General features: G+C 43.4%; 1 protein-coding gene across 1 annotated transcript; it reads right to left on the bottom strand.

Annotated features, from left to right (window-relative positions):
- Window positions 1–14,733: 14,733 nt before the first annotated feature.
- EGLN3 (egl-9 family hypoxia inducible factor 3) lies at window positions 14,734–43,078 on the bottom strand. The gene is made up of 5 exons (XM_004612113.3): window positions 42,395–43,078; window positions 22,044–22,163; window positions 19,791–19,927; window positions 16,681–16,754; window positions 14,734–15,851 (listed from the first exon to the last, which is right to left on the bottom strand). The coding sequence occupies exons 1-5, from the start codon at window positions 42,749–42,751 to the stop codon at window positions 15,820–15,822; spliced, it is 720 nt and encodes a 239-aa protein (XP_004612170.1). The 5' UTR covers window positions 42,752–43,078; the 3' UTR covers window positions 14,734–15,819.
- Between the last annotated feature and the right edge of the window lie 29,011 nt (window positions 43,079–72,089).

Here is a 72,089-nt window from a genome sequence, read left to right as displayed (position 1 = left end):
AGAAAAGTTTAGCAAATATGAGATTTTCCTATGTGAGAAGGGGATAGAATAGAGGAAGATGAAGGCATATTATTTTATGTATGAGGAAGCTATAAATTTTAATTTGCTTAAAAATAGAAAAATAATATGGAATATTGTTTCCCAACTAAAGTGCTTATTGTCTCCTATGGTCCCACAGGATAGACCAAGGACGTCACAGGTGAAAAAAATCACAAATTGGGGGTGGGGGCAACTAGTGGTGGGTCATGCCTGAGACCAGAGGACCAATGAGTAGGGTGGGTGGTCCCAGAAAGGAAACAAGCTATGGACTCTTGGAAAAGTGTCATAGTCAGAAAAAAAGTTGAGAAACAGTAGTTCTAGATAATAGATACACAGAAAAACTTGAAGGTACAATCACCAAAGTAAAATAACAGAATAAAAGCAAATCAAAATAGTGATCAGAAAGAAAGAAGAAATCTCAGTAAAATAAAGATAATAAAGCATGGACCATTGGTCCAAATAGGTGTACACATTGACTGAGCTACTTAGAAAAGATACCCCTGACACTAATGTAGCACTATAGCACTGTTGTCCCATTGTTTATCAATTTGCTCAAGTGGGCAGCAGTAACATCTCCATTGTGAGACTTGTTGTTACTGTTTTTGGCATATCGAATATGGCACAGGTAGCTTGCCAGGCTCTGCTGTGAGGGTGAGATACTCTCGGTAGCTTGCTGGGCTCTAGGAGAGGGATGGAGGAATGGAACCTGGGTCAGTTGCGTGTAAGGCAAACGCCTTACCTGCTGTGCTATAGCTCCAGTCCCTAGTAATAATATGGCACCAAAAGTTTAAAATCATGAAAAGAACACTCATAGCAGAAAAATGTTCATCTAAACCAATATGAATATCATGATAGCAAACCCAAACACAATAGAATTTGAAACACCAAAAACAGGGATATTGTAACTAAAAATATTACAATTCACAGAAATCATAGTAGCTGCAAACAGCTGTGCATTATCTCCAGAATTTCAGAGACCTATAAAGCAAGAAACTTTGGGAAAATATGAGCAAAATCCAAAGTACAGCAGAACTAACCATTTTGGGATTCATTCACACACACATCACCGAGCTGATGCATCCCCAAGCCTTACACTGCATTAAAAGTGTAAGTTCCTCTGCCTGGATTTGTTATCCTCCAAACAAAACCTTTCTTAACGAGAGAATCATTGATAATAAGGGATAGCTGTGGTATCTGGAGGAAAACAAGCATTTGCCCCAAAAGAGCTTATCGCTGGGCCTTCCAGCAAAGGTTAGTCTCTTCAGAGAGAGAAAAAATATATCCATTGGAACCATGAACTTAGGGGTGGCTTGGGGTTTCAATATTGTTAGGGTGTTTGGTTTTGGTTTTTGAGTCACACCCTTTTGTGCTTAGGACTTACTCCTGACTCTATATTCAGGGGTCCATATGCAGTATCAGGAATTGCAGGTAGCACAGTTGGCTGTGTGCAAGGCAAGAACCCTACCCATAGTACTATTTCTCCAGCCCAGAGTTCTGGTTTTGGTTCTGGGGGCCACACCCAGAGGTACTTAGGTGACTGCTCTGGGGAACCACTGTGCCTTTAGTCCTTTGAACTAGCTCCCCAACCTGGGGTTGTTAGCTTTATGGAAATCCAACCAGACATTCCCATTCCAAACTCCAACTTTGCCATTGAACTTTATTTTTTTTTAATGTCAGAGTACTGCTATTTATTCAGCCATTGATTAAGCTGATTGAATTGGACATGGACTCCACATTACTTTTTAAAATTTTTTTAATTGAATATCTGTGAGATAGACCATTACAAAGCTGTTCATAATTGGGTTTCTGTCATACAGTGATCCAGCACTCTCCCTCCACCAGTGTATATTTCCCACCACCAATGTCTCCTGTTTCCCTACCACCACCCCCAACTCCTCATTCCCCCACCCCAGCCTCCCTCTATGGGTGGCACTTTCCTTCTTGCTCTCTCTCTCTCTCTCTCTCTCTCTCTCTCTCTCTCTCTCCTTTTCCTTTTGTGCATTCTGGTTTGCAATACAGGTAATAAGGGCTCATGGTGTTTGTTCAGGGCACTTAGTATTTTTATAGGGACGATAAGGCTGAAGTCGCTTTTTAATTGGGTGGCTGCTTTGGGGTGTGGATGTGACTGCCGAGGCTTCTGAAAGTACAGGGAGGTGGAGGGAAGTAGCCCATCTCAACCCTGAGGAACCTGGAGATTTTAGTCACAAAACCTGCATGCCAGAATTTTTAGCAGATTATGTCTCAGTGAGGTCCATCCTGAGATGGTGGTGGCAAGCCAGGGTTATGATGCAGATTTTGGATTGTGGAATCAAGTGGCTGTCAGGGGCTCTGCTTGAACAGGCTCCAGGCTGACCCATGCCCTCTGATTTACCCCAACCTGTTCAGCCTTGTGCAGGTCCAAGATTAACTGCAGCTTTTGATCTCTTTTAAGATTTATTTATGGGTCTTGGGGCTGGAGCGATAGCACAGTGAGTAGGGCATTTGCCTTGTACGCGGTCAACCCAGGTTTGATTCCCATCATCCCATATGGTCTCCTGAGCACCGCCAGAAGTAATTCCTGAGTGCAGAGCCAGGAGCAACCCCTGAGCATTGCTGGGTGTGACCCAAAAAGAAAAGAAGAGATTTATTTATGGGTCTCTAAAATAAGGTTGAAAGGTCGATTAATGAGCTTGAGTAGCTGAGCTGGAGGTGCTTTCTGGGCATGACTCCCACTTAACTTTTGCCATTTAATTTCTTGGTAAATTTGGTTCTAAATTGTTGGGGTCTGACCAAAGGTACAGTGACAATTTCGGGGTATCAGGAAGCCTGAAGGCACCATCAGGATGCTGATGCATAGCCCTGCAGGTACAGGTTGGTCTGCTGGCAGCAACATACCCCCCTTCCATTCAACTTTAATCTAAGAAACTTGGCAACTCTGAACTTAGCAGTCATGATTCAACCCACACAATTAAATGTTACATCTTCCTTACAGCATTATCAGCCCTGTCAGTACAAGGAGTAACAACTCTCTCAGGATTATAATAGGAGCGTTCAAACCTTTTATAGTCACACAATGACTCCAGTGAAGTTAGAGGGCCATGTTCATCTTTTTCGCTCTCTAAATTCTAGAGAATTCTCAGGACAATCGAGTCACATTCAGTCGCAACAGTCAGCACCACTGCCAGAACAGTAAAGCTCAACAATTGCATGGGATTTGCTTACAGTGACATCGCATTCCAGTTAACCACAGGTGATAGCTTGCTAAATTGTGGCCCTCCACAGCATGCCACAGATGATTCCAATCCCATTTGGCAAGGGACTGAGAGCTGCTCTTCAGTACAAACAAATCCCTGATTACACACACACACCTTTTCCTCTGGGGCCATGCCCACGTCTGATTCTGTATCAGGTGTGAGATAGGAACTGGGTAAGAATTTAAACAGCAAAGATTTACCGTGAAGAACTGTTTACAGGGACTGCGTAATATTGATAAAGGATGGCTGGAGAAGAGGGGTGGAGGCAGAAACAGAGTTGGGAGGTGGCCTCTTCCCCAGCTAGGACTAGAAACCCACAGGACAAGGCTGTCACTGGGGGAGGGGGAGTCTTGCGCTGGGTGAAGGGCTACAGCAGGTCCACAGTGGGTGACGGCAGTTGATAGCCAGGGAGCCACTCTTGATACCTTGGGCTAAGAGTTTAGACTGGAACTGGCACTAAAACCCGCTGGAGGGTTACACAGCGATGCCCAAGTTGGGCAGGCAACCCTGGGCAAGTCAAAGAAGAGCATCCTGAAACCTGAACCGCCCTTTTCTCCTGCAGTGTCCCTCCAGCGCCCTCTACTGGCAAAGCTCAGCATTGGGTCTATGGCAAAGGAGTCTCCTTGCATTATTAACGCAAAGAAAGACGGATTTGAAACCAAGACGCAGTAAATTGGTAACTGTTAAACTTATTTTCACTCCTAGGCACCTCACGGTTCTTTCCTTTCAACTGGCTTTTCCACTGTCCAGGGTTCTTTACTGGAACTGGAGCCCAGCGGGGCTGAGCCCTCAACAGTACTGTATGGGAAGCATCACTAGAGATGTCTTTTAACACTCCCCATGGGCACATTAATCCTGGGGAGGATCCCAGCTGAAGCCCTGGGCACTTTCCATCTGCACTGCTCTAAACTCCCACTTGCACGTTGGCCCTAATTTCCTGGACCTAATTCCCGTCACTCACTCCAGCCCACACTGTTCTAGATGACTTTCATTTTAGCCCATTTACCTGGTAGTGAGTCCAGAGGACACTCCAGGAGACCCGTATACTTGGACCTTTGACTCCTCTTGGGTTTCTGAGCCCAGGTGCTCAGGAACAGGAAGTGCTTTGTAAGTGGGTTGTCCGCTCATCTTTAGAGGTGGTGGAGGCAAGGTTATGGAGGAGGAAGCAGGCAGGGCTAGAGAGATAGTACAGCACTTGACTTGTACGTAGCCAACATGGGCTTGATCCCTGGCACCACATACATCCCCCAAGACCTGCCAGGAGTGATCCCTGAGCACAGATCCAGGTGTAGCCCCCAAACCAACAACAAGAAGAAATCATTGAGATTACACAATTAGAAACAACTGGAAGTCAAACACAAGCCTGTCTCCACAGCCTACAACTTTGTTTCCAATGCCGGGTGTTGCCTTGGGGCTCTCTGCCTTGCTGACAGAAGTGTTGGTGATGAATATTTGGCAAGAGTGATTTTGCAGAAATAAGGTGCAACTGATGAGGTGTTGAGAGCAATTTAAGCTTCTCAGCAAGGAGGAGCAGCTGACCTTTGGGGATGCTCCCAGGTCCCAGCTGGTTTGTTGAGAGAAGGAGCTGCCTTCTGCGGGGTTAAATGTCACTAGTCCCCTTTGCTCTCAGATTGGTGGGCTGGTGAGCACCATCTTGACAGGTCCATTTTACAAACATCACTACCTCCCCAAACACTAGTGGAAGAAGAAATAGAGCTGGGAAGGGGTAAAGATTGACGAAGTCCTGCAGTAACTACAGTCACTTTGTTACTTTTAAAGAAACTGCTGTCCTTAACAGGGAAAAGAAAGAACCATGATGTAATTATTCTCCTTGAAGATGAAACTTCTTAATTATATTACTTCCACTTGTGGGAGTCACCTCCAGCCTGCCCTGTGATGTCCATCTCACAGACATGATCTAATTGGGACAGTGCTGAGTGCCTGGGCTGGGCTGGCATGACTCACCCACTCCTGCCATTTTACCAACAAGCCACGGATATGACACAGGAGCAAAGTACCTTCAGCAGCTGCTTGACAACTGGGGGCACCTCTTCTCCCCCCTTCTTCTAAGCTCCCCAAGCTCCACCACCACCACCTTTGTCTTCTGCAACCTACTATTTGTGGCTCAGGTTCTCAGAGCCCAGATGTCCAAGCATGAATCTGATCTGCAAATCAGTGACTATATATAGACGCAAACAGACAAGCACACATGCATTTAATATTTTTTGGTAAATTTTTGGCATTTGGGGTTTTTGATGTTGTTGTTGAGGTCTGGTGGGATATGGCTTCACCTATATGAATGAATTGACTTATGATTGTTACAAAGTGGGGAAAGAGATCCTCTGATATGCAGAGGCCTCCCCAGCCCACTTTTCTTTCTGGAGCAGCTGCCCTCAGCTGCCCACAGCGATCAGTGGCTTTGTCCTCCCAACCCCCTGACTGCAGGGCTGGCTATCCATTCTTCTGGTCTTGCCCCAGCCAGTGAACTGAATGAATAAAATTGGTACCCCCTCGCATTTTATCTCTCACAGTCTTCAGACTTACTTCTGACTATGTTCATGGATCACTCCTGACAGACTTAGGGGACCATCTGTGGTGTAGGAATCGAATGCAGGTCAGCTGCAAGCAGGGCAAGCCCCTTACCGCTGTATTATCTCCCCAGCCCACCACGTTCTTTCGTGAGAAATAAGAGTTGAACGAAGCTGGCATGTCACATGACTGTAAAGTCACAGAGCAGGGGACCCTGGTCCAAGAGAAACTCCTCAACTGGGAGTTGCAGATCAGGAGAGAGAGTTGAAAGGGACTGTGCTTGTTTCTGGCCTGCTCGCTTGCTCCAGGTGCCAACCTAGGGAGGCATCAACTGTTCCTGGCCTGTTTCTGTGTGTCCATGAGGTTTCCTCTTGCATTCAAAAGGATGGAAAGAAGATCCAGAATGAGCATGGAGGCCCACCCAAACTCAGTAGCTAGAGTAAAATTCAGGTCTCCAAGTTCAAGTGTCTGTCTCTCAAAAGCAGAAGTGATGGTGAAATGCTGAATGGAACAACGACTGACTCTCCTTGTCCACATGGAGCTCTGCCCTGTCTGCTGCCAGCCAGAAGCTCTAAGTTGGAAGGAAGCTGTTGGAGGAAGTCGTCGGGCAGTTTCTCATCCTTCCCCTGAGAAGATGCTGCTGCAAACACTTACTGTGAATGATCAGGGGTGATGCAGCCTACAGATTGCTGCCAAGGGCTCTGCTCCTCAGGCCTCACTTGCCACCCAATGGTGCCTGAAAGGAGCAGGGAGAGCTTCTTCTGAAGAACTGGGGAAATTGCCCTAGGCTAACAACCAAACGAAATCCTTAGGTGAAACTAAAGGAGTTGCTTCAAATGTGAGTTGCTGAGAATGAGTCATGGAATGGCTGTCAGAGCAGAAACTCAAGTTTTTGAGGGACAGTTCAGAGACCCTGTGGAAAGAGAAATATGCTGGTGGCTGTGGCAGAGTCAAGTACATACCACCCCTGTCCCCAAAAGAGAATAGCCCCTTTCAAGGCACCCCTGCCTAGAACTTAGTTTCTCCCCGTGGTGTCCAAACATTTTGGCACCCCTCCAAATGAAATGAATAAAAGTTGGTACCCCCTCGCATATATTTTATATTGATGTAGAAATTGTTAAGAGTTGCAAAGAATACCACCTTAGGTATACAGTATTGATGTTATAATGCTAATTTTGATTTTATAATGCACTGTAGCAGTGTCGTCCCATCGTTCATCGATTTGCTCGAGTGGGCACCAGTAATGTCTGCATTCAGTAACGTCTGCATTGTGAGACTTGTTACTGGATTAATAAAATAACTCCAAAAAAACCCACAAAAACAAAAAACTTCCAATACTCTCCAGAATGCAGAGTAGTGAGGAGAATCACAGGATAGTGAGATAGAATCACTGGTGGGTGTTAAAACGAAATCCTCTTGAAGGCACCAGCATTCTTCAGCCTTTCTGCACCTGTGGGACAGCACCGGCAGTTATAACCAAGGCTGTAGATCCGTGGCCTCAACCTTTCTGCACCTGGAGGCCAGAACTGGCCCACGGACTGATGGTTGAAGTACACTGATCTTAATGGCCCATCATCACCCATGTAGAGCAATATGGGAAGCACATTCTAGGAAGACTAAACAGGGAAGGAGTCAGGCTAAAGAAGGGTGGTGGCTAAGTGGATGGAGAAAAGTAGGGTGTTGGCTGGGTCATGGGGAATTCAGGAAGCTCTCTGAATTGACTCTCTTCTTTCTGCCTCTCCATCATTATGTCCTTTCTGAGTTCTAGGAACCTGACTGGTGCCTCAACCTGTGGCTCTGTTGAGTGGTAGCTTCTCCCTGTGCTCTGCCAGCTCTCTTTTTTAGGGTCCCATGGTCTTGTTGAATTCATTCAGCCAAGGTTCCAGCTGGATCAGAGAGAAACGTACAGACCGATCTCATATTTTGCATGCAGGAGGCCTGGGTTAAAACCCAGAACCACATGATCCCCTGAACACCAGCAGGAATGATCCCTAGGCACTGAACCAGGAGTGGCCCCTGAGCACCACCTGATGTGGCCCCCAAGCTACACACACACAGAAAAAGACTCTATATGACTTATTTCTAATTATCTTTTCCCTGCAGTGGTACCACCTGCTGTTATAGCATTAGGCTCCATATCTCTTACGGTTCACCAGTAACCTCCCTGCCTTGACTGTTTTAAAGGTCCTTTATTTAACTCTCTTCCCATTGTCCTCATTTGTATGTGTCATCTTTCCTCCCGGGACACTAATTGATTCCCCATGATAAAGTGCTCATGTTCTAGTACCCATACTCATCAGTCTTCTGCTAACACAATAGTCTTCTATCCTGTGAAGCTATCTCAGGAGCCCATTTGTGTGTGTGTGTGTGTGGGGGGGGGTGTGTGTGTTTGCTTCCTGGTACAAATGAGTGTTCTAGGAATGTGCAGCCACTTTACCCAAGACGCATGACAACACTAAGTGATACTTGAGAGTCGACTGATCCATTGAGAGCCAGCGTGCCGTTTCTGTCTTGAGCAGCATTCCCAGGCACGGCACTCTCTGGGGAACACGGTCATCACTGCAAACTCCAATCCCCTCTTCAGGTTAAAAACTTCCTCTTCACCCTAGTGTTAGTTGGAAAACATTCAGCCGCCACCATATTTAGTCATATTTGGTGGGGGGGGAGGTGGAGGGCTGGGTCAGAGTCTAAAAAGAAACAGGAATGTATATGTACTTAAGTAGCTGAGATCAGTTTGCTCTCCACGTACTTGTCTGGGAAAGCCTCCATCCAAACTCACACGAGCAAACCACGGAACCAAAATAACACAGAACTCTTTCCCTTCCATTGGCTGAGCGCGGGGCCCCTTTTCATTCATTTCCAGCCAAGAGTCATTGTGTCAAGTCATGGCTTTGTCACACTGGGGGAACTTGAAGTGGCTTCAAGGCCACTCACTGAAGATGGAACACAGTCCACTCTGATCACCACTCACAGCTGGCTTGTTTGATAAAAGTACGTTTCCTCCATTGAGATAACATCAGTTGGTTGACACCAGGAAACACTCAGGGGCAGCTGCGCAGGGAAGTAGGAGTGAAGAGTGAATAGTCCAGTGACAAGCAGGAGCAGGCTAGAGGAGAGCGGGTCCCCGTCCTGGGAGGCTCAGCTGGGTTCCCAGCACCCTGAGCAGCTGTTCCTGGCTGGGAAAACCCCTGGCACAAGAAACATGTAGCCGGACCTTCTATTCACACCTTCTGAAGAAGCCAGAAAGCCCCAGAAACATATGAACTTGGGAAAATGAGAAGCTAAGGGGAAAGGATGTAGAGATGGTTTAAAAATAAAACTTATCAGATGAGAATTAAGTCCTGAGAATGTTATCTCTTCCCACAGGAGGGTGGAAAAAAAAATAGGCATGTCAAGGAGAACATGAGCCACAGGATGAATAAGCATAAAAATAGGAGGAAATGAGCATGCAGACGTGCCAAGCGTGCAGGAGAAGGCCTTGCTCCTGCTTTCTAAGAGGACCCAGAGCCCTGCAGGGTGACAGCAGAAACAGGCCACAGGACAGCTGAGGTGCAGAGAGACAGTTTCTCCTCTAGACCACATTTTCAAATTGGTTGGTAACTTTCCTCTTGTGCATTTGACATCTTTTCAGAAACATCCAAGTCTTTCCAAGTCCACGGAAAAGGTTCTTGAGGAATTCCTACTTCCCAGCAGCTTTTAGAGCAGAGAAGGGTGGTCAGGGTGGGCAGGGGGTAGGGGAGTGGGTTAAGGGCCACACCCAGCAGCACTTGAAGGAACAGTGAGGTGTGATCATATCGGGTCCTCTGCAAGGCAAGCATTTTAACCCTGTTCCATTTCTCCGGCCCTCTTCCAGCATTTTGATGGCAGGCAGGCAAGCTGGCACCTTCAGGTTTTGGGGTTTTGTTTGTTTGTTTTCCAGGATCCAGATCGCTGGCCAACACTTCATTTCTCTCCTCGCTGCTAGTTTCTGCTTCCTTCACCCTCACACTGCCCTTGGCTGCGAGGAACAACACCCTCTTCCCAGCCTCTCCCCACTAGTTCTTCAGAGATCTGAGCTGATTTTGGGCTGCTCCCAAAACTTCAAAAATATGCCTCTCACACCCAGATCATAGTTCTAACTCTCATTTACCTGGAAGCTCCCAAGTGAGAAATAAAGAGTTCTCTTTTTCCCCTTTCGACATTTATATAGGGCCTTGGCACTTTTCCCTCAAAAAAAATGGGCACAGAACAATGACTGCCTGTTCATGTGGAATGGTCCAGTGTTTATCGATCCCTAAAATAATGACTCTCACTCTACAACCACGCTTAAAAATTGAGATGATAAAAATACAAGGGCTGTCCTCTGAGATGTTTCTAGAACTTGACCAAAAGAGCCAAAAATCACATTATAGTCTTTATAGATGTTCTGAAATTTTTCAGCACTCAGGAGCACAAGCAGAAACTATGTCCAAAAAAAAGCTGTCTTTTCTAAGTGCTAAGTTTATCAAAGGTCAAATAAACAGGATCCAAGTGGAATCCGGTGCTTTTTCAGTACTCTGTCACTCAGAGTACTGAAGAGCTGAGTGTTAAATTGAAATGACATGTTCCACAGCCACCTTTAGGACATCAGGTAGGCTGTTTGCCCACATGTGTTCAGAATCGAATGTTTGCCAATCTTTACTCAGCATCATACTGAGGTTACAAATGTGGTCCCTAAGATAACAAGGCTGTTTTTCGTTTCCAATTATTAGGGAACATTGCCAGAAACAATTCCACAGATGCTTCAACTTTAACTCCACCTCAAGTCCAAACTGGAAAGTCTATCAAAAAGGATGCCACAAGAGAAAAAGGACCAAACATGTTAGCCTCTCAGTATCTGTATTGCAAACCATAATGCCCAATAATAGAGAGAGAGAGAAAGAAAGAAAGAAATTGTCAGAAATTGCCTACCACAGAGGTTGAGGGTGTAATGGGGTGGGAGTGGCGGCAAGGATACTGGGGACATTGGTGGTAGAAAATGTACACTTGTGGAGGGATGGGTGTTTGATCACTTTATGACTGAAACTCAATCACAAAAGTTTTGTAACTGTATCTCATGGCGATTGAATTAAATAAGTAAATACATACACACACATTTTTTATTTAAAAAAAAGGATGCCAAGAAAAATCTGCTTCCCTTTTTTCCCTCAGTGCACACAGGACATAGGGACATGAATGTAACACCTCACACACAGTCTCAAGGTCCAGTGAGCTATGGTCTAGATGACTCCTAATAGTACCCAGGAAATCCCAACCTGCTTTTGCTTCCAGATGACCTACTCGTCTCTGCAGGTGCCAGCATGCCCATTGGAGCTCACGCCCATCATCAGCCCAAGAGGCCAATGTTGCACATCTATCCTCCACAATCCTGCAAGGCAAGTGGAAAAGATCCCAGGGCAAAATCATGGGAGAACTCAACTGTGAAGTTATTTTCTGCTCATGTGGTGTCACCTAAACAACTGACATTCCTTTGGTGACTAAGCATGAGACCCTTTTTGATAACCAAACATTATGTAAGAATCTTAAGCAGCAAGCCTTTCAGGTTCCCCTGTCCCAGCGCCACTCATTCCGTCTTGCTCTTTGTTTGGCCTCTCCAATGCAGGAAGGAGACACCAATACAACAAACACGCGGAGATGGAAATCTCCAAATGCTGGCATGCTACTCCATCATCGTGCTGTAACCTTTGACAACCCCCCTAACTGCTCTGAATATGTTTCTCATCAGTAATAACTGGTCTCTTTGCAGTGACAAAGAATAGCCACGTGAGAGCAGGAAGCACAGATCTGGCTTTAAAGGCATGGACTTATCACTGAAGGATTCCAAATGGTCTCTGGCATGACCCTGTCCTTGACATGGGAAGGCGAGGGGCCATGAGATCCAGTCTGTCAATCCCCAGTGAGGCAACTGCCTAGTAAAATCATACATGAAAGAAAGTAAATTGGGTTTGAAACTAAATTGAGTCTTTAAAAGAAAAATCGACAGGTCATTGTCCAACAGAGTTCAACCACAACCAACTTCGTTTTGAATAGTGCTACTTATTTCTACTCTATTTTGGGACAATAGCCTGTAACTACTTCACTAACCAGTCTTCTTATGGCATTCCAACAATTCAAGACTGGAACTTAGCTTTGCGTTGTTTTTTATTTAAAATAACTTTACTAAGAACATCCTTTGTGCTTGTGCTCACAGTTGATGAAATATAAGAGCCCCTGACATGCCCAAACTCCAGTTTTTTAAAAACTGCTGACCCAGCTAGAATTCCCCATCAATGCTTTATAAAACACAGGAAATCTCAAGACTGAATGACCGAAAGAAATTAGGATCCAGCCTCTAAAGAGCCCGAGTCATTTAAAGAAAAACAAAATCATATCTAAATGGATAATTCATGTTTCAGACAGCCCTGCATTTAATTGGTATTAACTACTCTACTAAAGATCTATTTAATGCACTTAGGTAAGACTTCTTATTTCCATGAAATTGGATCTTTGCTTCAAAATTTAATCTCCTGCCCAGAACTCTGTATGCTATAGATGACGTAACACTGAGGTAGGCTCTTAACATTTCATTGCCAGGAATATAAAGGAAATTGATCAGATTATTTGCCAAATAATGTTTCTTCAGCAGGGCTAAGTCCTCTCCTAAGTGGGCTGTCAAAGTGATGAGCAATAAAGCAGACACTATTATAGTGCATTTTCCAACTTAATCTTCCAGGACTCAAATTCAGCCATGAAAATTCAGTGCATTAAAAAAAATTTTTTTTATAAAGTTGACAGGACTTTTTTTTTCTCCTGTATGGAATAAGGTCTAGAGGTCAGATATTTTGGCAAATTAAAATACTGACTGAAAGATACAAGACATACTTATTAGAATGGCATAATATCACAATCATGAGATCCCTTTGATTGTCGAGTAGCTCGAGCGGTCTCAGTAACCTCTACATTCGTCCTATCCCTGAGATTTTAGAAGCCTCTAAAGGCATCAGGGTCAGGGAAATGAGATTCAGCTGGTTACTGGCTTTGGCATATAGATACACACCATGGGAAGCTTGCAAGGCTGTCCCATGTGGGCAGGAAGCTCTCAGTAGCTTGCAAGTTTCTCCCAGAGGGAAAAGTAGTTTATAAGATATCGCTTCTGGGAGCTTGCTTATAAGTCACTGGAAGTTGGCCGTTGATGGGATTACACACACCTGGGTTCCTCTGCCAGTACCTTCATGCGTGAGGCCTGTCCAAACGTGTGGAGAAGGGCCTTGAGCATGGCTGTGGCTAGGTTCCGGTGGTCTTTGGCCACCAGGAGCTCTGCTAGAGGCGGGGAGAGAAGCTGGAGCCCATCCCCTCCGAGGGGCCCCGGGGAAGACAGCCAGTCTCTTGCAGGCAAGAGACTCTCTGCTGGCATAATATATTCATTCAAAATATTATCATTTCATTCTCAATACCTTAGTAATTATGAAGGAAAACAGGCTACATGGGCAGAGAGATAGCTCAGGGGTTAAGGCACTTGCCTTGCTTAAGGCCCACCCATTTGAATTTCTGGCACCATATACGACCCCCTAAAAGCACCACCAGGGGTCACTCCTGAACACAAATTCAGAAGTAACCTCTGAATACCACAGGGTGTGGCTCCCATACAAAAAACTTTAATTACAAACATTCTTCCATATTGTTCTAGAGTAGGAATGTCCTCCATCTTATCTGAAGCTTCTTGTATTAACTCCAATATCCCAGGAGATTGAGGGCAAAATTCTTCTTTGTCCATTTTGCAGAATGGTCAATGACCTATGCAAACAGATAAACAATGAAGTAATTCTATAACCGAAACGTAAAAAAATAATTAAAGCCCCATGATTTAGTTATTCATAGTTGGCTTTTAGACATAGTATGTCCCACTAGTCTCACCAGTGTCTTCCCTCAACCAGGATTCTGAGGTACCCGGCCCCCCTAGCCCCCCCTAACACACAATCCATTCCCCATCCTCAGCTCTTCACCTTGACAAGCATATTTTGAAGTTTGTTTGTTGAAGTTTGGATCTCTTGTTTTCAGTGTTGCTGATTCTGTATACAACCAAAACTATTTTTTTTAAAAATGCATAGTTTATGTCAATGAGAGAAAGATATGAATGAAAAAATTCTTGCAAGTCACTCCTGACAAAGATGTTGGAAATGAATCAAACCATGAAAGCATTATGGTATTCAACTTGTTATTTAATAAGCTTTTACTGAATCCTTAACTATATGCCAGGTATGGTTGTAGGTGCTGGGAATATGTTATATAGATTAAAGACACATAAACACCCTGCCTTATTTGTGCTTACATTCTAGAGGATAAACACAAGATAACAAACATAATAAGTAACTAAATCACATAGTAAAATATTAAGCATTATGTTTTTTTTTTTAAAAGGGCATTGTGATGGAGCCAGAAAGATAGCTCAGCAGGTAGGGCACTTGCCTTGCATGTGACCAACCAAGTTCAATCGTGAGCATCTCGCACAATCCCCCGAGCACTGCCAGAAGTAATTCCTGAGCGCAAAGTCAGGAGTAACCCCTGAACATCATGTGGAGTGCCCTTCCCACAGCCCCCCACCAAAAAAATGTCATTGTGAAAGCAAACAAGCAAGCAAACAAGGATGAAACATGTAAACTTCCTCCCTAGAAATTCTACTGATCTGTAAATGATCAAAGGAAATGTTTTTAGCAAGAAATAAAACAATTAGAAAATCTTCTGTGGTACTGAAAACTACGAAAAGTAACTGTCCCAAAACTGGGGCTCAGGACTGAGGTCTTGAGGCAGCACCACCTGCGCTAACTGCAGAGTGCCTTCCTGGGTTCTAGCAAATGTCACCGTCCTCACACGAGCTGACCACAGTGGGGCTGGGGTTAAGCTAGAGACAGACAAGAAAATCACACCAACAACTTGATTCAGAATTTGGTTTCATTTTATTTCCATTTCCTTTCAAGAATACATCCTGCATTTTTTGTTGTTGTATTTTCCTAAAGAAGAGTGAGTTAATTAAAAAGGAAAACTGAAAAAAATGGGAATGCCCACATTTACATCTCCCTCCCCTCTGCTGTTCACCATCCACTGCCTTTGCTGTGTATCCTCGGATCCCTATCTTTCAAAACCATCATCACAGGTTGTGGGCACTAATCTACTGGGTAGATTCCTTCCCCCAAACCCAACCCCCTTGGATTTCAATTCAAACTCCATTTCAACAAGACAACCAAAATAATTAATGTCTAGTTTAATCTCTGGGGAATTAGGTTCTTCCAACATGAAGTGAAAATAGAGAATAAATGGTGTTGTCATCTTTCATCAAAAGTCCTATTTTCAGCAACACGGGGCAGAGGCAGAAAGTCCAGGTAGCATACCAGGAATAAGGAGTGTCCACCCCACTGGACACTTATAATTGATGACTATGACAGCAGCCCTTTCTAGAGGTAATAATGTCATTAAGTTGTGATAATTCTCCAGAACCCCCCACAAACCCTGGAGAAAGAACATCTGGAAATTGTTCCGATGACACAAATTGCTTTCCCACTGTGAAAGTTTCAATGCAATCTCTCTGTAACATGTATCACCAGTTGTTGTTTTGTTTTTTTTTTTCCTTCTCCTTCTTCTGCAACCTTCTTGTTTCAAATCAGGAATCGTAGATAAAGTGCAAGTTAGAGTCATTCCCTCGTCCATGCTTCTGGGCTCTTGTTTTGGAGAGCCAGCATTACCCAATCTATCAGTTAAACCACCAGCCAGGTAGATCATCTGCAGGTATTTCTGGAGTTGGCAAATGAGTCCATCTGGCCAAGACAGTATCTGAAGACTGATGTAGTCTTGGCAAAAAAAAAAAAAAAAAAAAAAACACAAAGTACCATAGGCAAGACAGGGATTTGATCAACGTAAGCAGTGAGGGGTAGTTCGAGTCATAGAATAGGCCATCTTTGGAACTCAAAGCTTAAAAAATTCAGAAACCATTGCTAAAATGAGTAAGGCCTGCATTTTTCCAGCACAGTCAATCTTCAGTGAGGGCAGATTCAGATTTCCCTGGGTTGGGGACAGAAAAGAGGAAAGAAGGCAAGGGATCAGATCTGATTAATGTTACAAGGGTCACCAAAAGATCTTCTAATCAATATTTCCCATCTTACATAACAAAGTTGGGCAAACTGCTTCCTGCTAGAGCTTTGCACATGTGTTTTCTTTGATATCTTACAGTAGATAACCTGGATGGGTCATGAGTTATGCAATGTTAAATATGTCTATTGCAGAATTTTATAAATCAATTTTCCTGCACTCATGTGCCAATGATCACTGAGTTTTCAAGAGAAGAACGTGGTCCGCAACACTTCACACATTTGCAGGGCCAGGAAATTTACCTTCTCACAAGTCAGTCTGAAGGACCAGACCTCTCAAAGCAACGTATTTTGAGAGACATTGCCTTATATTTACATTCTGGTCAGAACTACATACGAGTAATGTTAAGTCATATTCAGTTTTCTATTACATAGTCCAATTTTTATACTGAGTCATGTCCCACACCAACATTAAAAATAAAGTAGATCTGGGTTTTATCATATCTCCTTTATAACCAGCCAAAACCAAGTGTAAATGTATGTTATGTTCAATGAACCATTAATGATATGACTTTCTCATCTGGTATAACCCATCATGTAACGTCCTTAGCATTTTCTTCTGTTTTTTTCCCTTAGCAAAGCTAAGATGGGGTTTTACAGGATTGAGCACATCAAGATATTTATACATGTGACATCAAGTCATACTTGGAACTAAAGAGTATGTAAAAATACATATAAAAATCATGAATAAAAGTCATGGATAGATTTGGTCTAAAGTTACAAAAGTTTATTAAAACACATACTAGTTAAATTCCTGAATTTCTTCTTGGCTTCTGCTCTTTCTTCAGCATCAAAGTACCAAACAGTCATAGCGTATCTGTGAAAAAAAAAAATCAGCTATAAGAGGCTTAAAAATTCTTCCTCAAAATAAAAAAATCCCATAATCTTTTATCAGAATCAACATGTAAATTTTTCTCTATTATTGGAAGTCCATCCTAATTTTAACTTAATGTAAATTTCTCTGATTTCCATCCTATTTAAATGTAATAAAAACATGTAAGGATTTTCAAGTATGTGCCAAGCACTAACCTCAACAATTGAAATTCAAATGATGATATAAATATGCCTTTTCCTGTCTCTTCCAAACTCTAACAAGGGAGACAGGCCATTCAACTAATAAAGTAACAGCTCTACCAGAAAAGACTAGACGCCTGAAAGAGACCCAAGTTGATGGGGAGAACTCGGAGAAGAGAAAGTGACATTTGAGTGAAACTTTAAAACACTGATGCAGGCACTACAAACCACATTCAAGTGTGAGCCACCAGTGGTGTCAATGTGTTAAAGAAAAGTATCCTAGAGATAGTACACAGGTAAGGCTCTTGTCTAGCATGCAGTTGACTTGTTTAACTTCTGACACCACATTTGGTTCCCAGAGCCCTGCAGGAGTGATCCCTGAGCAGAGAGCCAGTAGTATCCCGAGAACAACTGAGGGTGACCCTCAAATAAATAAACATTAAAGAAAATTGCTTATGGAAGGGGTTGGGGAGGGATGAAGAGAACAAAAAGTGATGTAAAGACAGTGAGGAGGATTTTAGATAGTGGGAGATGGTTCGCAACTTTGCAAAACTCATAAATATCAATGTGAGTTTACAGTTACTGCAATAATTTTTTAAAAGATTACAAAGAGAATAATTGATTTAAACAACAGGACACTTGCAGGTTCCTGGCTTTCTTTCCTTTAAATGACATAGTTTTGGACACTATGACAAACATGTACTACCATAACAATGCCCTCTAGCTTTCTACTTCAGTCTCATTTAATTTGCTTTATCCCATCCAGAGGAAAGATGGCAACAGGAGTGATTTCATGCTTGAGCTTTCAAAACATATCATTCTATAATTATTATTAGCCACTGGAATTTCTATTGCACTTTATATTTTCCAGGGGCTTCCCATCAACATTTACTAATGTTTTCCCTAGAAGTCTCACTGCCAAAGGACTGAAGAATGACTCTAAAATTCTGTGCAAATTACAGGGCCTAATTATTGCCCCCCCATTAAATAAGCCAGAAGCAGACTCCGGTGGCAGAATAAGTTACCTGCTCACTTCGGGCACATTCCAATCTAGCATTTAATAATCTACTCTGGAGTTCAGACCTGTGATTTCTAGTGGGGGCTAGTTACAAATCTTTATACATGTGATTTTAATTTAATTAAGTTTGTTAATGTTTAACCTGTCTTCTACACAAGTTCTCACCTCCTGCCCTCAAAACTTATTCCCAATGCAAACAGTACAGTACCATAACCAACACTCCAGTGCAGACTGACTTACTGCTTTAGTCATAAAGGAAACATCTGAAATTGAAATTAAGTGTCAAATTCAGTATTAGGAATGAAGACACCCGTCTGGTTAGGGATGGTTAAAAAATGTCAAGAATGTCTCCTATCTTTTCCTACAGGAGAAGAGGAGGAAAACCTTAATCAGAAATATTTATTGGTAGTCATACTGCAAGTGTATTTCAGGGAACAGTCCCTGAATTTATTGATTACCTTGGCATCTACCAGTCTGTAACTCGCCTTTCCTTCTCTATAAAAACCTGTAATATTGTGACTGATTGTAACAAGACAGTTGCTTTGAAGACATGAGTCATCTTCCTCAAGTGAACTGAACTTTCATGGTTAAAAATTGAAACTATATCAAGAAGTTTTAGATTTACAATAATAAAACAAACAAACAAAAACCAAGTTGTTCAGTTACTCTGAGAATGTCCACATGTGTGAGTTAAGATTTATGGGGTGAAGAAGAAGGCCTGGGGAGCCCCAAAGAGTTGGAGCATTGGCAAAAGTCCCAGGTAGATTCAATCACCAGCACATGGTCCCCTAATCGCCAATGGGTGTGACTCAAAACTGAACAAGAAAGATGGAAAAAAAAGATAGTATTCAAAAAGAAAAAAAGTGTCATTGCTGGGACATGATGGGTGTCTGAAGAACAATTTTAAACTTAAATAAAAGGGAAACTGTATTGCAAACCATAACACCCCAAAGGAGAGAGAGTAAAAAGGAATGTGCCTGTCACAGAGGCTGGGGGAGGGGGCTCGGGGGTAGGGGAGAGGAGGATGGGGTGGGGGTGGTGGGAGGGAGGGATACTGGGAACATTGGTGGAGGAAAATGGGCACTGGTGGAGGGATGGGTACTTGATCATTGTATGACTGAAACTTAGTCACGAAAGTTTGTAAGTCTGTAACTGTATCTGACAGTGATTGATAAAAGAAAAAAAAAAGAAAAAGAAAAGGTAAAAATGAAAAGCCAGAACAAACTCATCTCCTTTATCTTTTTTTCCAGGAGGAGGGGGTGAGGTTTTGGTGCCACATCTGGCAGTACTCAGGACTTATTCCTGCCTCCTTGTTCAGGATCACTCCTGCCAGTACTTAGGGACCATGAGATGGGAGCGGGGGAGAATCAAACCAGCAGTGCGTAAGTAACCATCTCTCTGGCCACCCACTACCCCATCTCTTAAAGTTCTTTCTCTGCTTGCAACTGACATCAACAACTCATTCAGTGTGAAGCAGACAGAATGCCTTATACGTACAGCCAGAATTCTATAGGGGTACATCAGCCTCAGCCTGAAAATAGTAATTAAAGAATTCTGTAATTATTATTTAATAATTCTTTAATAATTTATTTAATTATTTAATCCTTTAATTATTATTTAGTAATTAAAGGATGATTCTTTAATTATTAAATAATAACTTAAATTTTCTTTAATTAAATAATTATTTAATATATTTTAATAATATTTGAATATTTAAATAATTATTTAATTGTTATTTAATAATTAAAGAATTCTTTGGATATGGGTTTATACAAGAAGCTCAAGAAGCTCCCCAAGAGGAATTATGGCCATGGCAGTTACCTGGTGGCATAGGAAGGCTGGACTTCATGCGGGTTCCTGCGGTCTGACCAGAAGAACAGGAGTCTGTCAAAAATGGGTTCCACATCTGCTATAAATGATTTCCCTTCTGGAAATATCCGTAGGACCCCACCATGTAGCTGAGGGAAAACGAGAAGACAAATTATTTTCTGATCTCTTAATCTTTAGTATCTCAGGTTCCTCTAGAAACAAAGTTATCTTTCAACTTATCCTCCAAGCAGAAATTCCATCCACATTTTTACTACAACCTTATCCTGTATACTGCAGAGCGATAGCACAGTGGGTAGGGCATTTGCCTTGCATGCGGCCAACCGAGGTTGGATTCTTTCATCCCTCTTGGAGAGCCCAGCAAGCTACCGAGAGTATCCCACCCACATGGCAGAGCCTGGCAAGCTACCTGTGGCGTATTCGATGCACCAAAAACAGTAACAAGTCTCACAGTGGAGACGTTACTGGTGCCTGCTCAAGCAAATCGATGAACAACGGGGAGCACAATGCTACAGTGCTACATGCTTTATCTCTACTACAGACAGCTCTTCATTAACCTCATGCAAAATGAAGTCTCACTGCCCACTGTCATGGAACTCACGGACACAAAATGAAGGGCACTCCCAGGCTGAATCATGCACAACTGCCAGTGTTTGACTCATCTCAACCTACACTTCCAAACCTCCAGATACTTCATGGTTCAATCTTATATTAATAATGTTCGAGGAGGATGTTCTCTTCATTTAGAATTTGTGGCTTTCTTCTGAACGTCCCTTGAGAAAACTAGTGACTTTAGTGATCTTGCTGTTGGAAGTGGCATGCTCTTCTTTCTGACCTCTTACATCATCCTATGTGTACCTTTTATTACATCTTTCACTTTCTTGCTTGAATTTCTTTTTCTTTTGACATGGATAGCCCATGTATTACTAGAAGACTCATACCAGCATAGAATTCCACACATCATCCCAATGCCTGGCAATAACAATAGGCACTGCAATACGTGTCAAACAATTTCTTAAAGTTTAGGGTTTTATCGTGGATGTGTTGTGGAAGGACACGGAAATCTCTCAAGGGATACTCAAGAGATCCAGTGGCCCTAGCTATGAATCTTGGCCAATTGAATCAGGTAAGGGAGTCAACGCAAGGGAATGAGCATTCAAGTACTGCTCACGGTTCAGGGTACCAGGGATTACTCAGCAATGTTTGGGGACCTCTAGGGTCACACCTGGTGGTGTTTGGAGGATGATGCAGTGTTAAGAATCAAACCAGAGTCAGCTGCATATCAGGCCAGCACCTTAATCCCCATACTGTCTCTCTGGCCTTGTTGAATGATTTCTTAATAGGCAATGCATTCTTGTTGCTGTGATTCAATTCCACTCCATTGCCTGTACCACCCTTCAAAACTGAACAGGACATTGGAAAAATACATATTCCATCCGCGGTAACAGACAGAAGAGACAAGCTTTGTAACTAATTCACTAGTTTCTGAGGTTTCATTTCCCTTGCAATTATGACAACTAGTATAGGCCATAACAACAGGTAATGGGATGCAGAAGCTTCAAAAGACAAGTAGTTCTAAAAACTTCCATAACCTCTCCAACTTCTAACCCAGCCTTAACTTTCAGAAAGAACACAGGTTCCAGACAAATGTTTGTAAATATAGAACCAGACTCCCTCCCTTTATCTATCTGCATGTTCAGAATTACAAAAATATGCCACAAATCCTTGTGCTTTTATAAACTCTATTAAACTATAGCAAAAGGCCAACAATAAAAGTGATTGTGGAAAGAGAGAGAGAGAGAGAGAGAGAGAGAGAGAAAACTATCAAAATCTTTCTTGAAGATGATTTTATATCCTAAAGCTCTATTTGGGGGAGAATCCTCTCAATGTCACTGCTAGAAGGGAAAAGTGTATATCTTATTCTGCACTGAGTTGCATCAGCTCTCAATTAGGCTTCAAAATAAAAACTGATACCTTAAATCATCAGAAAATAACAAATGGCCTTCTCTTCACCAACCTTTCCTCCCATCTTCTAATAAAGACCTGTTTCCTCCCTCCCATCAAATTAGCTTTGTAGCCATCATTTTCATCTCCTCAACTTTAGGATGAATAAACTTCAATATCACTGGGAGTGGGATGGGGTGAGGAATATGAAAGAGAAACTCCATCACTAGGATATATAAATCCTGAATGGTCATCTCAACCTCCTGTAGTTTTCATTACCACACTCTATTCCCATAGAAGTACCTTGGCATCCCAATTCTTGTTCAAATAGTAGATGCAGGTGATACAGCGGCCATCACCGTTGGGGTTGTCAACATGTCGGACATAACCGGTTCCATTTCCTGGATAGCAAGCCACCATTGCCTATGGAGAGATCCCCAAAAGTTGGTTAGCAAAGCTGAGATGCTACTCTCTCTCTAATGAGTAGCTGAGTAACACACTTTCCTTGAGTGCTGTGTGACATTTATAGGTAACTATTTGGTGCTTAATTTATAGGTAACTACTAGATGCTTAATTGCACTTGCAGGACCAAAATTTGGACACTTCAGCATAAAATTTTAAACAAGTCATATATCATGATTCAACCTAGTGGGGAGTATTCTAAAATATTCCCACAGCTCTGGAATATTTCGGATGGGAAACCTCCTACACCATCATTAGAATGCCTTGCCTCTTTCAGTCCTCCTTTTTGAAATAGCAGGTTCTGAGTTCCCACAAAATTGGAATGTCATGCATTTTAGTGGTGATGCTTGTTTGGCACTCATTCTGCATCACATTTTGCTGTCTCAGAACAATGACTAAAGACACTTGCACTTACAAAGAAACAGGAATGCATTCTGAAGAAGAAAAGGTCAGGTGTACACAATAAAATATTTAGACCCCCCTCCCCAAAAAAGAGGGAGTGTCAGCCTGAAGCTGTGCCCCAACTTGTGAGCAAAAACAACAGTCAGGTACCAAGAAGAACAAAAATATAAAATCACAGACACGGGGCTGAAGAGATAATACAGAGCTAAGGAGTCTGCTGCTCACACAACCTGACCCAGGTGAGATCTCTGGTAACCCAGATGGTCTCTCAGCACTACCAGGAGTGATACCAGAGCTCAGAGCCAGGAGCAAGTCCCTAAGACCCTAAACATCACCAGGGGTGGTCCAAAACCAAAAATTTCTCAATGACTGTTTTCTCCTTGATAATAATGATCAAATCATATGAATACCTCAAGATCTCTTCCCTTACCATTCTGAAAATTATCATTATACAATTACTATTAAGAACAATACCAATTTCTAAATGCTCCATGAGAAATTTATAGCAGAATTAAAAAAAAATAAGACTAAGTGAAAAATGTGAGTTTTTCCCTCCACAGGATGCCACAACAGTGCTTCAGTATTTTTGAAATAGTAAGATATATAAATGAAAAATATTAGAAATTTGCAATGAAAGGGGTGAAAGTTACATTTTCCTGTGTTGTTCACTGATGCATTCTTGATCCCTGAACATTACCTGACATGTAGAAGGTGTCTATTTAAAACCTGATAATTACGAGGGACCAGAGAGATAGTACAATGGATAGAGTGCAGGCCTTGCATGCAGCCGACCCGTGTTTGATCCCCGGCACCCTATATGGTACCCAGGGCCCACCAAGAGCAATAACTGAGCACTGCTCCATACGGTCCCAAAACAAGAATAAAAACAATTTGACTTGATAATTTTTTATATGGATAAATTAGGACATGGCTCTCTTTTCTAAAGAATACCTAGATTATTAGGCAAAGAATTTTCTATTGCAATGAATTTTCTATTTATCTTCAAAAATTCTTGTCACTTTAAAAATTTATATGTAAGCCTTAAGTAGCAACTTAAGTCTTATTTTCCCTTCTAAATGGCTGGGAGGGGAGTTTTACTGGCAAAATAATTAGGTGCAAAAAGGCCCTTCTGAACAAGGCCATTCTGGAATGAGCCTTGATGTGCCAGGTCACTCTCAGTGGTAGCGTGGAAACACGAATTGGGCATGTACTCAAAATGCTTCACATATGCTACAGATCAGAACAATACTAAATGCCGAACAGTAACCTGCTTTACAATGATCTTGATGCTTAAATCACCATCTCTCTCAAACTTTATATTCCCTTGCAATTAGCAATCCCCATATTCTTCCTATGAACATTTAGTGTCAATGCAATGTCACAAACTGCTGATGTGAGGCTAGTAGCTTTAACTTCTTTCTGAAGGTTGGATTCTGAGGTTACTGCAAGCAAGACCTAACAAAACGACAGCAAGGCAAGGAACGAAAATGGGTGATAGACAGAAATGATGGGCCTTGCTGGGGAAGAAAAGAAAAATGAAGTCACCTATAATGACTAAGGAATTACCGATCCCTGGGAGCAGCTATTAGGATTATATGAGCCACCACTGAGCCAATAATGAAAGTCACTTAGCCACAAACAATTAAAGGCTGAATTCCATGCCATGGAAGCCTCTCCCCACTGTGAAGCCCTGGAAAGAAAAAGTCCTCCATCAATGCTGCATAATCTAAGACTCTCAAACAGCTCAACTCTAAAGAAAAGGTCAGTGGTTTGGATACCTGCCATCCATCTTACCCTGCAACTAATTGTGTGATCTCAGGTTTCATTCATTTTTATTTTTGATGCTTCCCCCTCCCCAGGCGGTGGGGACGGAGGGAGGAGGGGGCAGCACACTCAATGATGCTCAGGGCTTACTCCTGACTCTGCACTCAATAATCACTTATGGTTGGCTTAAGGGACCATATAGGGTTCTGGGGTTTGAATCAGCTGCATGCAGGACAAGCGGCCTGCCCTCTATCATTTCTCTGCCCCCAGTTTCATTTCTTTTCTATAAAAGGGGTTTGGGTTATGTGGCCTATGATGGTCCAAGAACATCTAAGGCTCAGTCTAAGAGAACAACCTTAAAAGAAGCAACAGAGTTCTTCAGGGAGTAGGAAATATCTTTCCACATCTGGATTCCACTTAGATTCAATTATGGAAAGAAAAAAGTAGACCCCTCAAGTGCTGCCTCCTGAAGTACCAGTCCAGGGGACTAGCTTTTCAGAGGGAAGCCCTTATGAGTCTACAAAGCATCTTTGCCAAAGGGAGAATACAGAAAGCATTTTATTCTGGCTAAGTGAATCTTCATCCTCTCTCCTGGTTCCTGAAGGAATAGCACCTAGTTGCAAACAATGGAAGGAAATCATTGTAAGCCTCAGTGGGCCTGGAGCAACTATACTGGCTAATTTTTATCAGTGTTTTTCTGGACAGGAGCCACAGGAGCTGGATGGTCCTGGCTTGGGCACATTCCCAGCTATTTATTGGTCTGTGACACAGTCTAATACCAGGAGGCAAGGGATATACCGAAAAGTAAGCCTCACTTCCTTAACTTGTCTTCTGTGCCAATTTGTGCACGGGGCAGAAACAAACCCCGGAAAGAGATCAGTTCAACTGAGTTGCTATCTAAACCTCATCAAACCCGGGAAAGGATTTAGAGTGTACAAAGGAAGAGAATGCTTCAGAACAATAAGATCAGGGCCAGAATACTTTAATTATCATGTGGCAAACATGCCAAGAAATACTGACACTGATGAGGAAGACATGGCATCATTATTGCAGACTTGCTATTTGCCAAACTTCCGGACAGGATTAACACGTGAAGTTTATCGGAGTTCAGTAACCTACCATCACATCTACAACTTAGTCCTATAATTCCATTCCTAGGTGTGCAGATAAATTCACACATTCCCCTTATGCATTCACCAGCTTGCTCTGCGGCCCACCCCTGCCCCACACCATCCCCAGAGGCTTCCCATCGCTCTGAAGCAAAGGACTTATTAACAGAGGAGTGAAGTCCTCCGACGTTCCCACACAGGGTATATACCAGAGAAAAGCGTATCAAAGATACCTAGGCATTGGGTCCAAGAAGAAACAGTACATGGATTCTTGGAAGGTATACACCGATACATTCGAATAGTCAAATCCAAGTAATACAGTCAGTTCCCCAAAAGCTACAGAGGAAAAGCAAAGAGCAGTTGGTTCTGTTTAAAGTTATTGGTGAACTATCTCCATAGAACACTACAAAAAAAGAAGAATGAAAGAAAGAAAGAAAGAAAGAAAGAAAGAAAGAAAGAAAGAAAGAAAGAAAGAAAGAAAGAAAGAAAGGAAGGAAGGAAGGAGGAAAGAAAGAAAGGAAGGAGAAAGAATAGAGAGAGAGAAAGAAAGAAAGAAAGAAAGAAAGAAAGAAAGAAAGAAAGAAAGAAAGGAAAGAAAGAAAGAAAGGAGGAAGGAAAGAAAGAAAGAGAAGAAGAAAGAAAGAAAGAAAGAAGAAAGAAAGAAAGAAAGAAAAAGGAGAAAAGAAAGAGAAGAAGGAAGGAAGGAAGGAAGGAAGGAAGGAAGGAGGAAAGGGAGGAAAGGAGGAAAGAAGGAAAGAAAGAGGGAGGGAGGGAAGGAAGGAAGGAAGGAAGGAGGAAAAGGAAGGAAGGAAGGAAGGAAGGAAGGAAGGAAGGAGAAGGAAGGAAGGAAGGAGAGAAAAGAATATCTCTTACCTACTTTTAACCCTCAGATCTTTTTTTTTTTTGAAGTAAATAGATTTTATTCAGAGGTTTCTGAGGGAAGGAGGAAGGGAATGAGTGGGAGAGAGAGGGAGAAAGAATAGTGAAAATAACGCGCTCAGAGAGAACGCGAGCTTCTCCAAGGGTGGAAGAAGCCCCTACACATAACCGAGCTTTGGACACAAAAGTATGAAAGCATGAAATACACATCTCAAGAGGGGAGATGCAGGCAACACATGTGCTTGGGCAACACATGTGCTCGGCCATGTGAGCGCAAGCAGCACACTTAACCCTCAATCTTGTCCACCATAATCAGTCACAGCTATTATTGTTATACTGGTCTCTTTATTATTTTCAAACTAGAAAAGTGGTGATTCTAACTGGAAGATGGATGGAGCAGAGATACCATCTGCTTCATACCTTAGTCTAAAATGATCATTGCTGGTTTGTACCTTAGAGGTCTTCTGTTTGAGGGGCTGGGATAAGGTTCTTGGGCCACATCCTGTGGTGCTCAGGGGCAACTCCCTGCTAAGGGCTGTAAGGGTGATCATGTGGTGCCAGGGATCAACCAATGTGGTCTGCATGAAAGGCAAGTGCCTTACCTCCTCTATCTCTGACCTTTAACTAATGACTTTATGCCTCAGTTTTCTCATCTGTAAAATGGGTTTGTGGAATTTAAATTGAATTTAAATTTAAATTCAGCCACGTGAAATCCTTAGCACAAGCTTGGCACAAACTGCAGCTTAATCCGCTAGTTTAATAGCTGATATGCAAGTGCTCATTTTCCTCTCAACTGGGGTTCAGAACATCTCTCCTTCAGAAACCTGACTACTTAAGTGCTTTGCAACTTCAAATCCAGAGCCAGCAAAATTTCGAAAGCTTTTGGCATCTGCGAGTAAAGAAATTGATCAATCTAATTTATACGTGGATAACAATAGCTTAGGTGACAAACTAGCCTATGTTTGTAGTCAGTTGAAAGTGAGACTCCGGGAAAAAACTCCATTTTTCTGGGTCATTTGTGTTCAACACATATTTTAACACACACAACTAAGGCGACAGTGAGCAGGGCAATGTCACAGTTGAATCCTTCCATCCTGTATTCATAAAGGCACCTGGGGAGGGGGGAGGGCGGGGCAGAGAATAAAGTTTCCTTGCACAGGGCTCACCTGGGTTCCATCTCCAGCATCACATATGGTTGCACTTCCAGGAGTGTTCTCTGAGCACAAAGCTTGGAGTAAGCCATGAGCACAAGCAGGTGTAGCCAAAACACCAAAACCAACCAAAACAAAACACAAGGCGCCTTTGGAGGTGCTCCACTTAGTAATACATCTGAGGCATTATCCGTAACAGGAACAAGGGCATCACATGGGCCAGCATCAACTCTAAAATAAACTTTTTCTACTTAAAAATAAATTTTAAAACTTTTAAAAAAACAACAACAACTCTAAGTATTCACACTGATGCGTGGAGGCAGAGTCTGAGACAGTCAACCAGAACTGGAACAGAATGGATTTGCAAGTTTCTTACTTTGGTTAAAGAAATGCAGCTGAATTGAGGAGAACTGCACAGTAGAGCATGCGCCTTGGGAGTATGAGCCTATGAGGCTGCAAGACAGAGCCTTAGCATACAGGTACTGCGGTCCCAGACCTTTGTGGTCCCAGCACTCCTGCTGTGTAAGATCCCTGGTGCCATGGCAAGTGTGTGCGACTTCTGTGACACACAACCAAAGTATGTATGACCACGGCCACTGAAGTGAACACAGGCATGGGGGTGGTTCAGGAGGCGAGCAAAGATAAGCTGAAGATCAATGACGCCAAAATGTCAATTTCCATTTGGCTCTAGAAAGGAGTCAGAAAACTCCAAATATCCTTTCAAAGGCAAGTTACCTTAGTTTCAGGGCATGTGGAAAGTAAACTAATGGTTGCTTTTTCCTCCTCTTCCTTGAGAATGTGACCTTCAGAGGTCCACCGCTGACACTTGAATTGCTACAGAACCACCTCAGAAAGTTATCTCTGTGAGAGGACAGAAACTCTGCAAAGCCTTCTCCTAAAGCTTTGAGCAAATGCAGTGGAACAGCACCAGGCGGCCACCAGCCCCACCTCTGGTATGAATCCAAGGAGAAACGCTCTGTGTGATTACGCGTAAGCATTCAAAGTGCTTTCGAAATTGTATACAATCATTTTTAACTTCATCTAGATTGGCACAAAGAAATGAGATGTAGGAGAATGTGACACTTCGGAAGAAAAGGTAGAAACTTTGCACACATTAGTAGTAGTAGTAGCACTGTCATCCTGTTGTGTTCCTTGATTTGCTCGATCGGGCACCAGTAACGTCTCCATTGTGAGACTTGTTGTTACTGTTTTTGACATATCGAACACACCACGGGTAGCTTGTCAGGCTCTGCCGTGCGGGCGGGATACTCTCGGTAGCTTGCTGGGCTCTCCGAGAGGGGTGGAGGAATCAAACCCAAGGCAAACACCCTACCCGCTGTGCTATCACTCCAGCCCATGTGACTACTTATCTTGCCACCTTGCTCATCCATCTTGTTTAAGAGCGGGTCTGGCTACTTCCTTCTTCCTCATGTGCCTCCAGTTCAAGATGGATGTCACGACACAGGGATAAATTGGAAACACTTCTTGGGTGGGTCATAACACTAGCCATGTCCAACAAGCGTGCCCCACACTTTCCAAAGCTTCCCTACCTGAGCAGGTAATTTGGAAAATTCAAAACGCCAGTCAAATAAGTAATCCATCCAGCAACTCCCAAGTTATCCATAACTAACAACTACTTCTGCCTTCCTCCTCTGCTCTAAATCCAAAGTGAAAATTCCTCGTCCTGACCTTGTCCCAAATTCCTATACCTAACCTTACCTCCAACCCAGAGGATTGCCATCCTGTTTGGATTTTGTACTAAGGCAGGCGTTTTAGTAATTCCAATCAAGAGAGGTTACACTGAGGGTTTGCTCAGGTGATAGGTCTGCCAATCCCTCCTAGGCAGCCATGCCTGGCAGGAAGAGCATTTACCACCCTTATTGCAGAACCAGGCTTCAGAGTTTCCTTTTTTTTATCATCTTGGGGGCAGCTTTGGAATCATTCAACCAACCAAAAACCCATACGTGATACCTGATTTTTAGTAGGTCTACAGAGTGACCTCAGATTCTTAAAATTAAAGAGTGGGTCTCCACCCCCAAAAAGCTGGGCTCCACCACACACACACACACACACACACGGTCTGCATAAAATGCCAGGTTCACAAGCCTGTGGAGTCAGGCTCCAACACACACACACACACACACACACACACACACACACACACACACACACACACACACACACACACACACACACACACACACGGTCTGCATAAAATGCCAGGTTCACAAGCCTGTGGAGCTGTGGAGTCTGTCTGTTCTAGATCAAGATTCAAAGATCTGATTCCAGCGGACCCTGCACTTCCTGCATGAACTTGAGTGACTCCCCTCCCCCAGGAGTCACTGAAAGTCTCGGAGGCAGGAAGAATTTAAGAGATGATTGTCATTCCTTTCTAATTAATGGCCCATTCCTCTCCTTGGAAGGGATTCAACCTGGGCCCGGCAATTAGGCACAGTCAACAGGCCCTGAGTAGGACAGAGCAAGGCAGGCAGTTTGGGTTTGGGGCGGCGGCCCTTCCCCCGTCCGCGGACGCCTGGCCTGGCTCGGGGCCAGCCGGGTGAGGGCTGAGTGACAGGGCTACGTGCACTGCGTGCGGTGGCGCTGGCCCACACCCGAAGCGCACACCACACCAGCGCGGGCGCGGGCGCAGGGGAACCAGCAGCACCGCGGCGAGGAAATGCTCCCACACCTGCTCCCGGGCAGCGGAGAAAATCCTCAGCCGGCGCAGAAATGACGACCAGAAAGACCCATCTCCTTTTGGATTTTTCCCTAAGAGTAACAACAGATCTGCTGAGGACAAGAGCGCTGGAGGGTGGTACCTGACATAGGTGGGCACTTGGAACTGCCGGGCGCTGGGAAAGGCAGCAGCTGCGATCTGCTCTGTGTCCCACTGTTCACAAATTCTCATTAATCCTGGAAGCCATCCCGCTCTCTTACTCCAATAGAAAGCTTCATGAGTGATCCCTAGGGCAGTGCTCGGATAGGGACTCAAAATATTTCCCTCCCTTTGTTGTGAGAAACAGCCTTATTGAAAAATAAAATTTTACCTGTTGTTCTAGAGGCACTAAATAAAACAGAGGTGAAGGGAGAGGGTGTTTATGATTACAAAATGATCAAAGAATGAAGCATGGCTATCAACACACTCCCATTTAAATGAATTCTAAAATACTTGAAATCCATCTTTGAGTTTAGTTGGTAAGGCAAGACTTGATTCATGAAAAACAAGGTGGTCACCAATGAAAGCAAATCACTTTGTTTCAGTGGGCACAGACGGTCTGGTTCATGTCCTCAGCAGTCAAAACTGAAAGCAAGGGACTGGGGAGCAAAATGGCCAAATTCAGTAAAAGACTTTATTTAGGGAAACAGGAAGGGAGAGTAAGGCAAGGAAATTCCCCTCCTTAGGGAGAGGTCTCTGAAAAGAGGAGTCTGAAGAAGGACTGAAGCCTCTCTCCTCTTTTATATCTTTTTCACAAAGGTGGGTGTTATTATATCCTAAGAATGTGCACCAGTCAATCAGGCAGAGTCTTGTCCGACGTGATCATTTCCAACTATCATACTGATCCCTTTCTCTGTCTTACCTACCCTCCACCTAAACACTCACCTGTGGTAGATCCCAATCATTGGCCAGTCTTCCTAGCCCTTGTTGTCCCTGGCCTTGGATATTCGTCTTCTATTATATATTTTTATATACCAAAAATGAATGCAGTTATTCTAATCTTCCCTCTCCTTCTGACTCGTTTCACTCAGCATGATACACTCCATGTCCATTTCTATATAGAAAGAAAAGCCGTAGAGGCAGGCTAGGGGTGGGGTGGAGGTGATGGGAGGGAAATTGGTAACACGGGTGCTGGGAAATGTACACTGGTGGAGGGATGGGTATTGGAACACTGTATGACTGAAACCTAATCATTAACAGCTTTGCAAGGGTCTAACTCACAGTGATTGAATACAAAATATATTTAAATAAATAATAAATAAAGCAGGCCCGGTCTAGGTAATCCAGGTGATGAGCCACTTCCTAGGCCTCCTTGGGACCTTGCACACCAGGTGATTCTTTCCGATCCCTAATCTCACCCTGCCTGTTCCCCTAGAGTCTCTGTCAATTTTACCTGCAAGTCCCAGGGAATTTTGAAAGTATTATATCAGGTTACTGCCAACTATGCTAGAAAAAATAAAGCTCAAGAACTTTCTAGGAAACCAGATCTTATATTTACATTCACACTTTAGCACTTGGAAAAATATCTGCAGACTGAAAGACCCGGCATGCAAGCCAACCATTCGAGCTCGTGAAAATGTAGAAGCCCTGTTTCTTCACCAAATAAACATGCCTGGCACTGAATACATTGCTGGCACCACTGCACGCACGTAACAAATATTACCTCATTCATCTTCATCATGACCCTGGGAGTCAGGGATCATTTTTTGGATGTTTATTTTAGGGGACCACACCTGGTGGGTGCTCAGGGGCTACCCCTTAGGTCATGGTGCCATCGCCAGATCCCTGGCCCCAATGGGAACCACTGCTCTGTCCATTTCACAGAAGAGAAAACTGAGGTATAAGGAGACTAAGTTACCGACCTATCTGCAATGTGAGGCCTTATCTTGTCCTTATCTTGTTTTACCAACCCAGTTCATCTAAAGTCTGACATCAACCCATCCGCCCCAGTTTTGTGGAAATGGAGTGCTTGCTCAGGCTCCTCCCTGCAGCCATATGACTCGGGGGGCAGAGTCCACTGCAGCCTTCTGTGCTGGGTTCACAGTTAATGCCGAATAGATGCTCCAGTCTCTCCATTGAGAGGATCATCTGCTCTCACACACACCATTTTCCAGTGTGTGCTCACCCAGAAACCACTTTCTCTTCCCATCTTGCCAGTGCCTCCCTTCCCATGGAGTGAAGCAAACACTCCACCGTCATTCACACAAGATTTCCCCCCTCCATTCAACACAACAGAGGGGGTTCACACTGCAACTTGTGGTTCTGAAATATTCCTTTTAGGTTAAAGAGACAGTACAAGAGTTAAAGCACTCGCCTTAAGATGAAGCCAACCCCAGTTCAATCCCAAGCATCACATAGGAGCCCGCAGAATTGTCAGGAGTGATCCCTAAGGGCAGAGCCAGGAGTAAGCTCTGAGCTCAGGCAGGTGTGGCCCAACAACCCCCCAGTCCCTGCCCCCAAAAGAAAAGAAAAAGAAAATTCAGTTTATTGATCCAAATATTATAAAACATGACTAGGCAGTGCTTAACATATGGGAGGTTCCTTGAGGTTTCCCAAATGATCTAAAAATAGTTTGTAGTTTTGGTTTGAGCAACGAACAAACTCGGATGTAATTCATTGCTTGAACTCCTGATTTTTCCCTAGTGGAGAAACTATAGGAAGATACAGCACCATCCCTACTACCCTACTCTGAATTCATTTTATTTGCTGTTTCTCAAATGTGAGCATGGATGAAACTCACCTGAAAGATCGGGGAGTTTCCCACTTAGGGAGAAGTCTGGGAATTTGCAATTGTTGCCAAGTGTCAGGGGAGACTGAGGTAAATGTCACGTTTTTGAGAATTGAGACTATTTTATGGCAAAACTAAGAGCTTTGGGGCAAGGCTTCAATCGTAACGGATAGTGGCACTGGTTAGTTTGGGGAAGCGGAGGTGGTGGGGAGCAGTGAGAAGAATTCCTAGGGTAGTTTCTGACCCAGGCCTGTACAGTGTCATTCCTCAGGCCAGAAGACACTGCAGCATAACTGCAGGGCTGTCGAGGGTCCCCATCCTGTCAGTGTTGCCTGTGTCGCTTTTCAGAAATCCAGGGTGTGATACTGAAAGCATCTATTTGCCCTTTCACCTGGAAATTCACTCTTGATTTTCTATGAATTCGTTATGATCCCACAAGTAGATGGATTGGTTGCATCCATGTTGCAGATGAGGTAGGCGAGTGCTGACTTGCCCAAGATCACAGGGAGATGAAATACAATCCCGTTCTTGTGCCTAGTAAGAGGTGCTGGGCTAAATTAAGCTGAAATGTAAAAAACAAGGAATATGGTGGCGGGTGTGAAACAGTAATCCTAAAATATGGTGTTGCAGATCAATACAGCCATCAAACAAATGAATGTAGAGAGGAGTGCCTCAAAGGAGCTCCACACAAAAAAAGGGGTGGGGAGGGGGGCTAAAAATAATAAAGACAAAAGGCCAGAGAGATAGTACAGTAGGGAAGATGCTTGCCTCACAGATGGCTAACCTGGGTTTGACTCTCCTCACCAATAATGGTCCAAGAAGGAGTGAGCCCTGAGCACTGCCAGAGGAGCCACCCTGCAACTTCCCCATCTCCCCCTTCCCAGCCCCCCTCCCCCCACACCAAAATAGTAAGGCAGAAGGTAAACAAATAAACATTCATCAACCTTATTCATAAGAAGAACCAGATACCCTGAGATGTTACTGGCCAGGGCAGACCCAGGTCTCGCCTCACATCCGCAGGCTCCTCTTGATTCTCTGAGCCAGACCTGTACATGAGCTGTGTGACCTGGTTATTAACTGAGGCAAAGCCCAGAATGGGTGTGTGTGTGTGGGGGGGGGGGTTCTTTGAGATGATCCCTCACAGCACATTACTTTAATAAAACCTTTTCACACTCCAGGCATCAAATCCGGGGCCATCTGGCAAAACCTTTTATTTTCCCTAAAATATTTATAGCGTTTGGACACCCTGACAGCCTTTGAAATCAAAGGGCTTTTAAAGATGCAATTTAATCAACAAGCACCTATGAATTATAAGCGACTGTTTGAAGCATTAAAAGTGTGTATGAGGTTTAAGAATTTTGTCTTCAAGGAGTTAAGAAGTAAATAATGGAGGGCTGAGTAAGCCACCAAAAAAAAAGTGACAGGGGGGGCCTGGAAGGAGCTCCCAGCAGAAACTCAGAAGCAGAGGGGGAAACGTCAGGGGGGGAAGCAGTAGGATGGGTTTTAAAGAACAGAGAACAATGGGGAAGCTCATTCGGTTGGGCAAATAGGTTTCCAGCACTGCAGGGGCTGAGTGGGAAGGAGGGTGGTCAGTGGAAGATTAAGTGCAGAAAGGTCAGATGGGGTCAGTTGGGGTCAGAAGTGGGAAGCCTTAAAGGCATGCTAAGAAATTCACAGAATGTACAGTGGACAATGGGGCGAGAGCCTGGTGGTTGCTGTTGTTGTTTTAAGCACGGAAAGGCAGGATGACTGGAGTTGGATTTTAGTCTCCCTACACTCTGGCAAAAGCACATGGAAATGGACTGGAATAAGAAATGGAGGCAAACGATATATGGTTCAAGTGCCAAAGATGAAAAACTCTTCAAAAATCTGTCTTCATGAGTTCGCCTATGGAAATTAAACACCAAATTTAACAAAAGTGATAAAATCTGAGATTCCTTAGTAAATTTCAAAAGCAAAAAAAAAAAACTGGAGAAATAGGTCAAGTTATGGATACAAGTTCTTCTTCCTGCCTGAGAGACCTTAATGTGTTTTAGAAGGGCTTTGCTCATCCTCTCCACTTATTCAAATTAACCTGCAAAAACCAGCTTGAATAGAAGCAAAGCCATGCCCCCAAAGAGACTCAGCCAGAGAGGCGATAGAGGGCATAAGGTGCTTTTGCCTTGCATGCTACTGACTCCAGTTTGTTCCCGGCACTCAAGTTTCCATGAGTACCACCAAAAACAGACCCCAAGTGCGGTCCCAAAACTGAAAACGAAAAAACTTAAAAGAATGCACTGGCAATTTCGTGAGTACTAGCCCCTCAGGCCTGCAGAGCACAGAGCAAGCACTCAGAGAGTTTCATGCAGCTGGAAAAGTACATCTTCATTACTGCCAAGCAGTGCTCGGACAGGAGAGCATTATCAAGAATACTGCAGGACAAGTTCAAGTTCTCCAAACAGAACCAAGCAAAGATTCATTAACACCTGGAATTGAGTTTTTCATTTTCTTGATATGCCAAAAACAGTAACAAGTCTCCCAATGGAGATGTTACTGGTGCCCGCTCGAATAAATCGATGAACAACGGGACGACAGTGATACAGTGCTACAGTTTCTTCCCACTGGCCAACAATCAAAACCACTAATAGTACTCTGATTTTCAGTATTTGGGGGCTCTGTGTGTGTGTGTGTGTGTGTGCGCGCGCGTGTGTGTGTTTTACAATAACAGTATCTTGACCTCATTTTGATAGGAAAATGAACATTTAATAGGACATGGGTACCTTTACTCCACAGCTTGAGAAACATCGGTCATCATATCACCCCAAAAAATAAAATCTTGGCTGCAGTTACAAAGGACTGGAGCATAAGTTTAATGTGCAGGAGGCCTGACTCCTGACACCATATGGTCCTCCAGCACCAGTGGGAACAGTTCCTGAACACCTTGTCAGAAGAAGCCTCTGAGCACTGAAAGGTGTGGCCACTAACCCTCCAAATCCTGAGACAGTAAAGCAGTTTGATCCCTGGCACCACATGGTCTCCAGCCAAACACTGCTGGCTGTAGCCCAGAAGAGCCCAGCTCTGGGGCCCAAGAGTATTTATCCTTAAGCTCCAACATTGAACACGGGCCCAGCTGGCTGACTAAGTATTCCACGAGGTACCAGGGTGTCCTGAGTACTGCCTGGGAGGATGCCCCCTCCCCACCCTCCAAACAACAACAACAACAAAATCTCAAATTGCCTTGATTTTAATGAGTTATTAACTTTATGAGCTGGAGCGATAGCACAGCAGGTAGGCCATTTGCCTCGCATGCAGCTGACCCAGGTTTGATTTGTCTGCCCCTCTTGGAGAGCACAGCAAGCTACCGAGAGTATCTCGCCAGCATGGAAGAGCCTGGCAAGCTACCCGTGGCATATTGGATATGCCAAAAACAGTAACAATAGGTCTCACAATGCAGACGTTACTGGTGCCCGCTAGAGCACATTGATGAGCAAAGGGATGACAGTGACAGTGATTAACATTATAACAAATGTGAAAGACATTCAGTGGGTACGAAATTAATCTAAAACAAGATCTGATGCTGGAAATCCAGGTATCTGTTCAACTAGGATCCGGCTGATTTGAAAATAAAAAAAAAAAAGATTGAGAATAAGTCACAACCAGTTTACCAAAAACAAGTACAGGAAGTCACCCATTAATAGCAAACGAAGATACAAGACTGAGTTAAGTACCATGTTGGTTTAAGATAGAAATAATCCAGGGAAACAAGGGTACACACGTTCTACCTATAACAAACCAAGCTAACTAATCTCCCTTGGCAAACAGACACAAAGCTCTGATTCTGAGCCGAAGCAACGGCTCCTGGCAATCTGCCAAGGCTGAATTCCTTAGTCTGGCATCATAAAATGATTTGTCTGTCGCATTTACAACTCCAGTGTCTCTGGATTCAGCAACCCGCTGGGCACCCCTGGCAGATTCCCAGCAGAACACATCTGAACTATCATTACTGTCAGAACATGTGCACTGACAAACACTAGAGAAAAATGACACCCATTTCTTCGAGCAATATTAGTTAATAGCTACAAAGTACTGCTATAAAGGAATTATTAAGTCCTTGCCATAAGGGTTAACAAATAAGTTCCAACCCATACAATGCTCCTTGGTGTTCAACCAGGAGAGGTCAAGACGTCACTTAATTTACCTAAGGGCTCAAAGGTTGTCAAAGGTGAGTAGAAAGCAGGGATCATGCCAGACTGAGCAGCTGTGGTTAACAGACAAGGTGCCCTCTGAGCTTGGCCCCTCGGTATGTATGTGGGGAGCTTGGAGATGCTTTTCACATGTGTTGCTCATTAAAGGTCAGACTCCACCAACACCCCACCCCCGGCCCCTTTATATCTCATCAGAGCCCTCTTCCATACAGGATGTTTCCAGAACTGAGCTGTTACTTGCAGGACTGATTCTTGGTTGCAAAGTTTGACATTCTTCTAGCCAGAGACAGGAATCAGGAAAGAATGAACAAACTGTGCTGGAGTCAATTAAGGTCAAAAAGGGAAATAATTCACGACATGTAATAGACAAATGTACAGAGAGGCCACGTAATTCCAGCTAAGTCAGAAGTATATTTAAATCTCCCAAGTGAAGGCTGATGCCGCCGCTATACTGCAGAGCAGGTCCTATCTTCATTGTATCTTTTTCTCAGAGCGCACCCTGGCTGTAGAGTCTCTCCCCGCTACACCAACTTTATAGAATGCCCCCCAACTCCCCCTTCCCTCCCCATATCCTGCTGGAGATGTGGATCAGGACCCAAATGTAAACAACTGCTGAATAACTGCGGGACTGAGCAGAAGTAGTTTCTCATATCCAACTCTGAAAACCAGTATCAGTAAAGACCTTCGCAAGATAGAGGCTCTGAGACTGCATCATGTGTATTTTTTTTCTTGGATTAATTTTGTTCCTCTAAGAACTTAGTTGTATGAACCCTTCATAGTCTTACAGAAAGATGTTCCAGTACATCAAACTTAGCTTCTCCTCACCCTAAAAAATACAACTCACTCAGAAACATTTAAGATTTCAGTTGAGGAAATGCCATTTAGGGTACCTAGACCTCACACAGACCTTTCCCTAAAAGTAGCTCTTCTGGGACCAGGCAAGAGCATTTGTAAGATATGCCTGAATCTACATGCCCGAATACCACCCTTCACCAAGACTGATGGGCCATTTTGAGCCAAGGTGAGGCCATCAGACACCCTCCCAAAGAGTGAAAATACAGAGACCATGGAATTATAGTCAAGGGTTTGTTGATCTAGAACTGAAGCTGTGGCAGCTATGTTGGGTTCTCATCTTGAACCATGTATGTTGTAAAAGCAACAACCACTGGACAGAAAGGAAGAGATGAGACTGAAAGCACACATGCAGAGAAGCAAAGATGGGAGCCATGAAACTCTCCCGAGAGAAGAATGAACAGATCGGCTGACCATGATGTTTAGAACTATCTGGATCCAATTTCTGGCTTCAGTCCTCCTCGGTGAACTGTGATTACATTTCCTGCACTTGGGACTTGAGAGAGATCCTGATCTTTGAAATACATGATCCCACTTTTGATTAAAGTAGCTTGCAACCATGATAAGCTCACTGGGTAATATATATTCCTGACATCACACAAGAAGGGTGGGCCAAAACTGTTATTGCTGAATAGGAGGAACAAATCCATCACTTTGCAGCAGTTTCTTTGATGCCTAACTTACTGCTCACTCATCATTTCTCTGTCTTGTTTTCAGGAAAGGATTGAACTATCAGTTTACAGTATAAACCCCATAACACCGTCATGTAAAAGTCAGGGAGCTCAACCACTAATTTAAGTAACAAATGCTTTTTCTGTACGTAAGAGTTAAGAAAAGATTAGCACAGTGTTCAGTTTTTCTTCTTCATAGGTACTATCACTTTAACATTTAACTTTAACATTTAAGCTTTGTATTTTTTTTTGTTTTGGGGATACATCAAGTATCTGGGGGGGGTGGGCACTGTGTAATGCTAGGGAAGGAGTCCGGGCTTCTAGAATGTGTAACATGCATACTAGCCCTCTGTGCTATCTACCAGCCAGCGGTTTTGTCTTTTTTGAGCTGGATAGTTAATCAAGTGTGAACTAGGAGATACTACAATTCTAAAGTATGTACAAATGTGAAGTGTAAGCGGCAGAGATTATGCCTGTACGCCTTGGTATCCACAACCCCTACAAAGCACCCTACACAATACTAACTGGAAAAATGAGAGGATGAAGAAATAGAGCATAAAAGTTAAAAAATATACTCTTGAATGAGAGTTGGGTTAGAACAAAAATCTCTCTTACAGTCTTCTAACACGGGCAGTTCTAGATTTGTAAATAACCTCGTATACTTGTTTAATACCCCGCGCCCCCCCCCAAAAAAGCTTTAACTATTTCCCCTCATTTTGCAATTGGTAAAAACTAAACAACTTTGATCTAAAGCAACATAGTAATCCTTCAGTTAAACCCTAACTCCTGTTAAAAGCTACTTCTTACCAATGATTTTGTGACCTTGGAAAATAATCTCGTCAATTTTTGATGCCTATGATTCTAAAGAATAAGTTAAAAAAGTGTTTATAAGTTGTTAGCACAGTGCCACACAGAGCAAACTGCTCAATAAAAGGTCGCTATTATGATTAGAGCTATTTCCTAGTGAGTCTACAGCGAGATGCTTTACAGAAGGACTTTTGGTTCCATAAATTACACGTTCTCTGGAAAACAGCCACTTTCAGTGTCTAGGCAGCCAAAGCAAAAGGAGCAAATTATGACCAATATTTATCTTGGATATGATCTAAATTCTCCAAAAGGGAGTAGCAAATAAATCTTTTGATAGCTTGAAAGCAATGATCATGCTTAAAGTTAGGGGGCGCCATACTGCTGTAGTACAGTATGGAAAACCACTTCCCCAAAGGGGCATAGGCACCATGTAAACAAATTCTGACCGGCAACAATTTTTGGCAAGAAGGAGAAACCTAGTTCCTTTCATACTCTTCCACAAGTCTGGGAAGGGGGAGAAGGGGGCAGGGGGAGAGAAGTATTAAATTAGGATCATCGCAATAATAAGCATAATCCCTCCAAATTTAAAGTGCCTGAAAACACAATGGTTGAAAATGGATGAAAGGCGTTCACTATGGCTAGCCTTTTACATTTACATTTGAAATATTCCAGAATAAAAAGTACAAATAAAAGTTTTTAAATGAATGTATGAATACTGCCTTTCAAAGATTTCGTTTTTACTGAAAAAACCTGCTTTAAGGATAGATACAGCAGGAAACTGGGGTCTCTATCACTACTCTGGGAAGCAGCCCCCAAAGGAAGACTCTCTAGGGAAAGAAAAGCAAGAAAAGGAAGGTTTAATTTGAAGCGATGCTAATGAACTTCAAACAAGAGACTCAAGGCCATTGGACATTACTAGGGGAGCTTCTTTTTACAAGCAAGTCAAGCAATTTTTATTTGACCCCACTAATTGTTTGCTTAAGCATGTTTTGCATTTAGTTCTAGTTAGTCAGAATATCCTAACCCAGAGATGACTTTTCTTCGGTATAAGAACGAAGAGCTACGAGGTAAAACAGCCAGAGGAGACCTCGAAATCTGGGTACAGACCGACAATTCTTCAACAAGCAAAAGGTGAATTTTCTCCTTTCAATTAAGAGCTTAGTTTTTGAGAGGGTTGATTCAAAACTTATTTGTTCTACCCCCAAAGCCCATAACCGAAGAGTCATATATGGAGATTTTTTTCCCCTTATCTAGATGTACACAGGGCTCTTCATTTCCTCTCGAAAGTGAATTTTATTTAGCCGCAGACTCTATACATCACTATCCATTAGACAAAATCTACATAAAAATACTTAACTTTCTAATGTGCTCCTGACAGCTTTCTACCCCATCATTCTGACCTCCCACCAGCAAACTGTGAGTCTACAAAGCTGCAGTTGGAAATTGCTCACACCTGAGTTTGAGAGATACTTTCAAAAGCTGGTACAAAACTCTCTGCTGTCCAGGTGGACGCACCTTTACTTACAGAAAGGAGTCCCCTCCCCAGCCCCTGTAGGCAAGGTTATCTAATGCAAAAACAAAAATGAATCAAGACAAGGCTTTCTAGTCCACCACTGAAGTGAAGGATCAGTCAAGGACCTCAATCGAAAGAGTTCCAGTTCATTTTGACTTCCTTCCAATTAAAGTAAAATTTAGAAGGCAAGCTTTTCTTCTAAAACTTTGTGTCTCCTTAGTGATTTATTTGTTTGACTAATAACGATGCTTTCAAAGATTCTGACCAGCACCTCCTGGCTTCAAAAGTATAGACAGCATCATCTACTTTCCCCTTATCTGTTCACCTGCCTCAACCCCTTCGTTTCCTCGCATTTCCAGTCTTCACCTCTTGCCCTTTATTAAGTGTCAACCTCAGACAACTGTTGTAGGGTTTTATCACAGAATCAAATCTTCACTTGAGAAATGCTACATATACTGTTTTTAAAAGGTACACAGGTCAATGTTCACCTTGCTTCTCAAGCTTCTGTGCTTGGCCTCAATTGTGTTGAACAGTTTTCTACCGCTCTGCATTGCCCCTTGACCAGGCCACAAGAAAAGAAATGCAAGTCATCCAGGACTGCCAGGAGGGAAACTGGCAGGATTATCAGTGGTATAAAGACGGAATGACTGGACAATCCCGCAGCGCCATGGTTATACGTCCATGTTTCTGCCCACCTACCTGTGAATGATTCCAAGACAAATCACCACCCAGGGAGTCAACTTTGGGCCATGTGAACAAAAACATGGTCTCTGGTCAGAGAAACATGATACCCTCTCCTGATCACTTACCCAGCTGTTTGGGGTAGCTTTCCCCTCTCATCTGATAGGTAGGAAATGTCAGGTCGGGCTCAGAACTACAAGAGCACTTTCTTGGTCAACAGTGGGTCTAATGGTGTCCTGGGTGCAACTCGGAGACGGGAGATCTACCCTTCCACAAGGCAGACTCTCCCCACACCTGCCCAGATCCACAAGCCAACGGCCACAATGAAAAACCCCAAACTGCCTGCATTATGTACTAGAAGTGACTGCAGGAACCCAATTCTGAGCACCACTCAGAAGGACAGTATTGGGGGACTTGTGGACATTTAAAATGACGCGTTCTCGCACTGTGCCACACAGCCACAGTTTCTCATCACTTGCGTGAGACCTTTCCCGTGTCTCTGTCTAAAAATCAAACCCTAAACCCGACACGTGGGGACTTCACCCCCTGACCCTCACGTCTAGGCAGGACATCCAGATTAGCACGTCATTCTATTACAGGCCCTTCGCCCAGGTTGGGGGTAGAGGAGCCCGTACACCAAACTAGCTCTGGCTAGGTGAAAAACTAAAGTTCGCCGGCAGCCGCGCCAGGGCGACACCACGGACTGCGACACCCGTGCCCGCGCGCGCGTCCTACCTTGGACCTCTCCTTGACGTAGTACTTGCCCAGCCGGCTCCCACAGCACAGGACCAGCCTGTCGAGAAGGGACAGCAGGAAGCTGATGGCCTCGCAGCCTTCCTCGTTGCCCCCGATCCACGCGATCTGGTCGCCCCGCAGGTGCCGCTTGGAGACGCCGGCGCGAGGCCCGGCCAGCTGCCCGTCGCGCAGGACCCCGTCGCCGTGCAGCTGCTTGACGCGCTCCAGGACGCAGTCGCCCACTACCTCGCCCAGGAAGTTATCCAGGTAGCAGAAGCCGACCGCGTGCAGACACGGCACGATATACTCCAGGGCGATTTTCTCCAGATCCAGCCTCATGCTGTGTCCCAGGGGCATCTCGTGCGCCGCGCCGCGCCGCGCTCGGGGGAACCCGGCGGGCACCGCAGCGCGCACCGGCGCAGGGAGCGTGACCCTGGGGATCCGCGAGCGGCCGCCGCCGCAGCCCCGGGAAGAAGGGAAAGTTGCGTGCTAGTTTGGGGACGAGGGAGGCCGCTCGGAGACCCCACCGGGATGTCCTGCGGGGCTCCGCGACTCAGCGCCGGAATGACCCAGCGGCGAGTCGGGGGGCCCCTGTTGGAGATGCGCCGGCGGCGGCCCGGGGCCGGGAGAGGCTGAGGTCGGGCCCCAGAGCCGGTGGAATCGGGCGCCCCGGCCCCGCCCCGGCCCCGCCCCGGGACCGCCTCCCGCGCGCCGGTCTCGGGCCTCCCCCGCCCCCCAAGCAGGCTCCGCACGGAGAAACCGTGAGCAGCGCCGGCCTCGCTAGTTTGCGCCCAGGGGAGGGGCGGCCAAGAGGATTTTCAGAATGCTGGCGGTTTGCGTGTTCTTTTGCATAAACTGCCCTAGCAAACTTTGAAAACCTCGAACACAACTCTGAAAGTGGAATGAACGTCACGCTCTGCAGCGGCGAGGGTGGATTTTTGAAACAAGGCACAAACCCAAGAAAGAACAGCCTGAGCAGAGGAGGACCGCGATCTTGGTCCAGCTCACCTGGTGCTTTTTCCCTTTCCCCCGGTTCTCCTTTTCTCCATTGTTTGGGGTCTAGAGGTTCAAAACAAGAGGAGTGGGAGATATCCGGTTTTAAGTCAAACTAGCTTTTTTTTTTTTTTTTTAATCAACCCCCGCTGTATATACGCTCAGTAAGGGGAGGGGCGTGTGTGTACAATGGCGAAATGCTGGATCCTTGCTGATTGGACCCCCAGATAGACTATTTGGCTTTGCTGGGAATTTTCAATGACTTACATACCCAATTTCTTAGGACAAAAATGTTTCAAAAGTCTGTCTTCAAAATCAATCCCATGCTTTGTAACCGTCAGATGGGTATGTCTGCACTCACAATGCAGTTAATACGTCTTTATTCGAGGTCTCTCATCTCACTTTTCCCACAAGAACTTGCATGGGATAGGAGAGATAGCCCAAGGAGCTGTAGTCTGGTGTTATATGCAGGGTGCTTGGATGGATCCCTGGAATGGCATAGTTCTGTAGCACTGAGCCTGGAATAGCCCCTGAGCACCCGAAGTGTGATCCCAAATCAACTATTAAAAAAAAGAGAGAGAGACAGAGGAGTCAAACCTGAAAGATTATACAGGAGTTAAGGAACTTACCTTGCATGCAGAAAACCCTGGTTTTAATCCCAGCTGCCACCTGTGGTCTCTCCAGCCCAGAGCTGGAGAGTAACTGCTCAGTAGGAATAACTACTGAGCACCTTCTCACCGCCCCCAACCCTACATAGTTCAAAGAAAGAAAGAAATTTCACTTACTCGGCAGTATGAGCACAACTGGGAAACTTCTTAGTTCTCCAAAAGTAAACTAATGGCTTTTGAATATCTTTTCTTTCCTAATAAGTATCTCAATATGCCAAAAACAGTAACAACAAGTCTCACAATGGAGACATTACTGGTGCCCGCTGGAGCAAATCAATGAGCAACGGGATGACAGTGATGACAGTAATGACTAAGTATCTAAGATCACAATCAGGGTAATATTTATAAAGCAAATAAATGCAAAGCTCTTTCCACGACTTGAACTTACTGGTAGTTTGTACTTATGTAAGATAAATATAAGAATGTGCAAATGTGGGGTGTGTGTGTGTGTGTGTGTGTGTGTTGTTGCACCCAGTGGTTAGTAGAGTGGTTAGTGGTTAGACTTGGAATTAAACCAGGTCAGCAGCATGCAAGGCAAGTACCTTCACCCCTGTACCATCTTTCCAGCTGGAATTGTAAAACTTTTAAGGTTTTTATATAGGTTATACCAAATCTTCTATCCCTTTCTCAGTCATACTCTTTCTAAGAGCCCTCTCCTCTCTGCCTCTAGGGAGAAGTATGAACTGAAGAATAACTCCTTACCAAAATCAGAGTAGATCATGGGAAGCAACAGAGAGAGGCACGCAGGTGGGTGACCTGAGGCATGTTCAGTGGGAGGTGGACCGAAAATCCAGGTGAAACTTTTTGTTTCTCTGCCATGACTGACGCCTGGAGGCGCACCAGCTGCAGGATCTGCTCTAGTGGGTCAGAGCTCAAGTCACTATCCTCTATGTCCCAGAGCAGCTCAGGGACCCTCCTTGAAGCCCTGATGCCCAGCACATAATGGGTGTCTAATAAATAGTAACTAAGAACCTGCTTCTGCCCATGTGTCACAGTGACCTCCAGGTGGGAGCCAGGCCTATTTGGAAGCCATCTTGTCTAGAAGACTACCTGAAAGGCCTATTTGCAGGAGAGGCTGGACAACCTTCTCTAAGGGAATTCTGGTTGATCTGGCCAGCCTGAAGCAGAACCTCAGTGGAGCCTGTGGAGGGAGGCAGTGAAGCTCCAGGGAGGGGACTTGTCTTCTGACTTTTCCTTCCTCTGCAGACAGGGAAACAGGGCCTGTTCTTGAGCAAGAGACTAAAATTCAACAGTGGAGGGAGGGTGTTGCATTGCTGCAGTGAATGCAGTGGAGAAGCTAAGGGAAGCCCCTTCATTTCTCTCCTCCAGAGGCCATACCATATGGAGTGAGTAAGACCCTGTGGCTGATGTGGGCTACTTGTGGCCTGATTGCCCCGCTTTACAGTTCTTGCAGCTTCAGGGAATATGTATTTGAAGGAGAATTTTCTGAACTGGGCTACAATGTATTTATTTTTTAAAACTTTCTTTTTCTTTTTGGGTCACACCTGGTGATGCACAGGGGTTACTCCTGGCCCTGCACTCAGGAATTACCCCTGGCGGTGCTCAGGGAACCATATGGGATGCTGGGAATCGAACCTGGGTGGGCCACGTGCAAGGCAAACGCCCTACCCACTGTGCTATCGCTCCAGCTCCTGGGCCACAATTTAAAGGGCAGGGCAGAGAGCTGATAATCCCTGGAACTGGCTGGAATACTTTTTTCCTACCTAAAGAATCTTCATTTGTATACACACCTGATACTTCTGAGAAGCATTACAGGAGAATTAAAGTGGACCAGAAATCTTCAGGAACAGGGAGATGAAAAGATGGTCAGGCAAAGACAAAAAATTACCTACTCACATCCCAGAATAAGTGTTTTGACCCAGGATTTTTAATCCCAGGAATGGGCACTTCCAGCTTACTATTAAAAGAACGAGCAGTTTGATAACAAAACTCCAGTGAGTCTTATTGCAACTGGAGCAACCGTGCATAACAAATTCTAGTGACCAGTGGCTTTGGTTGCAAAGTGTGGGCAGTTTAGAAGGATACTCAATCCTCTGCTGCTATCCCTGCTTGGCTAAAATGCCTCTTCATCCATCCAGGGCGTCTTATAATCAACCCAGGCTACCAGCCCAGGCCCTTGGCAAAGGAACTTCTGATACTGGGGGACCTGGAAGGAAGCACCATGAGTAATCCCAGAGGGCAGCAAACAGCAGCTGAGTGTATGCTAAAGTTGAGCAGCTCAGTACTTGATAGCAAACCCCAAGCTAATCATTCAAGTACATTTGTTTTCATTATTTGTGGATTCATTTTGTGTCATGATCATGAATATTAAAATGCTCTTTCTATTAATAACGAAAACAAACTGATTTTCCTGTAATTTAATTATGACAGCTTTGTCTCGGGTGCACATCTGCAGTTCAGATGCAGGCATTTCTTAATGTGAGCTGAGAGGCTGAGTGAGGGAAAAATTTGTTGGATTTCTTTGCCTTGGAACTGGGGTTGGGAAAAAGCCTTGTGGTGAATGAGTTCCCCTTTATCCCCCAAGATGAAGACGCCATGACTCAAATGATTGAATGGACCTTGGGTGACTTGGCTCTGTATGGAGTCTCTGGCATTGCCAATGACATGCTACTCACACCTGTCTTTCATCACTCCAAAAACACCTGAGAAGGGGCTAGAGAGACAGTACAATGTGTAGTTTCTTCTCAGAATTTATTCTAAAAATATAATAAAATGAATTTATTTTGAAAGATTTTTTTTAAATCTGAAAGTTTAATGTAGTTAAGATCAAAGGAAAAATCATATTAAGAGACTTGCAAGTTTTTGCCCTTAAGTTACTCTTTTTTTGTTATAATTCTTAATTAAAACACTCTCGCCTGCAATGACAAATTTTAACAGGCATATCTTGTGATACCGGGTAAGAAGGAAAATAGGTGGAGCTTACCATAAATGATTTAGTTGACATTGTTAAGAATAATCTTCCAGACTATACATTAGGATTTTCTTCTTCTTTCACTCCACTTATGGCCCAGTGTTTCCAGAAATCCCGCATAAATATAGCAATGTACAGTATGTTGAAGGTAGTGGGGATAATGAGCCACATCTCAGACCACCAGGTTCCATGGCTCATCCCTCAACACACAGAAAGCACATTTAAGTGGCGCTTCTGAAACAACATTGTGCCTGAAAGGAATTTATGCTTAAGCTCACTGCTATGAATTGGGTTTTGAGAAAGATGCATTTTATTATGCCCCATTCCCTATGGAGTTGAGAAGTTTTTGCCTTTCTAGATATAAGGAAACTACAGAGAAAGTGACAGAGGATAGGGTACTTGACTTGCATGCTGCCAAGCAGGGTTCAATCCCCATCCCCACATAATGTTCCCTGAGTCCACCAGGAATGACCCCTGAGAGTAGAGGCAGGAGAAGTCCTGAGTACTGCTGGTGCCCCCCAAAAACAAAACAAAAACCAAAAACAAATGACATTCTATTAAGTTCTCAATTATTTCAATGTATACCAACAAGTTTAAAATATATTTGTTAAGATTTTCCAATTCAGTTATTGGGTTTTTTTGTGTGTTTTTTGTGTTTTTTTGCTTTTTTGGGTCACACCCAGTGATACACAGGAATACTCCTGGCTTTGCACTCAGGAATTACTCCTGTCGGTACTCGGGGGACCATATGGGCTGCCGGGAATTGAACCCGGGTCAGCCACATGCAAGGCATACGCCCTACCCGCTGTACTATCGCTCCAGCCCCCCAGTTAAGGTAGAAATTATCCCAAAAAAGCATTGATCTAGCTAAAACCTGTTCTTGATCACAAAAGTATAGCAACATCAAGCAAATGTTAATATGGAATACTTTAAAAAATAAACTTTTTTGTTTGATTTTTATATAGACTTTGCCAAAGGTTCTTCCATTTATTAGAATTTCACCTCAGAATGTACTTATTCTAAATTACTTTCATATTTTAGAATGAGTTAACATTTTTTAAAAAGTTATAAAGATATATACCCAATACCCAATTTCCCCAAAATAACATCTGTTCTAGGTACAGTGCATGTCCCAATTTCCAAATCAAAATCTTCACTGAAGTCATTCTCATGTTCAGACTTTTTTGTTCCTATTCAGTGACCTTTCCTTTCCCCAAATCCTGTTGAAATTGTATAGTGATTTAAGTAAATTCACAATGTTTGGGGGGAACGTGTGTACCAAGTCAGTCCTTTTAGCCTTTGTTCCTGCAGAACCATTCAGAAATTCCCAGGGCGGGAAGGAAGGGCTACGCACAGAACATACCTTCCTTCTGCCCTTCCTCACCGCCCACTTTAGAGGCCCTGCTGGGGACCCTCTGCATACAGCCAGTATAGCCAGGGCTCTCTGGAGTTGGGGGCCGGGGGTGCTGATACTGCCCTTTCCTAGTCATGGTCAGTGGTGAGGGGGGGCGGATGGAGGTGAGTTCTTGAGGTCCAGGGACCCTGGGGTTCACTTTCCAATAGGCCTCCCTTTATTCATATACATACTTCCTTTTAGCTTCAAAGAGGGATGTGACTGGCCTGAGGTCATGAGTCTCAGGTGTCAGTGTTCCTTAGAATCACCTGGCAAGCTTGTCCAAATACATTTTGCTGGGACCCAACCCAGAGATGTTGAGAGGGTAGGTTCAAGGGAAGCACAATAAATTGCATTTCCACCAGTGTCTCAGGAATTGTCTTTGATGAGCTGTTGTTCACATTGTCAGATCTAGTTTTTTTTTTTGCCAATCAAATCCTAGCATTATTAGGTGGCTATTATTTTGTTGGGGGGCTGTGGGGGGAGACAGGTTACCTTACTCAGTCTAATACATTGGACCTCAGCCTCGGCCACATAGTAGAATCACTTGGGATGGAGCTAGAAAGAAAGCAAAAGAGATAAGGCACTTGCCTTGCCTATAGTCTCTTTGATTGAACCCTGACTTGATCGCAGTAATGACTAGGGTCCCCTGAGCACGGCCAGAAACCACTCCTGAGCACTGGTGTGTGGCCCTACCACCCCACTCCACCCCTAAATAGCATCATTTGGAAGCTTCTAACATTTCCTCCTGTTGGACCTTGCCCTAGACTCGTAAGTTAGCATCTCTATAAACCAGGCCTATGTATTATCAATTTTAAAAATACATAAACACTACAGACTAAAAATGAATAAGTAAAATGAAATAAAAACAATAGGGACATGATTAATATTAAGCACCCTGGGCTGTTTCCATGTGTGGCAGTATTGAGAACCACTGGTCCCCGTGAACTGAAGAGAAGAATCTGTATCGGGGCCTATTTGTCTTTCCTCTGAACATTGCCGAAAGGAAGCTGGCAGACCTGCAGCCTCTGGCAGCCACAGAGTCCCCATGAAGACAGCCAAGGCCCAGGATGAAGCTAACACTGAAGAAGGCAGCACGGAGTGTTGAGAGAACTCGGGGCCTTGGTGACATCACTGAGCTGCTTATCTAACTATTCCTGGAGCCTGTGTGTGACTCTGGAGTTTCAGTTATGTGAGACAGGACATTCCCTTGTGTTTGAAGTAACACAGGCTGATTTTTCTTCTGAAATTGTTCTAGATCTCCTACCACACCATTTAAGCCACAGATGCAGCTGTTTGCAGCTGTAGGCATTCACTTGTTTACCCAGTAGTCATGACAACTATCTCTCCTTCCAGAGGACCCCATGTCTCATCTCAGAGTTGATGCTTCTGTGCTACCAAAGATGTGCTTACCTCTTGGAAGTCTGACAGCTTTAACCAAGAAAGGATGGGCAAGCAGAGCCATCTAGGGCTCTCTGTGGCTAAAACTCCACTGTTGCCACACTGTATGTTCCCAGCTCTGAAGCTCTGAACCTGCTAGCTATGTTTCATTTCTTCCAGCAAAGGAAATGGACAGGGTAAGAAAAGATCTGGAAATTCACCTGAGGTTTAAAATAATTCCTTCTCCTTTCCTGACCAGAGTAAATATTTTCGTGACAGTCAAAGATTCTACCTAGAAAACCATCTAGAAAAGATTTTATCTAGGAAAGATTCTATTTCCTCTAATTGGAAGATGCAATTGTATGCTTCATGAGCTGTTTTGTCAGACTGCAAATACATTTTCAGGCAATAGTGTCATTTTGATACTTAGAGTAGGGAAATGATTATGGGATGTAACTATGCAACATCAAAAGCTCTGTGGAACAAAACAAATGTCCAGCAAATGCTTAATGCATACATTGACTGCAGTGGTTGCAAAACATAATGTGGAGCAAGAATTGCTTGTTTTGAAAAACAGGCAATAAATAAATGTTTAAGGATATCGGATGGTTTCCTTCTACTTAAAAACAACTTTAATTCTTCCAGGAGGTGGTCATTGACTCATTGAAATTAACTACTATTCCCGTCATTCTCTGCTCTGTTGAAAGTGGCTGGAATCTTATGAATTTCCCAGACTCCTTTGCCAGCTGGCTTAGTTAAATGCTGCTAGTGGGAAACTGGATAAAATGAAGGCGAGACCCTTTCAAATACTGAAACCTTCTGGCAGTACCGTGGCAGCAAGCAGCCACTGTGGGCTCCAGGAGCCTTCAGCAGTTACAGGAACAGCATCACTGGTTGGGGCAGTGACCCATTCCAACATCACCAGCAGCTTCCACGTCTACTCCTGAATGGTCATATTGGCATAACCTCTTTACCTTCTCTTCATTCCTTCAGACTGAGGAGTGGCTCTGACTTCTAGCAGATGCTGGTCACTAGTTTACCAGACCTTCTCCTTCTTGCCCCTCCAACCTTCCCAGGGAAGGAAAGAACATTTTTCTGACTGATTCTTTCATTAAATCACCTCTTCCTGAAGTACCCCTAATAATTTCTATTTTCCTAGTCAGATACTAAATGAAAATCTCACTCTCAAGTCATCTCATGTCTGATATTCTCCAGACACTCAACTTCTACATAGAACTCAATAAATGCTCTTAACACTACTTTCAAGTAGCTTTTAAGTACAACCTTACCTATCTTCCGTGCCTCCATGGCCACTTTTGATCCAGACCATGACCACTTTTTACCTGCTTTCCCACAAATATCCTTCTCTTAGTCTTCCTGCTTATTTTTACCTACCCTCTATCGAGCCATTCTTAACCCAGAGATCAGCGCAATCTTCCTTAGACAGAACAGGATGGTATCACATTCCTGTGTGAAGGCTCTGTACTTAAAATCCAAACTTATCCACAGGGCCTTTGAGCTTCTGTGATCTCTGGGCCTCTTCTTCACGCACTATAAACCAATGACACTACTTTGCCTTTATAAAACAAACCAAGCTCTCTCCTTCTCAACAACATTGCTTGTGCAGATCTTCACCTGGGAATATTACTTTCCCCTGACCATCAAGAAGGTATATTGTCTTCATTCCCTAAATTATATTTTCTCAAAAAGGAAGTGACAAAGCAGGCATTGCCTGCTTCAACTCCTTATGTATGCCTTTCAGAGTACTTATCCAAACCTGACTCCTTGACTTGTTCATTTTTTCCTTTGAATAGGTTTGTTTAACATCGACTCACAGAAGTCTGAGGGTAGGAATATGCCCACCAGAACCCAGCCTGACACAAGTCAGATGTTTGCTATACACACCCCAAAAGTGCTGCATATTTAAGTGTTTTTGTATGCGTGCACAGAAATCAAACAAATGTGCCCTATTTCCATAAACTCTATATTATTGGCTTTTAAATAATGTTTTCCTAAGGAATAAGCCAAAAGTTAATTAACATCTACAAAGTAGCAGGAACAAAACACAAACATTTTGGAAAAACAGACCAAACTGATAAAAATAAGAAGAGCTGAAAAAACTCTTCCCATGAGGTAGTAGCAAAATGTTCTACCAAATCTGATTTCGTTTACATTCTTCTTTCGACTAATCTGCTTTTGCCTAAATTGATTTAAGTCCATTAGCTTAAGCTGATTTAGCTATCCGGCGTGGGCTCTAAGTTACTTTGAAGGCTCTATAAACAAGTAGAACTTCATTTGGAATCAGATTTTAATTTTTAAATTTTTGTATCTCCTGCTTTCCTGTGCCCTTCACTTAGGCATTCATTTAATCAGCCAGTGGGCAAACTTGGTGTGTACCTTCTGTGGGTCAGATACCATACAAAGCGCAGGAGGCCAAGGTGAATCAGACAGTAATATTCCTGTGCTTCTGAGGCCAACATGTACAGGAAGCGATCATCATCCAGGAAACCCATAACTAAAAACAATAATTTCAGCTTGTGAATCAGAGCCGTGAGAAAATCCAACAGAAGCGTGTGTCGGGTGGTGCAGGGGGAATGTTAAGTTAGCAGTGGGAGAAACTTTCCCAAGACAGCAGTGATTGACCCACCCAGTGCTAACAAATGGATCCAGCAGGGTTATACTGACAACTCAAAGTCCCTAAGGATGGCAAAAGTATCCCCCTCTGACCCCACTACCCAGGTCACATAAGTGAGGTGGGGGGCCAGTCAAGAAAGTAAAGAATCACTAGTATGTTAACAGAGTTCTGAGCTGCCCCAACTCCATGCACTGAAACCATAACAACTGCTTGAATACTTTAAGAGGAGACAATCCTGAGCACACAGCCAAGAACAGCCCCTGATCACTGCTGAGTATGACCCCAAAATATAAAAAATAAAAGCTGACTTTGGTGGTTTGAGAAAGGTTGGAGGTGCTGATGATAGAGGTGCTAAGGTTGGAACACAGAAACCTATTTTTCTGGAGTGAGAGCAACAAGGTTTTGTTTTTCTCCAGAGAGAGCTCAGAATCTCCACCTTTAGTTTTTAAAAAAAGTGCCTCCAGAAACCTCCTGTCTTATTTGAGACTTATATGACTACCCAACCTCAGATCTTTGGAGGAGACTCCTGTACATTGGTCATCCTTCTGGTTCCCAGATGTCTTGAGAGTCCCTGAACCTCTGATGGGTCTGGAGACATAAGAAACGCATTGTGGGTATTGGTCGGTGGCATTCTCAGCTTCTCTTGGCAACCTGCTGTGGAGAACTGGGATGGAAGGCAGATTTCTGACAAATGTCCTCCCTCTGATGTTTATCATAGGGCACAGAGTCCCTGTTCCCCTGACCCCATGGCCTTGGGTTTTGCCCACATACTTAACTATCTGTGGACTTCTCTGATGGACAGCTGAGACTTTATCCAAAGCAGCTTCCAGCTTCTAGGGTGAGCCATAGCCATGTGGCCTCTTTGGCCCAAACAGGAGCTCTGGCAAGACGGCCGCCTGCCTGGTGAGCTGCATTTCACTGTGCATTCACTTTCCGGGAGACTGGCTCTTCCTGGGAAGGAACATGGAGAGGGCTGTGGAGGGCAACAGAAGTTGGAGTTTCTGATAAACATGGTTCACAGGGCATGATAGGACTCTGCCATGTGCCTTTTTGCTTTTCTGAGCACAATTCTGAATATAACCATCTTTAAGATTCAGTTCAGGGCAGGAGTGATAGTACAGCAGGTAGGGCATTTGCCTTGCACATGGCTGACCGGAGTTCGATCCCCGGCAACCCATAAGTTTCCCCCAGCACTGCTAGGAGTAATTCCTGAGTGCAGAGCCAGGAGTAACCCATGAGTGTCTTGGGGTGTGACCCAAATAGAAAAAAAAAGTTTCATTTCAATTTTTAAGGAACAATGTACTCAGAGCACTTCAGATCTGAATTGAATTCTTAAGGACTGAGTACTAGCTGAAGGGAAAGGCAAATTAGATAAAGAAAGAGTCTGAGAGGCACCACAAGATAATATTAACAATGAAAATAAATCTTTGGGGGCCGGTGTGATAGTACAGTGGGTAGGGCATTTGCCTTCCATGTGGCTGGCCAGGGATTGATCCCCCACACCCAGTATGGTGCCCTGAGCCTACCAGGAGTGATCTTGGAGCACAGAGCCAGAAGTGAGCCCTGAGCACAGTCAGGTATGACTCAAAAACAAAACATAGCAAAAAAATCTATTTATATGAAATAATATGTGATATCTATTTAGAGTGGGTTTTTTTCCCAGTTTTTATGGGGAGAGAGAGGGAAGGGAAAGGGAGGAAAGGGGAGGGGAGAGGAGAGGAGAGAAGAGGAGGGAATGAGGAACAGAGGGGAACAGATGGATGGGAGGGGGAAGGAAGGGAGGGAAGGAAAGGAAAGGGGAAGGAATGGGAAGGGAAGGGAAGGGAAGAGAGGAGAAGGGAAAGAAAAGAGAGGGGAGGGAAGGGTGAACAGAGGGAACAGAAAGAACAGAAGGAAGGGTAGGGAAGGAAGGAAAGGAAAGGAAAGGAAAGGAAAGGAAAGGAAAGGAAAGGAAAGGAAAGGAAAGGAAAGGAAAGGAAAGGAAAGGAAAGGAAAGGAAAGGAAAGGAAAGGAAAGGAAAGGAAAGGAAAGGAAAGGGAGGGGAGGAGAGATGGGAAGGGGATGAGAAAGGAGGTGAGGGGAGGGAATGGAAGGAAGGGGAGGAATAAAGAAGAAAGGGAAGGGATGAGGAGGGGAGGGAAGGAGAAGGGAAGGAAAGGGGAGGAAAAAGGAAGGAAGGGAAGGGAAGGGGAGGAAAAAGGAAGGGAAGGGAAAGGAAGGGAAGGGAAGGGAAGGGAAGGGAAGGGAAGGGAAGGGAAGGGAAGGGAAGGGAAGGGAAGGGAAGGGAAGGGAAGGGAAGGGAAGGGAAGGGAAGGGAAGGGAAGGGAAGGGAAGGGAAGGGAAGGGAAGAATAATATAAATAAAGGAAGCAGGGACAGATGGGGAGAGAGGAAAAATGGATAAGGGCATAATTTAAGAAAGCCAAGAGAACCATGTTTGACTTCTTACAGTATTGCTTACTACATGGGCACCTGCCTGTCTATACTTCAAAATTACTGCTTCCTTAGCTTCGAAAAGGTAATTATTGTAAACAAACACATAAGCTCACATCTTGATTTATGAGACTAATCTTTCCTGCTGCCTGGTTTATTCCACTCCTCTCCTTGAAGGGTTTCCAAACCACCCCAGCAGCAGCCAGTGTTTGCCAAGCAACTGGCACAAAGGAGGCAATGGGAATACCCAGGTGATTTTTCAAAGATAAGAACTGTGCAGAGAGGCTGGAGCGATAGCATAGCAGTTAGGGCATTTGCCTTGCACATGACCAACCCGGGTTCAATTCCCAGCATCCCATATGGTCCCCCGAGCACCGCCAGGAGAAATTCCTGAGTGCATGAGCCAGGTGTGTACATCTCAGGGTGTGACCCAAAAAGAAAAACAAACAAAAAAAAACTGCACAGAGCTGCCTTATGTCAAAAAGCCTACTCAGCTTTGAGAATGATACAGGCTCTTGAGACACTGCCATCTTCTTATTAATCAGGAGCGAAATAGCAGCTGTGTTTCACATGGGAAGGAGAAAGGGTCAGGGATAGGTCCCCATGATGGGATGGCAGCTGCTCCCAGCTCCTAGGTGCCACTCAAGTCTGGGGGACCAGGCGGACACAGGATTCTAGCTGCTGGAGTTCATCTTCCTCTGAGAGGAAGAATGGTTTAGCCTCTGGAGAAAGGGACTAGGGACTGTGCAAGACTGGGGACACAGGGCTGGAGAACACTGCACAGCTCATCTGGATTTCAGGGGGTAGAGCATTTCAGAACCATCTGTGGAACTTTATCAGCCTCTCAGCTTTGACCCTTCCCTGTTGCTGATGCCACCCAGACCCCCTCCCCCTCTCTCCTTCTCTGTCTCCTCCTCTCCCTGTGGAATGGAAGGAGTGGTGACAGAATGGGCCATCTTCCCGATGTGTGGCAGTGAGGAGTGAGAAGAGGATTGGAGGAAGCTGAACCTAGGTCACTTGAAGCATTTTTTAAAAAAGAAACTCAAAATAGCACATGCTCACAAGTCAATACAAAATGTACTCAGAGCACTCCAGAGTCACAGACCCTCTGTTTCATTCTTTCTCAGACCTGCACACTATTGTATCACAGGAAGGCACCATTACAGATGCATTTTTCTATTGATATATTGGTGTGTTAAGGTCTTTGTTCTTACATACAACATTGCCATGAAAGGCTTTGTACATACAGTAATTCCCACACTTGGGAGTATATCTTTAGGGTAAATGTCTAGAAGTAAAACCACTAGGGCAAAGAGATTCTGTTGTAATTTTGATACATATCAATTAACTCACTATAAAATGTTCCAGTTTACAGTCTTACCAGCAAAATGTAAGAGTGTCTGTTTCCAACACCCCGCTGATATAATATTCTTCTTTCATCTTTGCCAATCTGATAAAAATACTATCTCTTCTTCTGTTTTGGAACTGTAGAAATTTGAATACATTTTTTATACGCTTGAGCAATTATGTGGGTTCTTGATGCATTGTTCCTGTCCTTTGCCTGTTTTTCCACATTTGATAAATAAATAATAGCCATTTTGTTACTGAAATGTAGGAATAATTATATTTTAGAAAACTGTTTAGCCCCATAATATACAAATATACAAATATTTTCAATTATTATATATTTGTTGCAGGACTGGAGATTAGATCAGGATCTGACTCATGCAAGGTAAGTGCCTTTAAGAGTTATTTTATTGGTGTTTTCACAGATGGATATTTTGCCATTAGATTTCTTTAAATGTCATCAAATTTAACATTCAAAGGTGAGATATCTTTCTTATGGTGGCCTGGGACATTCTCTGTCTAAAAAGGCGACATCTGAGATAAAACTTAAAGACCTTGAGCAAGGAAGGAGACAAGTATCCCAGGGAGAAGGCACCATGCTCTCGGCATGTCAGACGAAATGAAAGGGGCCCAGGAACATGGCACATGAGCCAGAAGTGGTGCACAATAAAGAAAGAGACAGAACATGTACCTTAAGGGTTTGGATGACTGGGGAGAAAAATATTGCTTAGCTCCAGGGCCCTAGAAGAGAAACAAAGTCAATGGGGGAAAAAAGACAGAAAGGCAGGTTTAAGTCCTACATATTAGTAGATGAGTTTTCTGTCATTAGCACCAGCCAACATGGGATCAAAATTATTCGTCTGTGAGTCCCTATTCTTGGAATTTTCCAGGCAGAAATGGAAATACTGTAGAGCAACTTGAAGATTAGCTAAGAGTTCAACAAGTAACTCCTTTTACTTAACTATTTGTTGGGGTGGTGGGAGGATAAACCCAGCAGTGTTCAGGGATTACTCCAGCCACTGTACTCAGGTATCACCCTGACAAGGATCAAGAGAACATATGGGTTTCCAGGGATTGAACCCAGGTCACCTGCATGCAAGGCAAATGCTTTACCCCTGTTCTATTTCTCTATTACTTCCTTTTAAAGTATAGCATGATTCTGAGATCTTTCTGTGGTATTTCATATATACCCCTGCTTTATCTTTTTTCCTGGTTTTTCTCCTCCTTTTCTATTCTTTTTTTCCTCTTTTTCTTTATTTTATTTTATTTTGTTTTTTGGGTCACACCTGGCTCTGCACTCAGGAATTACTCCTGGCGGTGCTCAGGGGACCATATGGGATGCTGGGAATCAAACCCAGTTCGGCCACGTGCAAGGTAAACACCCTACCCACTGTGCTATCACTCCAGCCCCTTTAGTTTATTTTTTTCTTTTTTCTTTCTCCTTCCCACCCTTTCTTTCCTTACTCTTTCTCTTTCCATTTTTTGGTACTTTTCTTCTATCCATCAACCTCTCCCATGTGAAATGTCTGCAGTAGTTTATCTGAGCTCCACTGACACCTTTAAAGGTTAAGGTGATAGAGAATTTATGTGGAGATGACAGTCTACTTTCAGTGACTCCTTTTTATAGGTAGGCTTTGCATGGACCTGGCGCTCAACACTCTTTGATCCATGAGTCCCTTAGGGCAAATACCACATCTTTTATCTCTTAGAGTGTATCTTGGTGCAGAGAACATGGATCCACTGAATGCTCAATAAATAGAAAATGTTAATATGCATGTATAAACCACATCTCCATAGGCCTATTAGTAGTGCAGGAACCTATTAGCAACTGAGATCTAGAACAGTGAGGACAAAGACGGGCCTGAGGAGCCTGGACAGAAAATGACTTTGGAGCCTTTTCTAGAGCTGAGGTAAACGTTCCAATGATGGAGAGAATCTCTACAAGAAAAACAGTGAAGAAGATGCAGAAGGGCAAGAAAGAAAATGAATGCCAAAGCTTTCTGGCACAGAAATCTTCAAAACATTGGTCAATGTCATGGGCTACTCAACTTGGAAAGAGGTCACCATTGGGTCTTGACACTCAGATGTAAAAGTAAAAGGAAAGAAGGGCTGCTGAAAGCCTGATACCAGACCTGCATGGGCCTCTGGGTGAGTGGCGGGAGGAGGAAGAGAGGAGGGTTTGCCAGTAGTGAGTGCCTTTTTTGGGCCAGAAAGCATTCCATGCTTGATGCCATTGTCTCATTTCAGTTCATAGCAGTTCTGCACATTACACATCATTAGCTTGGTCTTACAGTTGTGGGAGCCAAGGGCAGGCAAGCCCAATGGCTTCCCTAAGTCCACATGGCCAATGAGTGAAATATTCTCCTGTCTGATCCCAAGGCCACCTTTCTCTTGCTATTTCTTTAAGAAATGGAAGTTCCCTGTGGGCACAACACATCAAGGAGGTGCCCGGGTGAGTGTGGTGCCTCAGCTGGGTGAGCAGGGTCAGTGTGTGCTCCTCTGAGCAGGAGGGAAAAAAACTGAAGTGCAGTTGTAAACATTTTCTCAGTTTCTCTCCTCCAACAACTCAACATCAACATCATATTTGCTTGAGGGCCACATTTCAACTAAATAATATCTTAGTGTTTTCTCAGAGGAAGCATGCTTAGCTTTGACATCCTAATTTCTTTCCAATTCCTTTTTCCCTGGGGCCACGTTCTCTTTCTCTATCTCCCTTCCATACATAACAACCACACTAATTTGGAATTGGAACCTATACAAAAAGAGAAAACTCCCACTAGAAAAATAAATCCTAAAATGCTTTTTTTTTCACTCACCATAGATTTACTTGGAGACAGGCATGGTCCTGCTTCAAACACATATCAGTGCAATTAGCCACACAGCAGAAAGTCCTAAATTTCATGATTTACTCACTGTTTACATCTGCACCCTGTTGACTGCAAGAACAAAGGCACTCATTCGCAGATGGATTGGGTTGGGGGTGTAGTTGAAAATACACCAGGAAACAGGAATTGATTTTTTGCTTATAAAAAGAAACCCCAATGAATCCATTATACTGACATTTTGCCTACTACATATCTTTTAATCGATGGATATAGAGATAATGTATATCCATAAAGCTGGGGTTATGGAACACATTCAAATAGAAGGGAACATAATTATAGAACATAGACTATTCCTCATGTAAACTCTGAATTCAACGGAAAATGAAAGTTCAAGTTGATGTAAAATTTAGGATTGGGAATGAAGTGATAGTACAGAGATCAGGGCATTTGCCTTGCATGCAGCCAACCCAGGTTCAGTCCTTAGCATCCTATATGGTACCCTGATCAACACCAGGAATGATCCCTGAGCACAGAGCCAGGAGTAAGTCCTGAGCACTGCCAGGTGTGTCCTAAAAACAAACAACCTTATAACTAGACCTTAGTTATAACTTATAAAATTTTCTCTGAGTGTGAGTGCATGCGTATGAGTGAGATGCAAAGGATTGAGCCCAGGGTTTCACAATTACAAGACATGGTCACTGCTGCTGAGCCACATACCTGGCCCAGAAGTTTCTTTATTTTTTTTTTTTGTGTGTGTGTGTGTGGCAGCGGCACATTTAAGGTAACACTGGTGGTACTCTGAGGTTTCTCCCAGTAAGGGGCTCAAGGACCATATGGTGCTGGGGATCAAACCCAGACTTTCCACATGTTATAAACATGCACTCCAAACCTTCTGAACCATCTCCCTGGTCCCAGTTTTACAGATAAGAAACTGTATTTTTACAGATTAAAAAACTTTGTATTTCAGCTTTTTCTCATCATGAGTCACCAGAGCCCCAGTTCAGCCACTGACTTGGTAAGTATGAGGGACTAAAAGTAAATCGCTTCCCTTTTCTGGGTTGTAGGTTTCTTAGCTATTAGAGGCCCAGGATGAGATAGATTCTACCACTTCCTGTGGTTCTATGCAACCTGGGATCATGGTCTCTTCTCTTTATTTTATAATTTAGTCAGAGCTGCTAGACTTGGCTGCTGTAGAAGGAGGTGCATCTGATCTTCTGGTGTTCTTGCCTGTGTGCACTCTGTACAGCAACACCCCACTATATCCTGGGTAGAGGTCTGTCTGCAGCTATGCCTTAATGCACAGGTGGGTCCCCCGGCTCTGTAATAGGATTGCATAGGTATTGGTATTATAAAAATCAGTTGCACTGTGAAGCAGATACTGTGTCGCCATTTCACTTAAAATCTAGTCTAATCTGATCATAAGCAAATCATCTCACTAATCAATTACCTACAATTTAGTTATTTTTTAATATTCCCCTAAGATTTTTCATTCGCTTTATAATTTTTCCTTTGAAACTGATAACAATAGACATTAAACTGTTTTCCCAACCTACTTTGCTTTAAGTTTTGCATTGCTGGTTCATTTGACAAACCTTGATACTTGGTTGGGAAATGTGTAATCTCATAAAACTAAGTTTGTCTTGGTTTCCTCAAGACAAACCTCTCTTGAGAAAAAATCTAAAAGCTTTTGAATTTAATTCCTGTTTTAGACATGTTATAAACATGCAAATTTATTTCCCGGTTGATTCAATCTGCCATCTCTAAATCTTTAGGGAGAATTACAGAAATGGAGATAAAATCTTGGTAATTTATTCAATTTTATCACTTCTACTGATCCCATAAAAAGACTCCATCTGTCAAATTATTTTTTCTTTAAAAAAATCCAAAAAACCTTTTATAATTTTCTTTATACGGTTGTGTTGAAAATGAGTAGTTTAAGTATCTGTGTCATGAAAACTATTGACGTTCCAATAAAATCTGTTCTTTGTAAATTATCTGTTCTTAGCCTCTTTTTGAAAGGAAACTTCAGCTTCTATGATTTGTTTATAATTTTCTTGTGCAGCTTGGGATTTATTTCTTCGGGTGAATATATTATGGCATGTTTGGGAAGTGTAGAATAAAATATTCTTATGTTAACATATTCTATGATTGGGATTCCAATCCATAATCAGTACATCTTTCGTTGTAGAATTTACGCTGCCTAGGTTTTATTGAAAGCACAAATAGTATAAAAAGAAGAGAAACCTTGTTGAATCCCATCTATTATCACACATTTTAAACATGTTTCTGTTATTACAGGCAGATGCAAAAGAACCTGAATCAATTCCTTTCGACCCACCTCCCTCCTCCACAAGGACCATTGTTCTGCCTTCTAGCCCCTCTCCTCCCACTCTCCCTCTCCTCCTTCTCTTTAAGACCCCATCTAGAACTGTGAGACAAAGGACAGAAAGTTCAACTTTGGCAAAATCTGAAGTGGCTAGCAGAAAGTTCCTCAAATCCCTGCCATCTCCTCTTCAAACTCACCTACCTTAAGACATGCTACAACTTGTTTTTCTCCTGCCCTAGCACCTCCCCTTCCCTCTTCTCCAGTGTGAGGAGTCAGGCTCCAGGCTGTGATACAGGGTGACTGACCAGACCTCCCAAAGCCCAGCTGGCATGAAAACAGGCAGGTGTTTCGAGTGGAGAAGATGAAGTCTGAAGTAGATGGAACCAGAGGCTAGTCTGTACAAACTTCTATATTTTACAGCTTGTAGAGAAGAAAAGCCAGATCGCATTCCCAGATTTGAAAACTTCAAACATTTACATCAATAATTATTGTGGTACAGAAAGAATTTTTTTTTTTTGCTTTTTGGGTAACACCCGGCGATGCACAGGGGTTACTCCTGGCTCATGCACTCAGGAATCACTCCTGACGGTGCTCAGGGGACCATATGGGATGCTGGGAATTGAACCCGGGTTGGCCGCGTGCAAGGCAAACTCCCTACCCGCTGTGCTATTGCTCCAGCCCCCGGAAAGAAATCTTTGCAAACTATCAATTTTGCCTTTTGTTTTCTTAGGTTGTGCACTATACCCAGCAGTTCCAGGGGGGTTACTCCCAGATCTATTTTAGGGAATCACTCCAGGAAATACTCAGTGTCCATGAGGTGAGACTGAGAGGAGAGGGGATAAAAGGATGGGAAAGAGCATCAAAAACAACAATAGAGGTGGGAAATGTTTAACCAGGAGGAAGAGGAGATGTGCTGAACAGTGGTGAAGCATTATGAAACACGATCAGCAACAGTACTGTAAACCATAGTGTCAAAAGTTTTGAGGTTTTTTTTTTAGGTGCCTCTTATAGAGGGTAGGTGGGAGAGGAAAGGGGAAAGCATTGGTGGAAGTAAGTGGAGACTGGTGAAGAAATTGGTGTTGAAGCATTGTGTGCCTGGAACCCTATCATGAGCAAGGAAGGAAGGAAGGAAGGAAGGAAGGAAGGAAGGAAGGAAGGAAGGAAGGAAGGAAGGAAGGAAGGAAGGAAGGAAGGAAGGAAGGAAGGAAGGAAGGAGGGAGGGAGGGAGGGAGGGAGGGAGGGAGGGAGGGAGGACGAAAGGAAGAGGGAGGAAGGAAGGAAGGAAGGAAGGAAGGAAGGAAGGAAGGAAGGAAGGAAGGAAGGAAGGAGGGAGGGAGGGAGGGAGGGAGGGAGGGAGGGAGGGAGGGAGGACGAAAGGAAGAGGGAGGAAGGAAGGAAGGAAGGAAGGAAGGAAGGAAGGAAGGAAGGAAGGAAGGAAGGAAGGAAGGAAGGAAGGAGGGAGGGAGGGAGGGAGGGAGAAAGGGAGGGAGGGAGGAAGGAAGGAAGGAAGGAAGGAAGGAAGGAAGGAAGGAAGGAAGGAAGGAAGGAAGGGAGGGAGGAAGGAAGGAGGGAGGGAGAAAGGGAGGAGGGAGGGAGGAAGGGAGGAAGGAAGGAAGGGAGGAAGGAAGGAAGGAAGGAAGGGAGGGAGGAAGGAAGGAGGGAGGGAGAAAGGGAGGAGGGAGGGAGGAAGGGAGGAAGGAAGGAAGGGAGGAAGGAAGGAGGGAGGGAGAAAGGGAGGGAGGGAGGGAGGGAGGAAGGAAGGAAGGGAGGGAGGGAGGGAGGGAGGGAGGAAGGAAGGTAGGGAGGGAGAGAGGGAGGGAGGGAGGGAGGGAGGGAGGGAGGGAGGGAGGGAAGGAGGGAGGAAGGGAGGAAGGAAGGAAGGAAGGAAGGAAGGAAGGGAGGAAGGAAGGAAGGAAGGAAGGAAGGAAGGAAGGAAGGAAGGAAGGAAGGAAGGAAGGAAGGAAGGAAGGAAGGAAGGAAGGAAGGAAGGAAGGAAGGAAGGAAGGAAGGAAGGAAAAAAGGAGGAAGGTTAATCAGGGTTGCTCATGCTGTGTCAGGGCTTAGCCCAGAACCTGGTTATAGAGTCAGCTTCTCCCCACAGCAGAATTTCAAACTCACCAAATAGAGATCTCCTGGTCAGCAGAACTCAGTTCATCTGCAGAAGAAAATCCCCCGCAAGAAGTGGAAAGGAGGGTAGTTTTACTGGACTGACTTCTTTTATCCTTTATCAAATGACATTGTTCCACTTTTTTACTACATAAACCTTTCCTTGTGGATGACTTTTAGTTGTACTGTTCAACATGTTATGTGGAATATTGCTAGATTCATGAGTTGTTTGTTAAAGTCAGTTAGCCTGGGAAGACAGTTCAAAGAAGTGGAGTGTCTACTCTGCACGGCAGAGCCTTTTCTCGTCTTTATACCTCAGGACCACTGAAAGTAAACCCCAGCACCACCAGATATGCCCCCGTATAAAAAAAAAGTCAGTTAGATCTTTAAAATTAACTCAATTAGATTTTTGTTATTGAATACTTTCTCACTGTAAATAATTGTGCTTGTGCTTAATTTCAGTTTAAATTTTGTATTCTTTTGTTCTTAAAATGGATCTCCATTGGCTGGAGTGATAGTTTAATGGGCGGAGTGCAGGCTCTGCAATGGAAGGCCCCAGACTCGATCTCTGTCACTGCACACACAAAGCACCAACAGGTATGTCACCCTCTCTCAGCCCCCCGTGTCTTTTTGTCACACCTATAAAGTAGGTCTCCACTATTGTGTGTACTTTAAGGTTCCAGCCAAACCTGGACTCGCCCCTGTGTGTAAGAAAGTCAGATTAACAAGTTAGAACAACAAACATCATCAAAGTGAAATATTTCCAGAGCTTACACCAGGTGAGAAGGAGAGATTTAGGAAATTCCTTGAAACAAGCAATAAACTTCAAAAATTCCAGAAATGAGAAACAAATGCCTTTAACAGTTATTCATACTTTCCTGGAGTCCTAGTTGGGTTCAGGCAGGAAAAAATGTCTCCTTTTCCTTGGCTCAGGTCATGATACTCCAGGTCTGTCCTTTTCCCCTCTTTGTCCCATGAAACTGAAAATTGACAACATGCGACATGAATTTTCATATTGATAAATACCTATAATCTATTGGCTTTCAACCCTTTAAAATCCGCTGCTCTCTCAAGTTTACACACACACACACACATACACACACACACACACACACACACACACACACACACACACAAATGCTCAGGAAGCATTTCTGCTCCAGAAACTTCTTTGTCTGACGGGCTCTTGATTCTAGGTTGCAGTGAGAAGCTGGGAGGGCTATCAGTCAGCTGTGGTGATTGGATGGAAGAGCTGTCAATCAAAGTCCTCTTTTGTAGTCCCTGGGAAAGAGGAAGGAAGAGACAAAAGCAACCAACTTGCCAACTTACCTTTTCAGAGAGCTAGGTTTGTCGAGGGTGCCACTGTGCAGTGGGACGCCCTTTCCTATTACTGAGAATCACAAGTCAGTGCGCAGAGAAAGAGCACATGTGCTCGGAGAAGCAGAGACCATCCCCAGCAAGAACGCCCCATCCCCCCACCGCTACATTCCTCGTCTTTGTGTCAGAACCTCCTCTATGTCCCACTAACAAGATACCTTGGTATCCCCATAACGAAGTTCTTATTTTAACTTCAATTAGCAGGAACTGATTTCTTGAAACTTGTAACCAGAAAAGTATTTCTAATTAATTATTAGGTATAGCTACCAGGTCATATCATGAATTTAGACTAATCAATTCCAAGGCCTAACAAAGAGGATTCTTTTCTTCTAGTGAAAAAAATAATTCTGCTATTAGAACTCATTTGTGGCTATCTGAAGATTTTTTTTTTCTACGTAGAATTTTTGGAGCTCATTTCAAGTTGATTACAGCAACTTCTACTGTTAAATATCAGATTAGTGCCATTGCAATCATTTGGGTCACAGTCCAGCTGCTCCTTTCTGGAGATATGACTTCATGAGAATGGAATTTCCCTATAGGATTTGAGATTATTTCCCTTTTTCCTGGAGTGATATAATGAGCTGAAAATTGATGAAAAAAAAAGTAACTGTAGAAGCTTACCAATAATGACTACAGAAAAAATTTACTTATGAGTCTTCTAATATTATATGCAAATGAAGCACTTTATTTAAATTTGTAATAGCTGCCTTTACTTAATGACATATCAACATAATATTATGTTGATAAACATTTTTTAAAATGACTATATAACTGCCTCTTTTTTTTTTAAATTGAATCACCATGAGATTCACAGTTACAGAGTTGTTCATGATTGGGTTTTAGTCAATGAACATTCCAGCACCCATCCCTTCCCAGTGTACATTTACCACCACAGTTTCCTTTCTGCCATATCCCCATCTCCCCACCCCCAGCAAGCATCTCTCTCTTTCTCTCTCCTCTTTCTCTCTCCTCTCTCTCTCTCTCTCTCTCTCTCTCTCTCTCTCTCTCTCTCTCTCTCTCTCTCTCTCCCCCACCTCCATTCCCTTTTTGGCATTATGGTTTGTAATACATGTACGGAAAGGTCATCATGTATATCCCTTTACCTACTTTCAGCACTCAGTTCTTGTCCTGAGTGATCATTCTAACTACCATTGTCATACAACTGCATCTTAAGGAACTAAATAATGCAAAGAAAATAGCTTCCCACAGTGTAAAATGTGTGGTAGCAAGGTTAGTTTCAGAATTTCAGCTTTCAAGAAAGAGAAACTTTTAAAAACTCATTTTAGAGCTGAGAAGATGGCTCAAAAGGGTTGAAGTACATGCTTTGCATGCAGGAACCCTAGGTTTGATCCTTGTCCTGCATGAGTATATGGCCCCCTGAGCACCACCAGGAGTCACCTCCAAACACTGATCTAGGTGTTACCACAAAACCTAGAAAGCAAAATTAAAAATTTCTCTTCATAAGATATATGTATTATAATGTTTGCTGCAGCATTATCTAAAAGTTGGAAATAATATAAATATCTAATTACCAGCTACTGGTTAAATAAGCTACAGGATTCCATGTAGTTATTAAGAATGATGATATGTTATAGTTCATATAAAAATAGGGTTAGCACTATAGTACTGTCATCCTATTGTTCATCGATTTGCTTGAGAGGGCACCAGTAACATCTCCATTGTGGGACTTGTTGTTACTGTTTTTAGCATATCGAATGTGCCAAGAGTAGCTTGCCAGGCTCTGCCATGCTGGCAGGATACTCTCAGTAGCTTGCCGGGCTCTCTGAGAGGGACAGAGGAATCAAACCCGGGTCAGCCGTGTGCAAGGCAAGCACCCTACCTATTGCTCAAAAAAAAAAAAACACATAGGGTTACTCACGTTAAAAAAATAGGGTTACTTTCAGAAAAAGGGTTATAAGGTAGTAGGTTTCAATCCCATTGTTGTAAAATAAATAAATATAGTATGAGTCTGAAACTTCAAATGATGCACACCTAAATACAAAGGCAGGGCTAGAGCACTTGCCTTGCCATCATACTGTCAAGACTACCAGTCCCCAGTGTTCCACATCTACTGAGCGTGATCCTAGTAGCTCTGCTCTCTGCAATTCCTGGTATATCAAGTGATTTCTGTCTGAGCACCAAAGAGAGGAAGAGGAGTGACGCCAGCAAGCACCACAACTAAAAAGATGTGTGGGTACAGTCACAGACGTGTGTCAGCAGCACAATTCCTGAGACTTGGTGAAGAGCACTCACCCCACAAGCACATAAACAAACACCACAGCTAATGAAGTGCCAACTGTGGTAAGCACTTTAGCAAAGTGTGCAAATACCACAGCCTCATGCACATTCTCTGGTGACCTACATGGCTAACAGTGTGTGAGGACCAGAGCCAGGCGTGTGTGAGGGCCTTTACCACTCTAACAACCACAGCAACAATGAAGAGAAGTGGGAGGGAGAAAGGAATCAAATAAACACATTAAAATGTTTTATTTAATTTAGCAACCAATGTGGATGCTTTTTAAAAATTGAATGACTGTGAGATACAGTTACAAAGCATTCATGATTGAGTTTCAGTCATAAAATGATTGAACACCCACCCCTCCACCAATGTACATTCTCTCCCACCAATACCCCCAGAATCCCTCCCACCACCTCCACCCCAACCTATCCCCTGCCTCTTTAGTAGACAATTTATTTCCTACCCTCTCTCTACTTTGGGGCATTATGGGTTGCAATACAGATACTGAGAGGCCATCATGTTTGGTTCTTCGTCTACTTCAGCACACATCTCCCATCCCAAGCGATCTCTCTAATCGTCATTGACTAGTGGTCCCTTCTCTAGCCCAACTTCCCTCTCCCCCATAACATGAAGCAGGCTTCAATTGTAGATTGCTACCCAATCTACACAATGGAATACTATGCAACTGTTAGAAAAGATGAAGCCATGAAATTTGCTTATTAGTGAATGGACATGGAGAGTATCATGCTAAGTGAAATGAGTCAGAAAGAGAGGGACAGACATAGAAAAACTGCACTCATTTGTGGGATATAAAATAACATAGTATGAGACTAACACTCAAGGACAGTAGGGAAAAGGGTCAGAAATATTGTTAATGCTTTGTTGATACAAAGGTAAATCTCATACATAGAGATAGAGACAGATAGATACAGATAATATGGATGTAGGTACAGGTAGAGATATAGCTAGGGGTCAGAGAGATAATACAAGGAGTAAGGCATTTGTCTTGAACATGGCCTCCCTGGATTCAAATCCATGGCAATGCATCTATTCCCAAGTACATACCTCCAGGGGTCACTACTGAGACCAGAGCCAGGAACAGCCTCTGAACTCTGTTGGTTGTGGACCAAACCCCTCCCCCAAATACACACACACATATAATATTTTATATATAATGTACTGCATATCAATAATCAGTACTCTTCTTTGGATGATGGCAATAGAGGTAAAATATTTGTATTTCTATATTTATGCATTATCTAGCTTTAGTGTTTTTTGTTTTGACAATGCATAGAAGGTATCTCCATGGTTAGAATACAAATAATATTATTTGCATTTTGAAATTTTTTCTTCCTTCTCAAAAGCACAGCAACAGGGTCTTGGTGTGCGGGGGCAGTAGTGACCTCCTGATCCAAAACCCCTGACCCTTGTCTTTCTATACTAAGGCTGGATCCCTCCTGGAGGTTTCTGACAAATGATGACTATGACCTCTTTCGTGGGGAACTCAACACTTTTCAAGTATTACAAAATAATTCTGATGACAACAGAGTCTCAGCCCAGCCAGGAAACAATGGGGAGAAATAGTCTCTGGAAGACACTGAAGTTTGGTGAGACTTCGAGAGCATGGTGTCTAGGTTGACTGGAGTGTGTCTGAGATGAGAATACTTGCTTGAGTTTATCCTGCGAAGATGGGAGAGGTGTGCAAAGACTGAAGTGAAGGCATGGCCTACACTGCAGAGAAGCTGGGACCACCCCAGAGTTGACTGCTGATGGGAGGCTTCCAACCTGTGAGCCAAGGACTCTTTGGGTGTATTTGGGGTTTTTTCTCTGTGATGTTAAAATCTCCTTGTTTTCTTGCTTTGCCTTCCCCACTGTATTTCATTGTTGTCATTGTTGTTGTTGAATTGCGCTATACCTGGGGTTGCTCAGGGGTTACTCTGGGCTGGTTGCCTGGGGACTGTTCCTGGTGGTACTCAAAGGATCATGTAGTTCTAGGTACTGAACTTGGCTTCCTGCAATCAAAGTATAGGCTCAGCCCATTGAGTTATTGTCACAGCCTTCTAATTGTATGTGCATGAGAGAGAAAGCGAGAGAGAGATTGAAAGAGAGAGAGAATGAGAGAGATCGATCAAAGTTGTAGGTGGTTTTTATATTTGGTCGAAATACAGACAAACAAAAACAAGGCAACTAGGGTAAGCATTAATCATAAGAAAAGAATGTGTCACACTCCTGAACTTCTATTTGGTAAAAAGTGAGGGATATGGTGAAGTTAACCTTACTTAGATTTCCAGAGGCATATCAGAGAGAGAGTACAGTAACTCCAAGTCTGCTTCAGAATCTCTCCATTTCTTTGGTCCTATTCTAAAACAACAGTTTAATCTCTGTCTCAAAGGAATGATAAAGGAAAGATGATACTCTTGAAATATTAAACTAAAGTAATTTTCATTCCCTACAAGTGGTGTTGTCCTATGACCCCTCACTCATTGAATCAATGGGTTCGACTACTTCAGGGGAGTGCTGAATACCTAACTGGAACAAAGTCATTACTCAGCTTAGCTTGTCAAACTACATTTCTTAAGCTGACAGCAAGAGAATTCCAGTCTTTGTCAAGAGAAAAAAAGATTTTACCTATGTTCTAAGAAAATTTCTTTTTTCAGTATATAAAAAGTAAAGGTTGGGGGTCTGAGAATAGAGTCTTTCTAAAATGCTGCCATCTCCATATTAGCATGAATGAACCTCTGGGAATACATGAAGACTTTCTTTTGGTGGGGGGTGGGGGATGTTGATTTTAGATCCTTAGGCCACACTTGGTGTTGTTCCAGAGTCCTTCCAAGTTATACTTAGGTGACCGTGTAGTGCCAGGGAATAAACCTAGCATAAATAAACCAGGGAATAAACCTTCTGCCTAAAATGTATGTGCTCAGGCCGTTGAGCTATTGCTCTAGCTCATTAAGACTTTCCAAATGATGGTTGATTAGAAGTTCACAGGAAAAAAATTTGAGATCATCAACTTCCATGTGTATTCTTTCCTAAAATGAGCCTGCCTTTACAATTTGCATGTGAGGATTGGAAGAAATAGTACAGAAGGTAAGGCCTTTTTGTTGCACAAAGATACCCAAGTTTGACCCCTGGCACCAGATATGGTCTCCTGAGCCCCACCAGGAATGATCTCTGAGTTCAGAGCCAGGAGTAAATCTTGAGCAACAGCGAGTATGGCTCAAAAAATCACAGAAAAAAAATTAAGAATTTGCATGTTAATCTGCATTTTCAAATAGTTCTTTTTTCCTACAAATGAAAATTAGACTGCCTTTCATTCAAAACCCAGATATGGTGCATTGCCCCAGAGTTCAGAAGTCTCTGGGTGACCAGATGACCCAGCAGTTGGAGAATGCATGCCCCTAAGGAAGGGTTCTTTGAAAGCAGTGCCAGGTGAGCTCACAGGAAAACACTGAGAGCTTCGGGGCCTTATTTCATCTGGGCTGCAGAGTCATGCACAGCTCATTGCCTCATCTATTTACCTTTGTCTCTGCACATTAGAATTCACAAAAGATAGGGTTGTCATGAGCACGCATTTGAAATTCTGACTAAACTTGAAAAATAAAATCAAGACTTTTTCATACAGAAAGTATAGCTGACCTGTCTGATTGGCTAGACTATCATAACTTAAGTTTGCCTATTAAGTTCTGTAAGTTATTTTCCATAAATTGAATACTTTAATGTTATGCGCTTTTAACAAAAACAGAATTAGAGCATATATCTAATAGAAAATATGCCAGAACTTTGCCAACATTTATGACACCAAGTTTTAGATGGCCACCTAAAAATGTTCAGATTTTTCAGAATTCTCTTACCAAGAAAAGAATTTCCTGAAAAGCACCGCTGGTAGTGTGAAGACGCATTTTTAGTTAGACAAAGAAAGAGAAAAGAAATGAAGGACCAGAGGTGAATGAGGGGTCCCAACGCCCCTTGCAAACCCGAACAAACCTTACTACCCAAGAGTCAATGAAGACTAGGGAGTAATAAGATTGAACAGATATGTGGGGTAAATCTAGACCACAAGGGTGTTTTTGCCCTCCAGGAAATAGAAATATCTTTGCCTCACAAGATAAAGTAACCACAAGGCAGTAGAAATGATGGCAATATAATGGGTAGGTAAAGCAAACTCTGAGCTCCCTACAGTCGTCAGCTGGTACAGGGGACATTCCTGAACTCCCCTGTGACATCTGACCTAATCAGGGATATACAAAGCATCTGGGAAAAGCCTGGTATTTAGAGAAAAATGGCTAAACAACCAGGCACAGTCTAACTCTATACCCTCTCTCCTTCTATGCCCTAATATCATCAAGAAGAAGCTGAGAATGGATACTAGGAGAAATCCTGAAGGAGGTAGTTTTTAAAAGCATCCATAGAATTCTGAAATCAAACGATGTAAACATGAACTACTTCCTCATCAGAGAAATTACTTTATAGTCAACAAGTTTGAAAGGCTTGAAGGAATTCAAGACATTGGCTCTCTGGTCTCATTTGACAAATATAGAAGCTGAGCCCAGAGTGACAAATTATGTTGTGGAACTAGGATCAGAAATGGTGATTCCTACTGGTGTTCCTTAAGAGCCTTTGTAGGATTTTAAACTACCAATTTTCTAATGATTTCAGAACATAGATTCTTGCACTTTGGAGAAAAGCATTTGATACAGGTGCTGTGCAATGTGTCCAGAATACCCTTAGACGGACACTTGCTGCATGTCCAGGAACTTCACATGTATACTGGTTAACTGTGCATGAAGAGAGCAGCTGTGAAACAAACTTGGGAAGCAGTGGTGCTGGACATTGTCAAAACACCTTATAGTGCCGCTACCTGATGGAACCTTTTGCAATCTGGGAAATGTTTATTGTTAGCCCTGCTCAATATTGTGATCACTGGCAATGGAGACTACTGAGCACTAGGAATGTGACCAGCTTGGCTGAGGAATGGAATTTAAATTTCATTCCATTTTATTAACATAATATACTTAGTTACACATGGCCAACAGGCACTGTAC

The sequence above is a fragment of the Sorex araneus genome, chromosome 3 (assembly GCF_027595985.1).
Source record: "Sorex araneus isolate mSorAra2 chromosome 3, mSorAra2.pri, whole genome shotgun sequence".
Taxonomy (NCBI): Eukaryota; Metazoa; Chordata; class Mammalia; order Eulipotyphla; family Soricidae; genus Sorex; species Sorex araneus.
This window is presented reverse-complemented; position numbering and strand designations above follow the sequence as displayed.

Excerpts from the sequence above, each read along its gene's own strand:
- EGLN3 (XM_004612113.3), bottom strand. The coding sequence starts at position 42,751 with ATGCCCCTGGGACACAGCATGAGGCTGGATCTGGAGAAAATCGCCCTG. Across the intron at positions 19,928-22,043 it reads ACAAGAATTGGGATGCCAAG|CTACATGGTGGGGTCCTACG; the intron begins GTACTTCTATGG and ends GTTTTCCCTCAG. Across the intron at positions 16,755-19,790 it reads CAGCCTTCCTATGCCACCAG|ATACGCTATGACTGTTTGGT; the intron begins GTAACTGCCATG and ends TTTTTTTCACAG.